Below are 72,089 nucleotides of genomic sequence, written 5' to 3' on the forward strand. Positions count from 1 at the left end.
TATGCACGATAGAAAAGGATCTTGCTATCCTGGCGAGAGAAGTGATAAGAATTATTGGTATTTATATGTGGACTGTGATTATTTTATAATTGGTTTTATTTATGTGTTCGACACCACCAACGAAATGCAAGTGCCGTCAATGCTAGGTTTATAAAGATAAATCCTGATTTTGTAAGATACTTATGCAAGAGGTGCTTCTTGGCACACCATATGGCAGTTGTATGTTGGTTGTACGTTCGCATACATTAGTGACTTTGACTGGCGTATGTATAAAGTCAGCGCTGTGGAGTACACACCAAAGCTCAATATTGAAATCACTGCCTCAGAAGGAGGCATAGGAATAGTGACTGGTCCAACACTTTCGCAACGTGCAGCTTATTACCGGTAGTGCCTACAAAGGCTCCTGTTTATGATGTGTTATTTCTGCAATGCTTTCCGACAGTACCCCCTTCTTCTGAAGCTGACTGAATGCTGCGGTTAATGCACATAGCTTGTCATGAGTATTGCGCATTCGCATCACCTTTTCTCAGCTGGAAGCAATTCCTACCGCATCTACAGAAACTCAACAACGCGTCTGTCCTGCAGGTTAGCGTCGGAGACTGTTGACGCGGTTCAGCTGATGTGCGAACGTAGCTTTGTCTTACTTCTAAAAATAAGTCGCAGTTCCACCTGAAAGGCATCGATTGCGACAGCAAATTAACAGACAGCTATACAAAGTAAGGATAGTTGTTTTATCAGACGTATAAAATTGCACACATTGGCTTACTAACTAAATTACTAAGCATAATGTTAGCACGAACACTAAAACATTTACATATCACACTGGATAGGCGCGGACACTCGCTATCAAAACGCTGGCGTGAGGAAGCGCGGTGGCAGCAGTTAGCGAAGTGATGCTCCTGCAGTCTATAGCTTCAATGCAAACTGAGCGGCGACAACGCAGCACGCACGAAGGTATGACTCGTGGGCGCACCTAGACTCGGCCACACAGCAGCAAGCGAAGTAACCCTCGTGCTGTCTATCGCTTCAACGCAAATTGAGCAGCGAGAACGCAGCACGCACAAAGGTATGAGCAGTCGAAGGGCCTAGACTCTGCCCGCAATGCAGATCACTTGCAAGATATGGTGTGCGCGGCCGCGGAATACGCTGTATCTGCGGGAGTACAACGTCCCCTCCCCCCTTCCCTCCCCTCTCTCGGGAACCTAGCGCGCGACGGAATATGGCACGCTTCCTTCGTGCTTTCCTCCCTTGCGTGCGCGAGATTAAGCCGCGATCGTCGGCTCTCCTCTCATGCTTTCACATGCACATACTGCACATGGCGCACAGTGACGGTGATTGCCTTTGGACTTTATACTATACGAAACGTCGTGGCGATGTCGACCCAACGGCAGGCAAGCGCCTAGAGTGCGCATATAATTGCTATGACAATGATAATTTTACCTTATGTTCACTCTATCGTTGTAGCAAGCAAACATGTCGGCGCTTATATTGCGATCACAGATATCCTCCCAGTGCACTGACAGTAGGACGTTCTGATCACCCTTTTTCTTCGACCTACGCTCATGACCTAATCATGCTGCTCGAAAATTAAGATGTGTACCTCTCTGCGAACTGAGCAATGCGCATGAATAGCCGTTCACTAATATTTAAGACAGCAATTTGCTTCTTTTTTATTATACTGCGCGTGAACCCTAATTCACAACCATACTGGGGCGCCACAGTCGTTCTCAAAAAGCTTTTGCAGGAACTTCAGTTATAGAGGACCAATAAGTGTAGGGGGCACGATAAGAACACGTTTATTCTTGGCGTTATGAAGTCACACTCAATTCATCAGAATTATTCAGAAATATAAATATATACGTTGAGCTCTGTAAGATACAGATGTGATGCCAGAAGGCCGCCATTAGAGAACTTTGGGTTGGTAGACTAGTTTCGCTACCAATCATCGATATTGGTATTCGCTATTTAATGCCTATATGACCACGCCAATGATGTCAACACGTGCAAGCACATCTGGAGAAGGCTTGCAAAAAACTTGTACACGATGTCTAATAGTACAACAAAGAAGCAAAGTTCGCACAAGTTTGGAGAGTACACGACTTCCAGTTATGAAGAAATGAATACAGAACCGAAAGTTTCCCTTTGTCAAGAGCCTTAATCGCAGTTGTTGGATTCTTGGCCAACATCACTCTCACCCGTATTACGCAGTGAACTCTATTCGTTCGGCTCTGGTGCTAAATACGATTTCGGTAGTTTTAGTTGTTTAATGGCGAACAAAATAAAGTGGTAGAAAGCTAGGACCCTTATTTAAAAAATCTCACGCTGCACCAAAACATTGTCGGCCGCCGAAGGCGTAGGAGGCTGCTGGATTCAACAGCAAGCAAAGTAAACACGAGTAGAACGCATATTTTCTGTGGTATTATTACAACCACTGATTCACTTTTCGCTTTCAGAAATCTGTGCCTGTTCGTCATTGAAGAAGCAGGTCACTAATGTTTTTGGCGGAGCCCGTCATTGTAGTGCATCTGCGAGTGGCCGCACATTTGTCACGACGAGGCGAGAACGCACGGGAGCTGACGCGACGGGTATATGTGAGAATTGTCGAATTCTGCGTTGCGCAGTTTAGTTTACACTGTCAGCGTTCAGCAAACCACGCATACGCGCTTTAGGGTGTCGAAACGCTTTGGGAGTAACATATGTCCTGATATTTGCCTTCGAGAGAAATATCGCTACTAAAGAAGACGAAGCTGGTGCTGTGCACAGGTACCCATCGAAGAACAATCTCGCTTAATTTCGTTTAAAAGTCACTTCATGTTTATTTAATCTACAACGTCATACACAAGAATGAACAACTCCTTACTACTCGCCCTATGCTAAGAACTTTTTCCTTTGCTTAAGCACGACATCGTTGGTTTGCTGTATAGGTGTAATCGGGATCCCGAAGCAAATGTAAACTTTACTAAGGAGATTATATCGTGACAGATGAACGCTACGTACTGAAGCGACGAAAATGTAATGAGATGGAGAAGAGTGCATTAAGTCTACATCATTGCCATTACCTTGACAGAAAAAGAACAAAAAATATGTTGTTCTTTTCAGAAGTCCACGGGTCAGCCGCCGACCCGTATATCGTTCGTTTTTATTGTTTTCGTACCGTTTTTTTCCTCAGAAACTGTATATATTTGGTGAACCTAATTAGAAAATAACATTTTCAAGCCCGCACTGACTGTTTTTTATCTATATGCGACTCTAAGTACAGGCTCGTCCTCTTAGGCCTATTCAAAGTTTAACGGATCCGTACCATTTGGGTTAGAGAGTAGATGCGGACGCGAGGAATATTTTACGTAATTCACCGTAATCTGATGTATTTGTGGTGTTTCTGGGACTAAGCTTCGATTTTTCGAGGCTTTGATGTGATTAGATGCGTAGCTAAATAGGTAAACGGTAAAAATGATGGGCATGAAGGAACACAATTGTTTAGTCATCCTATTCACCTCGTCAGAAAACGAATAAAATAAGGATACTAGAAATAGATATGGCGCAGCGTGCTAAGGTTCAGACCGGGAAATATTTATAAAGGCGAGCTAGCTATAATTTTATGCCAAAGGTGTACGGACAGCTTTCGGAACTGCTACGATCGGCGTGACGCTCGTTTCGTGCAAATGGGTGACAGGATGGACAGTTCCGAGGCCCAAATCCGAGAGCAATATAGCATAAGGCCCTCCAGGGACCAGAAGCCTGTTGCGAGAAGAGAGAGGTAAGGGGTAGAGGAAAAAAAAGAAAATCAGGCGGCACACAAATAATCCCGGACCGCAAAGCTTCCTGTATGATAGAGGGAAAAAGACAGGTAATACATTCTAAAAATTTTCAGAGGCAAAAGAAAAAGCAATCACAAGGCGTATGGAGGCATGCCTACAACATGAAACTGGCCTCTCAAGGAAAGAAGCATTAAATGAATAAATCGTGCGGAATATTAGCCTGGACAGCGTGGGCGCAGGCTCTAAATATGACGAACCGTCCGCTGGGGAATCAGCGACTCCTGAGAGGACAACGCAAACAGGATGAATAGTCCGCTTTCATTTACACTTTTCTTATTATATATGGATTTCAACTAAACATACTAATTAGTTTTCGCCGATGCTTTCTCGGCCCTCACTTTCTCGCCTATCCATATGGTTGTGAGTGAGAAAAACGTTATTTCGAATCAGAATGATTCCTGTCACTAAAACCATTGCCTATGGTGTTTAAAAAATCGTCCTAACCAAGACACAGCAACATTTAAGCGTTATTCGCTCTAGAAGTTCTAAATGCCCGTTGAAAGGTTTTGTCGTTGGCATATTTTGTGTGAACTTTTTTGCTGCACCACACACTTGCGGAAGTTATGCTTCTTCCGGTTTGAGCATATTATAAAATAGCGTATTTATTTGCACAAACTGTAACTTGGTGTGATTTTACTGCAGAAAATTTATTTCCCTTTGCTCTGCGACACTTTCCACCACGCCAATGGCCATTTATTTACGTTGTGTACTTAATCATACTACTATAGGGTCAGTAATCCTTTCGTTGTGTTTTATGGCTGTACAATAAAGTTACGCTTCGAAATATATCAAACTATGGATTTTCATGTCATCGCAAAACCCAGATCAAAACCGATGCAAGAGCACGCTCGGGTAAAAAGATAAACTAAAAGCATGCTGTCAACATCACGGTATCCGAATGGATGGCCTCAACCACTTGGTGATGGTGGTTAGCTGGTTAGTAAAACAATAGGCAATACAACTCAGATTAAGACAGAGGTACGCTGTAATTTCAGATCCTCATCAGTTATGGATGGACTTCTATGATGAAACAGGGCTGAAGTACAGCGCACTACAAAAACCCTGAGTGGTGCTTCTATTCAGTAATTTAAATAGAACCGCAATAACTTCCGCAGCCGTACGAGATAAAGCAGAGCAAAGGGCCCCGCTGTTTCCTCTTCTCTTTGGTGGGCCTTTATTCACGGTTACAAATGCTCGATTGAGGTTTATGCCTATAAAAAAGAGTGAACACACCGCTGATCTTCCAGTTTCTAAAAGCTATTTCTACTATTTGGAATTATTTCGGATAGCTCAATGCGCGAATGGAAAGCAAAACCCGCTACGGTGGTTAACTTTCGGACGTAGCGAAAAGTCATTTTTAGCGAGGCCGACGATAGCCTCGGGAAATCCCAAGCAAAGTGCTGCCTCGTAAGTTCGCTGACAGAGACTCTCTCCTCGTGTAATTAACTTTCTCAACCGAAACTCCTTTGCGCAGATACTGTATATGTAGTCCCGGCTAACTACTTGTTGTTTCCTACCGATTTGTTGCAGACGTGAGCTGCACAAACGATGCGCACGTAGCACACTGAACTCAGCGTGCTAGTTGCTATGGCTAATTACGTCGGACGTGAAGAGAACGATGGACTTCTTTCAAGACTACCCTCCTGACACTGGGTTAATCCTGGCATAAAGTAGTCGCGTCGTCCACTGAGTTCTGCTGAGGCAGGTATCAAACGAACAGAAAAGAGAAGGGAAGGTTCCGCGTGGAAGGTTATGCACTTGAACACTTTTTTTTTACCTGGAATGAAGCGGCTCTTTATGGCTGGGCTTCCCAGGGATCGCCAGTAAAATTCGAGTGGCGGCAATACCAAACCTATTACCACAAGGTTAATAGAAGCGTCAGCATGCTAGCGTACACGTGCGGTGCACAGAACTGCAGTGCGTAGTAGTTGTCGCTATCAAGCACTGCAAGGAAAATGAACAGTTCCTTGAATGTTCTTCAATGAAGCTAAAGTGCATTACTTGAATGTGTGTAAAGATGACTTACGCACGAAGCTATGCATGGTTTCTAGAGACGACGATAGTCTAGAAAAGGAAAATTATTATTTTTTTTGCATAGACAAGAGTGTGAAATTGGGTGATCAAGGCATTGGCCGCGCACTCAAACGACATGTCTGGCAGGGGACACAAGCTTGCATATTTCGGCAGCAAAATGTTCTACTTAGTTCACGACTTCTACTGTTTTAGTAAGTGGTTCAGTAGTATATCTTGCAGTGCAATATTATTGCAAAATAATATTACCGGAGCAGTAGAAAAAAAAAGCGCTGATGTATTAATGCAGAAATATAATTGAAATATTTCTCTCTGTTGTATACTGTCTGTTTTTTTTTGCGAAGACTCAATGAATTAATGAATTGCGAAGCTCATTTCTCTCGTGCTGATTGTTCCAAGGATATGCAGTGCTACAGGTGAAGAAACCAATGTTTGTCGTTTCCTGATTATTTCGCAATTCATATACTACACATACATTTAACTTGTAAATACTCGAGGCAACAGCCTCATCATATACCACCTAATACACAGACAATGACTAGTTAATCCTTAGAAACTGCAACAACCCCTACTTGCACACTAGGTTAATTTCTCGCCCAGATCTCTGCTGCTACGCAGGTCTTACTACCATCCGGAATTATTCGGAGACGCAAGTTTTTGGTCCCAGACCCGTCAGATAACGGTGGGCGTGATGTCGTCGCCCATACGATGGTCCCGATACGCGAGGCATGAACGGGACCAAGTAGAAAGAAGTCTCGTTTGGGAAAACATTCGCGACATCCTTCCGGGGGAGATCCGGCGGCCTTTATTGCGTCGACTGTAGGGTTGGTCATTCGAATTTCGGGGCGCGGTCATAAAGTTGGGATGGGGTGGGGGGGCAATAGCTACCGCAGTCTTGCTAGACGGCATGCGTTTCGCCGGCATCGTTGCATGCACAGCATTGGGGCATTCTGCAGCTCCTCCGTTGCGCTAGTATTCCGTTTTCGTGTCTTTTCTCGCCGGTGTCGTCAAGTCAAGAAGAAGCAGTGCGAGGATGGAAAAGTCCCGGAAACGGTGAAAAGCAAGCCAGGCAGCGACTGTAAAAGCCTACTTCTGCTGCTTTTTACAGCTGCTGCAATTCTTCAGTGACGCGCTGTAACTCCAAATCTGTTTTCTTTTGCATAAGGCTTAACATAGTATGCGACATTGCAGTGTGTACTAAGATACGGAAACAAATAGTATCAAACGCGGAAAGCTAAAAAAAATGCTTTTTATGCAAAGGTGCTGCTGCTGCTGCTGCTGCTGATGATGATGATAAAAATGGAGCTGGGCCGGCCATGTAATGCGTAGAATGGATGACTGGTGGACAGTTAGAGTTACAGAATGAATACCAAGAGAAGGGAAGCGCAGTCGAGGACGGAAGAAACCTAGGTGGGGTGACGAAGTTAGGAAATTTGCCGGCGGAAGTTGGAATCAGCTAGCGCAAGAGATCGCTGGGAGGGGCCTTCGTCCTGCAGTGGACATAAATATAGGCTGATGATGATGATACATAGGAGTTTCTTGTTCATCTTCAAGTGAACTTTTTGATTTCACGCACGAGCAATAATAAACGCGTTTGACTTCGAACTGATGCGCCAGTTTATAGCAACGTGACAAGAAGCTTAGTTTCTCTGTTCAATTTTTTCAACACTGACGAAGGTAAGCTGAAGAAGCGAGAGGGAATGAGTTCAATTTCAAGCCACTTAATGTATACTGATGAATGGAAAGTTTCGGCCACGCAGAGCTTTGCAAAACTCAAATGCTTTGCATTGGATGTTATGTAGGGTTGAAGGTGAAAGAATGAAAAGCAAAAATGAAAAGACTCCTAAGAGGTACCGAAAGAAGGGTAAATTGAACAGAATTCGAACGTGCTGTATGAATCATTTTGTTGTCGAATGCATGGCACACCAAACGTAAAGGAAGCAGAAACACGTGCAACAGACCGTTTACAACACTGCGTGATGACCTAAAAGAAGCCTGGTCCGGTCTTGAGCTTGGTCAGGTCACAAAAGATAAGTTGATATTAAATTATTTGCGAAGAATATGCTGGGGGGGGCGACTGAAATGCGCAAAAAAAAGAATCTGAAGTCACAAATAGACAATCTTTGCTACGCTCTTTTGTGTATCCTCTGTATTCCTGAAAGCGACCTTGCTTCCAGAAGGAGAGGAACAGATAGTCAGACTCGTAGCAAATCTGAAGATCGAGCTTTTCAGTAGGAGCCGGGAATCCAAAATAAGGAGTCCATATTTGCGTAGAGAGCTTGTTGAAAGTTATTTGTAACTATATTTTTTCTATCGATTCATATTATAAACCCAAACCTTCTCACTGACGACTGAAAAACGGTCAAGACACAAAAGTTTAATTTCAGTGCAGCTGCGAAAAAATATTTCAAAATTCTGTAGTTTTACTTCCGAAAATCATGATATGATTATGAGGCATGCCGTAGCGGAGGACATCGTATTAATTCTGACTCCCGGGGTTCTTTATCATGCGCATAAGCCGTTATAGACGAGCGTTTTTGCCTTCCGCCCCAATCAAAATGCGGCCGCCACGGTCGGGGTTTAACATGCGACCTCGAGCTTAACAGCGCTACGCCCTAGCCGTGGTGGTTACGCTAGCTATGACGCAACAGTGCGCGCACATGTAGTATCGCGAACATCAGGCCACTGACTGGTTGCTCGCCGTGGTGTGAGACGATAAGCTGAAATGGTGGGAAACCAGCGAGTCTACTTCTAAATGGTGTTTCGAATGAATGTGAGCATGTTAAAGGTACCAGTGCTAGCCCTAATTTCTACCATAACCAGACAAACTGTGCTAAACACTAAGACTAGTCCCGGAAGTGTGAAGCTCTTAAAGCTTTAATATACTTATTGAATAATTACATCTGGCACAAACAAGAACATTCAGGCGCATCAAGACCCTCGGTGAGAAACGAAATCACAAAGCGTCGGTTGTAGACATACGTCGATACCATAACCGGTTATCGCGAAAGTGCGGAACAGGCGCCTTTGTGCTTTGGCACTTGCGGACGCTAAATAACTTAGGCGTATTCGTGCGTCACTACAAAACGAAACTATACAGCAGACACTTTCAACAGAAATCGTGGCAATTTGCCACCAGTCTACTTTAGCTCTTTCGGTCGCATTATACGATATTCCTTATCGACTGTTCCGAGACTTTTAATTCATTGGCGTACAAGGCTGCCGTGCGGTAGCGGAAACGTTACCATTACTAAATTCCTTGTGGTCGGTGCTTGCCCTGATCATTCATGTTCCGCCGTATACGAACGGGATTCCGTCGTACTTTTGATTTCATACTGCAGTTTAGTCTGCAAATGCTTTTATTTTGTCTTGAACTCCCAATTCTTAAACAAAAAAAGGAAAAGAAAAGGCAACAGCAGATGGCGGTCGCGGAAGCATTGGGAAAAAAATGGCATGGCTCGGGGGTGCTATATGAAATTTACGTAATTATTCCAATCAGTTAAGGGCACGTGGACGACGCTTTCATGGTCGCCCTAATTGCCTTTAGCGAGAGTTTGCACCCGACCCAATGCTCGCGCAACAGGCTGCGCTCATGAAAGCCTTTTCAAAGCTCGATAACAGAGTTCCCTAGCCGCAAACGACAGCTCCACCCAATCGTCTTCTGAACAAAATCCACCAACATTGGTGCCTACTAACTGGGTGTCCCATTCTAATGTCGCTAAGGAACCACGTCGGCTCAATAAATGAGCTGCTTTACGGTGGCGCCAGTACAGTATAACAGTTTTGTTGTACGAGCCATTGCCCGGCGTCGGAGTTTCATTCACAGTATTGTATAATGGCTGCATGAACACTAAACCGTAACGTCCTGGCGTAACGCTTCTTAAAGATACGCGTTGCCAATGAATTCTTTTGTAAAAAAAGAAAAAAAAAGACATGTTGCTGAGCGGATGATTACCTACAAAATATATTGCAGTTAATTACGAAATGCATTTCAGAATGTAAGTGCAGTTTGTGCTGTTTAGCCGCTGTCACGCGATAAGGCCGTCGGTGGATATCGAAGGAGCGCTACCAGTGTGGATCTCGTCAATCACAAAGGTCGTGATAAGAAAACTGGGCACAGCGAAGGTTGGAAGCTATCATTTTCGCAAACGGGTTAGGGCACGGGTTAGGTGGCACCGAAGCTTCAACAAAATTAGCCGAGAGATTAGCAGATAAGGCAAAAGCTGTGCAGTCTTCGAAAAGGGTTCAGCCAGTCCAGTGATGCACTTTGAGCAAGTACTTGCCCACACGAACTAAATTTCAGAAAAGGAGGCATCTACCATCGTTGGTAACGCTGAGAAGCCCTATTTGGCGGGTCATGATCACGTGGTGAATCGATGAGGTATTGACTGTCGGGAAGGGGCGGAAAACGTGGCATGGAGACTTAAGTTGCAAATCAAGTTGCTGCCGAACAATTAGACGCTACGAAAGAGAGACTGGTCTTCGGCAACGTTGACAGGGTACTGAGGAAGCTCAAAGTGAAGGACGCCGGTAGAACAGTCGTCAAGGGTAGAATAGACTGTTAAGAAGTCAATTCCAGAGAACAGTTCATGAGGGCACTGGAAGAGGACAGCAAAGAGAACTGATGTTGGGGGACCAGTAATGATAACATGGGGGTTACGCAGTCTCATCACGGCTGCTCTGCTTCCATTGGCTACTCGGAGGGAAGGTGACATGGCAAGACTCAGGACATTACGAGGACAGTGACGGAGATCTGGGATCGCTTAAATAGTGGAACTATCACGCACCCGTTTTTCTATTTCGTGGGCTTTCTTTAAAGGCAAGTACAAGAAGCTCCTTCAATGGTACTTAGTTGCTAACACTTCAGTCGGCCGCTTCTAAATGTGATCTACAACTTTTGTATTGGCACTTTCTTGGTGAAGCGAATATATAAAAGGTTCGGTATTGAGATAGAATAATTAATTGACAATACAAAACTAAAAAAACAATGAAGACTGCAGACTAGGGCGCGCGTTTCACACCACCACCGAGTTTGTGTCAGCCCCCTAGCACACTCCTTCGTTTTTAAAGCATTGGTTACACTTCAGGGAAACCCTGTATATATATATATATATATATATATATATATATATATGAAAGCAGATATCAAGAACACGCCCTTGATATAGTAAGGCTCACATTGTGAGGCTGCCCACATATCATACCCTGCTGCATTTCCCATAGGGGCAGAAGTGACTCATGACTCCGTTACGCATCCCAAGAAATAGCGGAGAACGACTGCGATGATTTATTGGACTCAGCCTGAGGAGCACTGCGTGTGTCAGTAACGTGGTTATGCAATGGCGCCGCTATGATAACCGACATCTACGTTGTCAGCGGCACTGGCGAACTCTGGACAACCTACCTTGTTTGGCTATTTCTAGAACCCGTTCATTAGGACATACGTGTCTTAAGCAGGGTTTCGGACACCACTGTTATCACTGCGAGATACATGAAGGCACAAAAAAAGCTTGACTACATTACGCGCAATGCTTCCTTACATACTGAAGTACAGATATCGCGCGGAGGTTCCTACGCCGTTCAATGGTCTACCGAGCGAACATGTCTTAAGTACAACAATAAAGAGCACTCGCATTTATTGGCGCATAACTAGAAGTGGCAAAAGATGCCATGAACTTGTCTATTATTTCATTGAAAAGACTGAATTCACAACGAGGGATACTTTCTCGCGTATACAAGAGGCCAGCTTATTTTATTCTTGTGGTGAATTTCGCAGAAACTGCCATACTAAGCAGCGTACGTGTATGTCCTCGACATAATTAGGCAATCGATCAACAAGCATCGCTTATTTCCCATCTCTTATTTCTTTATGAATGACGGAGTGGCGCAAGCTCCTCCGTACGCTTTCCCTCTCGTCCCATTTTCTTCCATAAACACTCGAATGCATCACCTGCCCTTAATTTATTCCTTTGCGTATGTTTCCGTAATTGCTTCAAAAGAAATGACTGTTGGGTAAGTTGGTCTCTCATGTTGACTCGAAGAATTAGCTCGAAAAAATATTTCCTTCACCCATGCAATCAGCTTTTGGCAAGTGTTTGCAGAATTTGTTGCTCGCAGTTCATTAGCATCAATCAGATTATGAAACCACGTCAAGCGGACATTTGGCGTGACGGCGAAGGATTGGACTGCCTTGCTGGCTTGTTCCTACTAACCGGCTCTAAGCTTCGGCGGAGCTTTGAGGTTAGCTCACCTGCCACAGCTCCAAGAAACGAGAAGCGTAAGGCAGGGCATATTTCGTATAACGTTGACTTCAAAGGCATATACCCTGTGAAGGGTATATGCCTTTATTGAACACGAACTTTCTAGAGTTTCGGCCCGCAAGATCTTGATAAAGTGATGACGCAATAATTTTTTGCAATAATTATCATTGTGAGTATAATCAATATAAGCAAGCCTCAATTGGACACACATTGTCCAGAAATAAAATAAGAACGCCACGATAACAAAAAAAGATTAAGAAACAGAGATGGAAGGAAACACCTTGACCTATACATCTCCAGCTTCTTCGGAACATCTTGAATGAAACTATTAAAGCACATCGGCAAAATGTACCATTGTTCTCCACTAGCCGTCGTGCGACACATGGACATGACGATAGCACGACGAGTAATACATAACAAGACGATGTAAGGTAGGAAAAGTGTTTTCTCGTGTACTGTACTCCTGTGCGAAGTCTTTCGAAGACGGACGTGATATGTCGCTCTATACATAGTAAGTCAAGATGGAACCAGCGTCCAAGTGTTTCCGAAAAAATGCTGTTCAATAAACATTGCCTAGCCATTGGTGTGCAGTGCTGCCTGACACCTGCTGTCATGTCCGTGAGAAGGGTCACAAGGCGGCATCACTAAGTGCCACACCTGTTACGATTTATGGCGAGAAAGATAGTTTCTATTGTATTTTGGCACCCCTAGTTTCTGTATTCTTTCCTATAAATGTTTCAAAAAACGGCAGAATATACAAGTGTAAAGTCGAGAAAGGTGCATATTACGCTGCTCACGAGCCTCTGGACAAGTAAAGCTGTGAAGAAAAAATGCTGAAGCTCCAGAACGAGGTGAAATCGAATGAAGGTGAAATGGTGATGATCTACCGTAAAACAACAACAAGCACCATCTCAGCAAAACTAAAAAGTGCGCATCATCACTGATCCAGCATATCCCACCCGTTGTGGCACGTCCACATGCAGGGACTCCACACCTGATCTCACTTTCGTTAACTCAAGAGGAGCTAGTTGGGAAAATTCGAATATGGATCTCGGCAGCGATCATTATATCTTACATATAACCATAGGCATGCCGAGGCAAGAAGCTAGATTCTTCAAGTGCACAGACTGGGACCTTTTCAGGAAAGTCAGAGCAAAAAGAAGGGAAATCGGAACATTAGGGGCTGAGAAAGAGCCCTTTCAGATATGGATCAACCAGCTCAGAGAGGACGTCAAAGAGGTCACTAAAGAAATTAGGACAGAGGAAAGCGTTGAGATTATGGATAGCAGGCTGGCGCACTTGATTGAGGCCAAACAATCTATAATACAAAGATGGAGAACGCAAAGACTCAACAGAAGGCTTAGGAAGAAGATAGCGCAACTAAATAAGCAGATTGAGGAGCACTCGAAGACACTCGCAAAGCAGCAATGGGACGAGATCTGCAACTCTGCTGATGGTAGGATTAAACACGGGGGTAACTGGAATCTCCTCAAGCACTTACTTAACGAAAATGAAACAAGGGTGAAGAAAAGAACAGCAATAGCTAAGTTGGTTCATCAAGAAATTCGGGATAGAACTCAGGAGGAAATCATGGATCGATTGGCTGCCAAATATCTCCCGCTTAAGGGACCGAACGATGGTGATGAGTGCTATGAATATTCCGGTGGGATATGTGAGGAAATGGACCGCGACTTTTCGGAGAGCGAAATCAGGACGGCTCTCCACAGTCTTCACGGTAGGTCGGCGGCGGGATCCGACGGAATAACTAACAAGATCCTTAGGAATCTGGATGATGAATCAATCACTTATCTAACCGACCACTTCAATGAACTCTGGAAAAAAGGGGTATATCCGGATGAATGGAGGGTGGCCAACACTATCCTCATACCAAAACCAGGTAAACAGCTCACTCTAGACAACCTCCGTCCTATTTCGCTAACATCATGTCTAGGTAAGGCTATGGAACACGTAATTCTCAATCGACTCACGAAATACGTTGAACAAAACGACATTTTACCATACAACTTAATCGGCTTTCGCCCTGGGCTGTCGACTCAGGACGCTATGCTCCTGATCAAACACCAGCTCGTACAGGCCAGCCCAGCGCACACGAGAGCGCTCTTGGGTTTGGACGTTGAAAAAGCCTTTGACCGCATATATCACAAGGCCATACTTGACGTTATCTCTGCGATGGGGCTAGGCAAGAGATTTTTTAACGTGATTAAGGACTTTCTCGGAAATAGGTCTGCACACCTCATGTTGGGGGAGCTTAAGTCTGAGGCAAAAAACTTGGGAAATAGGGGCACCCCGCAAGGAGCAGTACTCTCGCCCATGCTATTTAATTTAGCAATGTCTAGGGTTGCCAGAAATTTGGAGAAAATTGAGGATATACATTACGTGATATATGCTGACGACATAACGATATGGAGTGCCAAAGGTAACGTAGGGCAGACGGAGACCAGATTACAGGAAAGTGTATATATTGTAGAGAATACACTGAAAGATATGGGGCTGAAATGTTCGGCAGTCAAATCGGAACTTTTGGTTTTGAAACATCGTAGAAGAGGTCGAAAACCAAGAGGTTACATCCCGACAGACGAGCCCAGAGTGAACTTACACACTCACGAAGGAAATAAAATCAGGCTAGTCGAAGGAATCAAAGTTCTTGGATTCTACATAGAAGCGAATAATGCGAACTACAGAACAATACAGCATATCTCAAATAAAACCGATGAAGTAATTAGGCTACTAAGGAGAATTACCAATAGACACAGAGGCCTGGGGGAAGACAGTGCTTTGAGGCTAGTTCATGCTTTTGCTCTCTGTCATTTCACCTATGTTGCTGGATTATTAAAATGGACGCAGGTAGAACTTAACAAACTTAACACGATGATTAGGAAGCTCATTAAAGCTACCCTAGGAATACCGATTAACACTGCAACCGAGAGATTGATGAGTCTAGGGGTGCACAACACAATAGAGGAAATTGCGGAGGCTCAGCAGCTTGCGCAACAGGAAAGATTGGCAAAAACACGAGCCGGCAGGAATATACTACAGGCAATAGGGGCAGAGCTAAATAGGTCAAGGCGCCCACTGGAGGATGAAGTGGAGTTGCGAGCTGAGATTAGGGATCTGATTAGAACCACCCCTCTCCCTAGAAACATGCATCCAGAGCACAATATCAAAAGGAGAAAGGCAAGAGCTAAAGCACTCTTGCGGGAGATACAACAGCAGAATCAAGAGGCGGCTTTCGTAGATGCTGCCTGGGTGACAGGGAAAGAAGCATATACTGCCGTAGTAGCAAACATTCAAGGGAAGGTGCAAGATGCCATCACTGTATTTACCAAAGATTCCATGGTGGCGGAGCAAGTGGCAATTGCTCTAGCCATCAGGAACAATAAATGGACTTTTATTTACAGCGATTCGAAAGCTGCTATAAAGGGTTTCGATAAAGGCTACGTGGCCGCGGTTGCAGCTAAACTTATTGAAAACACTATGAGTATGAGAACTGAAATCCAATGGTTTCCTGCGCATATGGGAGAAGTGGACGAGACCCGGGCTAACCTCAATGAGGTTACTCATGACTTGGCACGAGGACTTGCTAGCCGTGACAGTCACAACCGAGCCGTCCACCACCAGGCCGGGGAATTTAGAGATAAATTATTAACATATAACGAGATTACTAAACACTACTATTTCCATTGCCACATTCAAAGCTGAACAGGGCTCAGGCAGTTTCAATGAGACTATTACAAACAGGAACTTATCCCACGCCGTACCACCTTGATAAAATGTATCCAGAAAGAGAGGTCAAGAAAGATTGTCATGCGTGTAATGGCATCATTGGGATCAGACACATGCTCGCGGGATGCCCTGCGACTCTCACCAACCCTGAAGAAGAATGGCTCCATTGGAAGAAGATGCTAGAGAGTTCATCTTTTCAAGATCAGCTACGGGCTGTCCAGAGGGCCCACGATGTCGCTGAAGGGCTGGGCCTAACGGTGCCATCGTGGGAGTGGCCCGCCTCGACTTGAAATAGTCGAGCCTCAGGACTTTTGTAAATAAAAAGTTTTTACACACACACATGACGCAACATTTACCGACTGCAGTTAGGCAGTGTAAAACGCATAAATATTCCATTTTTTCTGTCTAGCGTGTGCGTGCGCGCACACATTCATTTGTCAATGAAAAAATGAAAACATCGGAAGTGGTAGGAAATGTTGGTTATAAACATAGTCATCTACCTAAAAATTTACATACTTATATATATGCATATACAGGTCCTTGAAGTTCGTAAGAGAAATGGAGGGAAACAAAAAAAATCACAGCATATCCACGGGGTGAATGATGATGAGTGGGGCTAAGCTCCGGGGGATCATTCGGGTAAACCACAGCTACGTACGGACGAGAGATAAAGAGAGCGCGCGTCGGGAACGAGAGAGAAAGAGAGCGCGCGTCGGGAACGAACGCGTACTTGACGTACTTTCATGTACGGACACACAACGCCATCTATTGAGCAATTCATAAACTAGAGGTGGCTACATACTACTAAAAAAAATTATGGGGTTTTACGTGCCAAAACCAGCTCTGATTATGAGGCACGCCGTAGTGGGGGACTCCGGAAATTTAGACCACCTGGGGTTCTTTAACGTGCACCTAAATCTAAGTACACGGGTGTTTTCGCATTTCGCCCCCATCGAAATGCGGCCGCCGTGGCCGGGATTCGATCCCGCGACCTCGTGCTCAGCAGCCCAACCCCATAGCCACTGAGCAACCAGGGCGGGTACTACTACTACTACTACAGAGGAGGGAACGACCCACACCCTAAGGAGCTTCGCCCCTAAAAATCTAATCTCTTTCTTAAGGAAACTTGGTTGAACGCGAAGCTTTCTCCCGTGCAAACTAAATCAAAGTCCGAAGTCAACAACACCCAACGAACCCAAGAAATGTCCAGCGACCCGATGCGATGCATATGCGATTTGATTGCTTGTTAGGATTTTTATTTTTTGAACGTTGAAGTTATATGTAGACACATTACGTTAAGTTGCATAGCCTTTATTTTAGAGCATGTAGGCTTTCATTACACGCACACACACACACTTTCACGGATGACTCTAGCCTCCTGACTTCCGGGTTGGATTTAAGTTCACAGATTTTCCTGAAACTTTCAAGGAATGATATGCAGACAACAAAGATGAAAAGTGACACTTATTATTTCAGTAATACCATGGTTTTAGTATGGCAAGGTGTCCAATATATTGGACACTGAACTCTATCAGGTACATTGTGAAGTAGTGGGCTTGCAGCAACACAAAGCTACTTTACTAAAGAGAATTGTTACGAATGCTGGAAGAACCGTTTAATTATCAACATTTTAAAAAATTTTAATAAAATACCAAAGAAAATGAGCCCTAATTTTCTTTCCGCGAATTATGAAAACCATGAAGGGCCGCAGAAAAGCTCGTGATCAACGATAATGTCATCGTCGCTGTCCGAAAAGTCCAGGCCTGACGAGCTGCGCTGGGCTATTCGCTGGAGTATCTGCTCCGCCGTGTCATCCGACACGCGAGGCCTGTCCCCTGAACAAAAAGGAGGCACTTTATCCATGAACACTATAAAAGAAAATTGGATACAGTGACCTTGGTGAACTCGGCGGTAATGCAGTTCTACTCAACGTGAAAGCTGGGAAGTGCGAAGCAGTGATTCGCCAGTGTTTCCCTTGTGTTTATCTTGTTTTATCCTGTGTTCATCTTGTGTTTAGCGATCCATCATCCGTTTTGACACCTGTGCCACGGCCGCTACATAACAAAAAAGGAAGCACATTTTTTTATGTAGCGGCCGTGCCTGTGCTAAGGCACAACTGGTGGGAAACCACCAGCGCAAGGAGCCAAAGCCTTTGCAGCGCGTGGCCACGACGACATGACATCAAAGTACAAGATTTTCAAGAGTTCCTGCTAATTAATGCACCTAAGCTTGATTATTCTGAATCATGTTAGTTTATTTTGAACTGGTTTTGATCAATTCTGCACTTGTTTTGACCGTTTTGCGCGTGACCACCACATGACGCGGGCCCCTCAAGTGCTTCGCACTTACATATAACAAGCAAGCACTAATAAACACCACGTGACACCAAAACGGACGCGCGTTCAACGCACGGCACGTGGCGTCCGCACATTCGCAATGACGGTCTTGTGTGCCAGCGTCCAACGTGTTGGACATGCAATATCAAATCACTAGCAAAGAAAAGGAAGCGTACACGCAACTAAAATCTTCTATTCAGCCTACTCCCTGTATCATTAACTTTCCAGGTAATCATAAATAACACGTTAAAACGGCGAAACAATAATATGAACAGCACTTACTTCTCTGGGAGTCGCCGTAGAATGCCGCTCTGCTGAACGCCGCCATGTCGCCTCCTTTATTTCCGGATCCGCTGGCGCAACTTCGATAAAACTTCATAGATGGCATTGGTAGGTGTTCAAAATACTAGACAACTGGTTTTTACGGGGGAAATTACGCTGCGGACGGCATAGTGATGGAGTATTTGATGTCCATTATATCGGACAAATCTCCATAGTTGGAACTCAGGAGACTAGACTGGCACAGAACTGCATTGTGATCGCTGTGGTAGATGGTCTGAGGCTCTGCCGTTGCCGATACACGGGATACACGATCGCGCTCGCGCTTACGTTCGCGTACGGCAGCCTCTTCTGCCGTGCGCTGCTCCTGCGGCCTACCCATGAAGAGGGCCGGGAATGCATTGCGTGACGCGCGTAATGCAATGCAGATATATACAATTCGTCTGGGTAGCGTGGCGTTGCAGTTCCAATTGTTCTTATCGGTACAACTGCGAATGTAAACTGTAGTGTTCTACGATACGTATGACGCACGCCGTTGTTCTACTGTGTGCACGGATGCGCAGATAGTTCAAGTGTGTAAGTCGGCGTTCCTGCAGTGCGTTTTCGGCGCTCACAGACGAACTAGTGAGACATAGAAAGCCTTCGCTTTAAAAACAACAACAGTGTCATGATATGGACGGAAGCGCGCGAAAAACAAAAAGACATTTGCCGCGTTTGCCGTGCGGGGGCGATGACGAAGTGGTGTGATCGTGTGGCGCGTGGCGCGTGGTGCGTGCGAGTGTTCTGAGTTGCTCGGCGTTAAAGGCCAGCCGGTTCTCGCTGGACGCCCGGTCCAGAGAACCCAGATCGCCCACTGCGCCGTCCTTGGACGCAAAGGACCTGTGTTCCTGCTGACCAACCGGTCCAGGGAGCCAGGCGAACGGGACAACTCGTTCTCGGATGCCAGTGACCTGCGTTACTGCTGGGCAACCGGTCCAGGGAGCCAGGTGAGCGGGGCAACCGCGGTCGAGAGAGCCAGGCGAGCGGGGCAACCGTTCGAGAGAGCCAGGCGAGCGAGGCAACCGGTCCAGGGAGCCTCAAGGGCCTGTGTTACTGCTGGACAACCGCTCCAGGGAGCCAGGCGAGGTGGTCGCTTTCCCGGGCCACTGCCACGACCAGCCTGCTGCCGGAGACGAGAGCAGTAGCGAGAGCGGGTGCACAGCTACCATGGCTGTGTCTGCTACCGTCGCTGCTGCAGCTGCAGATCCCATGATACCGTGGGTAGGCCCATGGTGACGTCGTCCAGCCGTCAACCGACCCTTCGGGACCGACATCGGCCTCTACGCGTCAACGGGCTCCACGCAAAAGGAACGCACGGCGATAGACTTTATCTTATACAACAGGACACTCTAGTAGCAGCTTCGGGACTTCATGCGTTAGCATAACTTAAGTATATGTCCATCGTGAAATCTGTACGTCTTTGTGCTGTTAATATATATTCTGTGTTTGTGTGCACTCGAGTGGTCGATTGCGTTCCTTGGTGAGTGGTCCTGGGCCCAAATCTCATTACAGTCTCTTCACAATCAAGCATCACTACATAATCATTTTCATCACAAACAGTGACCTGTTGCTGGCAATCACAAATATTTTGTGAGCATCACGCATCAGTATCAAGCATCAGTATGAAAACCAAAGACTCTCTGGGTACACGACTGAAGCCAGAAAAAACCTTGACTTCAATAAGTGCCTGCAGAGTTGTACAATCATGCTTCGTCACTGGTAAATGTTTGCACTTCTGCGCATGGTGTCTTAAATTCGAATGAGGGAGGAAGAAACAGTCATAACAGCAATAAAAATTATTATATGGAAATTGAGACATCCACCCAATCGTAGCAATTGCTACAAAGGAAACCCATACGGGTTCCTCAAAAGAAAAGTCTCGCAGTTGAGAGAGAGAGAGAGAGAGAGTGAACTTTATTGAGAACCAGTAGTTTGAAGAAATTTTTTTTCTTCAACTGCGAGGCTTTCCTTTCGAGGAACCCGTAAGGGTTTCCTTTGTAGCAATTCCTACGATTGGGTGGATGTTTCATTTTTCATTTAATTCTCTCCAGCAAGCGGGTTTCCGCTGAACAATATTATGGCAATAAAATTTATTCAGGGAGCACTCAGGATGTGAAAGCGGCAAGATGGCCCGCCGTGATTTTCGTATTCGGCATAACTGGGTAACCAATCCTGTATTACCTTTTCTTCCACTTGAGGAAACACAGCTTTTGAGGAACACTATGGAGGGACGCTTTCTTTTCAACTGCAGCCGAACCTTTCATATGCATGGAGCTTTGCAATGCGCATGGGCTTCGCGCAAATGTAGACAGTTTGCTTCCTCGATATGTGTATACTCGCGGACAACTTCAATGAAGGAGAAGCCACAGGGTCGAAGATTCTTCTCGTGTCCCACCGCGCCAAGCATTCCGGCAGCGTTCGGCTGCGTTCTTGGCTTATTGGAACAGACAATGGGAATAAGCGCAGCTATCACGTGTGACGTCTTCGTATATGTAAGAAAGGAGACAAGAGAAGCAATAAATTCAGTCAGGTTCAAAACTCACTTTTCTATATTCTCTAATTTTCCAAGTGTAAATAATATGTTTCCGCTTTTTTCCCCAGCCTGAACAGAAAGAACAGGGAGGACGGAAGAGGGTGATTCATTTGCAGGAAATGAAGTCGGGCACCAAGAAACGGCGGCCATGCACTATCTTGCCATTGGTCGGCTGGAAAGAGAAGAGAAAAAGGGAGGCTTGACCAAAGTTGGTGCAGCTGAGGTCTAGCAAAGCTGATACAGAAACTCTACCAGAATAACAAATCAGGACCGCGCTTTTCCCGTGCTTGCATTTGCCGTATCGCTTTTTTCGCCCTTTCATCTTTTCAAAAATTCTTCTGGCAGCCTCTGTACATATAAATGGGGCAATTTGAGGCTAGAAAGAAGAAGTGAAATGGGGAGCAGACAGTGGCCACTCAATCGCCGAGAAAAAATACGAGAGATTTGAATATTTAAATTCTCCGTGGCGCGCACGGACGGGCTGTCGTCGAGCTGGCAGAAAGCAGAAATTCTAGGAATCTTTATTTCCGTCACAATGTGTCCACTTCTAACAGCGAGACATTCGCGCGAAGAGTTCTGGCTGTCACCCGTCCAATAGGAGCTAGGACTACCCATGGGCCTTGCAATACGCAATAATGATATCGGAGCGCCTGCAATGGTCACTCATATTTCTTGCATCTACTCAAACAAAACAGCACAATTTTCAGATATTTTCGTAACGCACAAAAATATTACACTCCTACTACCATTGTTATTTCGGCAAAGCTGCTTGGTTTAGCACAACACCGAGCCCATCCCAGGGCAGCTAATGACTTCAACGACACTAAAAGCCTCATCCTACTTTTCGCGCTATCAGACGAAAGTTTCTAAGTTTTTTACTGTCAACGCATTGTGGTGCCAATATCGCACTTCCTTCTTGCGCAAGACGAGAAAAAATATAAAGTACGTCGTTCCTACAGGGTTTTAATTTATGCGATTTTTATACGCCAATCGGCGCGCTTCACACGGGACAGCAGACAAGAGACGCTCACAAGCGGCACGGTGGCCTAATGATAAACTCACGTGGGTGGCCCCGCGCAGATGAGCTGGCTTGCAGACAACTTTCATGTGGAAAGTGTGGACAGTGCACGTAGTTGTAGATTCAAGGAAGTGCACTGAATAACATTTTCAATACTTCGAACACCCCATTGACAGGGGCTTTGTGACAGAGTAATTGCTCTCCATTTACTGGAGAAATTGCAGCCGCGTAATAGCTCATTTACCGCGCAGACACGGAATGCATTTCCATATGGAAGGATATTGTATGCTCTATATAGCTCGAGTCAGTGCACAGCATTGCCGCACGCAAACGTTTACACGTGTGCTGCCGCAGCACCTGTTTCTGACAGCGTCATTCACGAGAAATTGAAAACTGTTAAATGCTCGCATTGTTTTGATGGAAGAAAAAAGTCCGAGTAGACCACAACAGTCGAAAAATGCGGAAGTAAATAAGACAAGAGATTCACGGAGTTAGCTTGTGACTGTTCGTATTCATTTCCTCGCCGTGGTATTTCTTTTACGTTCCATTCGACAGTTTTTTCTCTGACGAATTTTCTCTGTCGAACTTATTTTCTGTCTTAAGCATTCATAAGTTTCTTTGGAAATTCCGAAGTCATTTTTTTACTAATTTCCCACTTGTGCAAAATTATTTTTGCCCGTGAACTGAGAACAATTGCTACACTTCTGCAAATTAAATTCAGCAGCGTCACAAAGGCGAGGCTAAAGAGCGTTCTTGAACGAATTTTAAAGGTAATTAACTTATGTACGATTGCAACGCTCGACTACATCACGCGATAATAAACGGTTGTTTAGGCAATGTTTCATGCATTACGTTAGGCATTGAGGTAGTTGTAAGCACATAAAAATAAGAGGTTTTGAAGTCCCACATTATGTGTTATTTCGAGTCAAGAAAAGTAAATGTGACAGCAGTTCATTTGTTTTCTGACGATATGTGTTGCAGTGGTGTTAGCACATTTCGCAGAGCAACGCCACCTGGAGGATTTTATGCACCGCGATAGAAAAGGATCTTGCTATCCTGGCGAGACAAGTGATAAAGAATTATTTGGTATATTTATATGTGGACTGTGATTACCTTTTATAATTGGTTTTATTTATGTGTTCAACACCGCCAACGAAATGCAAGTGCCGTCAATGCTAGGTTTATAAAGATTAAATCCTGATTTTTGTAAGATACTTATGCAAAGGGTGCTTCTTGGCACACCATAAGCAGTTGTATGTTGGTTGTACGTTCGCATACATTAGTGACTTTGACTGGCGTATGTATAAAGTCAGCGCTGTGGAGTACACACCAAAGCTCAATATTGAAATCACTGCCTCAAGAATGAGGCATAGGAATAGTGACTGGTCCAACACTTTCGCAACGTGCAGCTTATTACCGGTAGTGCCTACAAAGCGCCTAGCTTGTTTGATGATGTGTTATTTCTGCAATGCTTTCCGACAGTACCCCCCTTCTTCTGAAGCTGACTGAATGCTGCGTGTTAATGCACATAGCTTGTCATGAGTATTGCGCATTCGCATCACCTTTTCTCAGCTGGAAGCAATTCCTACCGCATCTACAGAAACTCAACAACGTGTCTGTCCTGCAGGTTAGCGTGGGAGACTGTTGACGCGGTTCAGCTGATGTGCGAACGTAGCTTTGTCTTACTTCTAAAAATAAGTCGCAGTTCCACCTGAAAGGCAAAGCATCGATTGCGATAGCAAATTAATAGACAGCTATACAAAGTAAGGATAGTTGTTTTATCAGACGTATAAAATTGCACACATCGGCTTACTAACAAAATTACTAAGCATAATGTTAGCACGAACACTAAAACATTTACATATCACACTGGATAGGCGCGGACACTCGCTATCAAAACGCTGGCGTGAGGAAGCGCGGTAGCAGCAGTTAGCGAAGTGATGCTCCTGCAGTCTATAGCTTCAATGCAAACTGAGCGGCGACAACGCAGCACGCACGAAGGTATGAGTCGTGGGCGCACCTAGACTCGGCCACACAGCAGCAAGCGAAGTAACCCTCGTGCTGTGTATCGCTTCAACGCAAATTGAGCGGCGAGAACGCAGCACGCACAAAGGTATGAGCCGTCGAAGTGCCTAGACTCTGCCCTGAATGCAGATCACTTGCAAGATACGGTGTGCGCGGCCGCGGAATACGCTGTATCTGCGGGAGTACAACGCCCCCCCCCCCCCTTCCCTCCCTTCTTTCCGGAACCTAGCGCGCGACAGAATATGGCACGCTTCCTTCGTGCTTTCCTCCCTTGCGTGCGCGAGATTAAGCCGCGATCGTCCGCTCTCCTCTCATGCTTTCACGTGCACATACTGCATATGGCGCACAGTGACGGTGTTATTGCCTTTGGACTTTATACTATACGAAACGTCGTGGCGATGTCGACCCCAACGGCAGACAAGCGCCTGGAGTGCGCATATAATTGATATGACAATGATAATTTTACCTTATGTTCACTCTATAGTTGTAGCAAACAAACATGTCGGCGCTTATATTGCGATCACAGATATCCTCCCAGTGCACTGACAGTAGGGACGTTCTGATCACCCTTTTCTTCCTCGACCTACGCTCACGACCTAATCATGCTGCTCGAAAACTTAAGACGTGTACCTCTCTGCGAACTGAGCAATGCGCATGAATAGCCGTTCACTAATATTTAAGACAGCAATTTTGCTTCTTTTTTTATTATACTGCGCGTTAACCCTAATTCACAACCTACTGGTGCGCCACAGTCGTTCTCAAAAAGCTTTTGCAGGAACTTCAGTTATAGAGGACCAATAAGTGTAGGGGGCACGATGAGAACACGTTTATTCTTGGCGTTATGAAATCACACTCAATTCATCACAATTATTCAGAAATATAAATATATACGTTGAGCTCTGTAAGATACAGATGTGATGCCAGAAGGCCGCCATTAGAGAACTTCTGGGTTGGTAGACTAGTTTCGCTACCAAATTCACTCTTCGATATTGGTATTCGCTATTTAATGCCTATATGACCCACGCCAGTGATGTCAACACGTGCAAGCACATCTGGAGAAGGCTTGCAAAAAGAACTTGTACACGATGTGTAATAGTACAACAAAGAAGCAACGTTCGCACAGGTTAGGAGAGTACACGACTTCCAGTTACGAAGAAATGAAAACAGAACCGAAAGTTTCCCTTTGTCAAGAACCTTAATCGCAGTTGTTGGATTCTTGGCCAACGTCACTCTCACCTGTATTACGCTGTGAGCTCTATTCGTTCGGCTGTGGTGCTAAATAACATTTCGGTATTTTTAGTTGTTTAATGGCGAACAAAATAAAGTGGTAGAAAGCTAGGACCATTATTTAAAAAAATCTCACGCTGCACCAAAACATTGTCGGCCGCCGTAGGCGTGGGAGGCCGCCGGATTGAACAGCAAGCAAAGTAAACACGAGTAGAACGCATATTTTCTGTGGTATTAATACAACCACTGATTCACTTTTCGCTTTCAGAAATCTGTGCCTGTTAGTCATTGAAGGAAGCAGTCACTATAAAGTTTTGGCGGAGCCCGTTCATTGTAGTGCATCTGCGAGTGGCCGCACATTTGTCACGACGAGGGCGAGAACGCACGGGAGCTGACGCTACGGTGTATATGAGAGCATCGTCGAACTTCTGCGTTGCGCAGTTTATATTTACACTGTCAGCGTTCAGCACTAACCACCGCATTACGTGCTTTAGGGTGTCGAAACGCTTTGGGAGTCACATATGTCGCTGATATTTGCCTCTTCGAGAGAAATATCACTACTAAAGAAGACGAAGCTGGTGCTAGTGCACAGGCACCCATTCGAAAGAACAATCTCGCTTAATTTCGTTTAAAAATCACTTTCATAGTTTATTTAATCTACAACGTTATACAGAAGAATGAACAACTCCTTACTGCTCGCCCTATGCTAAGCACTTTTTTTTTTGCTTTAGCGCGATATCGTTGGTTTGCTGCATACGTGTGATCGGGATCCCGAAGCAAATGCAAACTGTACTAAGGAGATTCTATCATGACAAATTAACGCTACGTACAGAAGCGACGAAAATGTAATCAGATGGAGAAGAGTGCATTAAGTCTACGTCATTGCCATTACCTCGACAGAAAAAGAACAAAAAATATGTTGTTTCTTTTCAGAAGTCCACGGGTCAGCAGCCGACCCGATTATATCGTTGCGTTTTTATTGTTTTCTTGCCGTTTTTTTCCTCAGAAACTGTATATATTTGGTTAACCTATTTAGAAAAAAACATTTGCAAGCCCGCACTGACTTTTTTTTTCTGTATGCGACTCTAAGTACAGGCTCGTCCCCTTAGGCCTATTCCAAGTTTAACGGACCCGTAACATTTCTGTTAAAGAGAGTAGATGCGGGCGCGAGGAATAATTTACGCAATTCACCGTAATCTGATGTATTTGTGGTGTTTCTGGGATTAAGCTTCGATTTTTCGAGGCTTTGATGTGATTAGATGCGTAGCGAAATAGGTAAACGGTAAAAAATAATGGGCATGAATGAGTAACACAATTGTTTAGTCATCCTATTCACCTCGTCAGAAAACGAATAAAATAAGGATACTAGGAATAGATATGGCGCAGCGTGCTAAGGTTCAGACCGCGAAATATTTATAAAGGCGAACTAGCTATAATTTCATGCGAGAGGTGTACGGACAGCTTTCGGAACTGCTTCGACAGGCGAGACGCTCGTTTCATGCAAATTGGTGCAAGGATGGACAGTTCCGAGGCCCAAATCCGAGAGCAATATAGCATAACGCCCTCCAGGGACCGGAAGCCTGTTGCGAGAAGAGAGAGGTAAGGGGTAGAGGAAAAAAAAAGAAAATCAGGCGGCACACAAATAATCCAGGACCGCAAAGCTTCCTATATGATCGAGGGAAAAAGACAGGTAATAATTTCAGAAAATTTTCAAACGCAGAAGAAAAAGCAATCACAAGGCGTATGGAAGCATTGCTACAACATGAAACTGGCAGCTCAAGGAAAGAAGCATAAAATGAATAAATCGTGCGGAAAATTAGCCAGGACAGCGTGGGCGCAGGCTCTAAATATGACGAACCGTCCGCTGGGAAATCAGCGACTCCTGAGAGGACAATGCAAACAGGATGAATAGGCCACTTTTATTTACACTTTTCTTATGATACATGGATTTCAACTAAACATATTATTTAGTTTTCGCCGATGCTTTCTCGGCCCTCACTTTCTCGGCTATCATGTGGTTGTGAGTGAGAAAAACGTTATTTCGAATCAGAATGATTCCTGTCACTGAAAAACATTTGCCTATGGTGTTTCCAAAAAAAATCTTCTTAACCAAGACAGAGCACATTTAAGCGTTATTTCGCTCTAGAAGTTCTAAATGCCTGTTGAAAGGTTTTGTCGTTGGCATATTTTTGCAGTCAACTGTTTTTTGCTGCACCGCACACTTGCCAGCAAGTTATGCTTCTTCTGGTTTGAAGCATAAGTATAAAGTAGCGTCTTTATTTGCACAAACTGTAAATTATGAAAATTTGTGCTTGATTTTGAAAATCAAGCAATTTAAATCCATAATTAAAGATATTTTGGTGGTGAGAGACCTCGCTATATTTCATTATGCAGGTAAATTGTCTCTTAGACAAGCCATATCATAGTGGACGATTCGTTTTCGGCTGCGTGTTTGCCTTTTTTTTACAATTTCACATTCCAATTGCGTGTTAATTGCCAATTGTTACATTATGCTTGCAGCACGTCTAACAATTTTTGGCTGTTGTTGTCTAAATAAAAAAAACAAGACTACTTTGTAACCTTGAAATAGTGATATAGGCACGCTGTCTTCCACGGTTGTGAAAACGAAATTATTGTTATCTCGTTATTTCGTCTAGTTTTTTTTTCTAACTTTGTTGAAATGCAGTAATTAGGAGCGTATATGCATAGGGAGAGGCCTTCGTTCTGCAGTGCACATAAATATAGGCTGATGGTGATGATTATGCACGATTTATTGGAATATGTGCCACCTAAGTTATATGACTTTCTGTTAGGTTTGCCATGTATAACAACTTTGTCGCTCTTTCAAATATTTTTATATTGTGTTTGTTTTTTCTCACTATGTTACTTCAAACGGCATTGTATAACCACAGTAATAATTGTAGTCCTGATTATTTGATGGCCTAATCAGCCTCTGGAGCAGATAAAAGATAAATAATAATAACAATTGTTCTGTAAGAACGTGTATAACAGTGTCAGGAAAAAAATGGGCATCCGGTCTATAATGAAATATTCTCACAACGCCACGACTGATCAAACAGCGCTAAAGTCTCCTGCCTCCCCGGAAAAAAAAACACCAAGCGCACACAGAAAATTACACTTGCTCGTCCACCACCTAGAATATCCATATTGACTTTTTAATGAGGAGTTGTTCGCCTTTTATAATGAGAACCATAAATTGTGCAGCTACAAAAATTATAGACAGACAGAAGCGACTAGAACGAATTCATTTTGAATTGATTTTCGAACAGACGTACAAATATCATTCGGTCTACTGGACTCTACTGGAATCTACTGGACTCAATAAATAATTGTGTGAGCTGAAGATGAACACAGCTTTGAGATCTACCCAGTGCGAGCCACCTTAATTTTGCGCCAGAGATCTAGCATGCATTGTGATTAAGAAAACATTGCGTTGGGGTTGGTAACTTGTCTTTGCTTAATAACAAAAATATCATTCCACTGTAGATAATGAATTGTGTTTATTTCACGCGAACTCGCTTGGAAATTGTCGAGCGCTGAGCTTATTTCTCAAAATTTAACTAAGTAGAACGAAATAGGTTGTAAACTTAGCCTAGAAAAAATTATAAGCTTGCACGTTATCTGAAATAACTGAGGCGGTTTGTATTGTCCTTTATCGCTTGTACCACGTAAATATTATTTCCCCAAATTTCACTGGCAGTAGCACGCAACTGTATAACGGGGATGTCCTTTACTTACTTACATGGGATGTACGCCAGACAGAAAGAATGCTATAGTGAGGTCAAGAAACACTGATGACTTTCCTCTTTCGTAAGGCTATACTACTTATCAATATTTTCATTCCAAATTTGTTTACTTGGAACAGCCTAGAAATATTTGTATCAGTGTAATTGTGTATATTGGACATACCTAAACATGATACACCACATGATATGTATGAATATGATTTAGTTGTCATCTAATGCTATCATGTTTAAAAGTGGGTCAAGATAAAACAGGACTTCAGTGTCAAATCTTCAAGACAAAAGTAATACTAAACCGTTTATTGTCCCAACCAGCCTGTTTTTTATTAAAATTATTCACCTGTTGACGCTTTCTCTGCAAAATAATTGTGATGAGTTCCAAATACAATATTATGAAGCCTCACGTCACAGTTTCCGAATTTGTAGTATCTACACAGCATCGCGATTATTATAAATAGAACCACATGTAAAGTGAGCATTGCGACACAATTTCGCGCTCAGCGATTCCTTCTCCTGCTCTAAAATCGCCATACTTTGATAAAATCACAGCGCAACGAGGATCCTACTCACTACCGGCACCAGCCTTCTCCTACCAGTCGCGGTGGCTTAGTCAGCTAAGGCGTTGCGCTGCTGAGCACGAGATCGCGGGGTGGAATCCCGGCCGCGGCTGCCGCATTTCGATGGAGGTAAAATGCAAAAACGTTGATGTGCTTGCCTTGTAGTGCACGTTAAAGAACCCCAGGTGGTCAAAATTAATCCGGAGCCCTCCACTACGGCATTCCTCATAATCAGAACTGATTTTGGCACGTAAAACCCCAAGAAGAAGTAGAAGAAGCGTTCTCCTAACTCATTTGCATTCCGCTAACAACTAAGATGGCGAGAGACAGTACGTGCAGTGTCTTGTTTAACGTGCTCTATCCGGTTCTCCAAGATTTCTTGGTGCTGCAGACACTCTTCCATGCACTTTTAAAGCTTGTAGTCGAAAAATAGTGGATGGTGGTCTAAGCATGGACCGTGAGTGCGGAAAGGCGGTTTGCATGGCAACACTGTCAGCTGGATTCAACTCTAGTTTTGCCGTAACCAATAAAAAAACCATCGTACTGTTAAATGCGTGTCACATGCTCTAAAAATAACAGAATCCTCCGCTCCAGTAGCCTTATATGTTCTTTAGTTTAATAAAACGTCAACAAATTCTTGCATTAAGGACCATTAGCTATGCGCCTTGTATAAAGTATATAGAAATAATCGACTACGATAAGTATTCACTTTGTTAAAAGGAAGGTACATAAAGGGTTAATTGTCGGAGTCATGAGGGAGGTAGTGGCCGAATACTGCACCAGGGAGGCCAATTCCTGTTCTGGTGAGGGAGTGACTTTGATGAAGCTTAGTGGTCCTGCCTAGTTTGGTTGCACCTGAACTAGTATATAGCCACTAGCTCTCGGCAATATTTTTTGCCGGTGTCAGGCACCACTCCATGCCTTAAAATGTAGTAGACTGGAGCAGGATTCGAACTTACGACCTTCAGATTTGAAGTCGGGTGTTCAACCTCTGCTCCACGCCACCGACAGTTGGATAGGCGCAAGTTGGAATACGCTAGCGCAAGACAGGGGTAATTGGAGATCGCAGGGAGAGGCCTTCGTCCTGCAGTGGACATAAATATAGGCTGATGATGATGATGATGATGATGATGATGATGATGATGATGATGATGATGATGATGATATAAAGGGTCTCTGAAACGGTTTGGACAAATTTTGTAGACGCGTAGGGTATAGCTGCAGTAAAACATTCACGCTACAACTTAATTGAAGCGTCTTATAATAAAAAGCTAGGGACGATATCAAGTTACCTTTCTCCCTAGCCATGCTGTTTCTCCTCAAATCATTCGCCGAATGATTGGGGTTAAGCACCTATTTCCCTAGCACTGTGTCATGATGCGACGTCGTGTCTTCTACTTCCAGTGTCTTGGAGACAGCCCGCGAAGCCTCTCCAGCTTCTAGGCTAACCGCCTGGCCGTCGATCCACAGCGAGAGCTGTCCGAGCAGTGTGCGTTGCGAGCGTTCTGTGGCAACGACGACCGTGTCTGACGACCGGAAAACGCAGGCAAGCTGGGAGTCTTGACGGATGGGCAGAGGCATAAACTAAGGACCCTACATAGTATACTATTGCTGTGATGAAGGGGCCTTAGGGTAACGTTTGAAAAACGATCGATGACGCTACCTGGGAAGCCATACGGTTAGCTCGCCCAAGTGAGTTCACGTGCGTCAACTACGTATATTGTAACGCGACGGCTGAAAAATGCGGTGCCTGCTTCTATCGGTAGCAATGCACATTTTTAGAACCTTATAATAAATTACACTTCTTACGCTGAGCAATTCATTGTGCCACTTAGTGATCAGAAGGACCTACCCTAACGACACAGTGCGTTTGTACAAAATGGCCAAAATTGTTCCAGGGTCCCTTTAAAAAAGTTGTTGAGCTGTATCAGTAAATTACGCTTATTTAATGTTATTCACGGAGCCACAATGTGAGCGGATTCATTGTAAACCTGAAACGCTGCAAAACCGGAAAAGAAGCAGAGACAGCAAATGGGCTTGCAGATAGCTTGCTATAGTTCCTCGTGACGCTGAGATTCCGACGCCATCTCATAACAGTGTAATGGTTTATCAATAAACAAGAGCGACATTAAACTCTAAAGAAACTACAAACACCACTTAAGAAGTCTTGAGTACATTTTCTAAACAAAAACAGCCCAAACAAATGAAAGTACTTAAACTTCTTCTCGGCATCGAAGTGTGCCGGCGCTGCAGTTTGAGAGTGAAATTTAAAGAGTGAAAGTTTTAATTTGCTCCCCTAATTACCTAGATTTTCGAACAGTCAAAGCAGATTTAGGACTGGAGAAATGCTACACCAGACTAAAGTTAGGGTTGATCGCACCGATTAGTCGAGGCATACATGCTGACTATATATACGGTGCAAATGGGGCATACGCCAGACTGTCGCCATACAAAGCATCTAGCGTCAATCAAGTATTACTCTTTGTATTGAATAAACCTCTTGCGTAAGGCATACACCCCTGCGTTCACGTTGGGTTCACGTTACCATCGGGAACGACAGACGTGATGAGAGCGCAGGGAGCAGGTATAGGAAGCTTGTGTGGCGCGTGGGCTCTGCTACAGGTACAATTGAGTTGGTTGCGGTGTTCTCACGTGCTCATAGCATGTTCGCTACACAACGTGGCCATGCGAACGAAAGCTTGGTTCCCTGCAATGTGATAAGTAGAATATCTTGGCACGCTCCCGTCAATGGCGCCACGAAGGCGGCGTTGGCTACAAAGCGAACGCGGCGACCAGAAGCCACAGCTGCAGGGAGGGCAAATATTCTCCCGTCTTACGTCCTTCCTGATTCCATAAGAGCAAATTACACGAAAAAGCGGGAAGCAAACAATAACGCGCGGCATACTGCGATATCCTATGTACTGGTGCTGCAGTCCAGAAGCCGTCATCTATCACGGCCGAAGTGGCCTCACAAGTGCTATAATTTCGCCCACACAATCGCGCCGACTTGTCGCTGCTGTCGCGGCCCGATATGTGTTCCTTGGCTCAGGAAACGTGGCTGCTGTCGCCTACACTGATTTAGGGCAGTGACGCGCAGCTCATGATGGTGCTGTAACTAATGGGTTGGAAAAACGGATAACTAGGCATTTGTGTGCTGTACATATATTCCTTTTAGGATCACCTAATTTGTAGAATTATTATGTAATGTTGACGAAGGGTTGGAACGGTCAAGAAGCGGCCGAGTTCACAGGTGAAGTCAGTGCCTTGAACACAATACTGAATTTTGCGCACGTATACGCTACAGCCGCAACTGTGCACATAGACAAACTGCTTGCATAGCAACGCGCAGCTGTAGGTAGGCAGGTGGGATTTCAGAGACAGGCGCTGGAAAACGTCCACTAACGTACAAGCACGCGCTGGTACACGTGACGTATCGGCTACTAGAGCTGGCCCATGTTTATCGTTCACAATAACACCTGATAAGCAGCGTCGCCTTACTGCACCGTAGGGTTGTTGGCTTCAGCATACATTCGGGAAGCGATGGCCGCTAAAGCTCGCACAAAGTCACCTGGCATACACAAAACGCACAATCTGCAAGACTGCCTCCACTCTTCTGAAACTGTTTACTACAGGATATGTGGATGCAGCATTTTCACAGAATCCAAAGCACAGAAGCACTGATGTCACATTTATTGGAGTGCAACAGTTCTAAAACAGTGTCTCAAGCTCCCTGTGTCTTGAGGTCCATCTGGTCAATTTGAGGTCAAAGAAACAACTAAAGCTCGATATGAGCGAGATACGATTGAATATTTCGAACAAGTGATAACGACACCAAAAAATGTAGCACTTGAGTTGGACGGTCGGGTACACGCAGTAACAAACTTACAGAATTAGATTAACGGCAAGGCGAAAGAGCAGATGAAACAGGACTAACTACGATTTCGTAACCAAAAAGAAGTCGCCGGGTCAAAATATTCAAGAAGCATGCCTCGAGACATTCACTCAGACCTGAGCTCCGAGAGTTGCGTTACGCTGTGAACGCTCAATGATGCTTGCAATTAGGCAGCCGCCGAGCCCACGCGGTCAATTTGTCTTCATTTTCTCTGGTTGGTACCACTTAGCTGCGACGTGCTCGTCGTCTTGCGGCTTTTCTCGCATCGTCGAAGTTCGTGACCTCGCCTCGGAGCTCAGCTACTCTTCTGGCATCTTCCTTCCTTTTCTCAATACGTACAATTTTTACGCTTCTTGATGCCCTAGTGCCCACGTTTAGTGTTTTCATTCGTGCCTGCATATTTCCAACCAGCACCAGTTATAGCGGGCAGCGAAGCAGCCGAAACGCACCTTTGACGCTCTTTTTCAGGTTGCGCTACCTTGAGGTTTCTTCTGGCGCTACATTACTGATAAGAACATGTGCTGGCAATAAATTTGTCACTTGTTCGTAATTTAACCCCAATGCGCTGCAGACTCCACTAAGAGAAAGTGAATATGGCAGAAGGCCATTCCTGCATGTTCTAGCAAGGCCACGTAATTAGCCGGTTATTAAATATCGGCATTGTGAGGAGTCGGTAATGTCACGTTTTTATTATACATATATTTGTGTCACTAGGCTGCAGCAAATGCTCAAGTTATTTATTGGCTGCAGGCATTACAAGGAAGAAAAAACTGTTCTGTCATAATTCTATTACTGCGTGAGCGTAACATGACGCACAGCCCGTCAGACTTGGTGGTGCCTTTACAAAGAGGTCGTCTCTAAGTCGCTAGGAGACCTAGCGCACTCAAGTCGAGTCACATTGGGTAAGCAGATGGTTGAATTGACCGACAGCTTAATGGCCATAATTTTTTGTTAAGTGTATTGAAAAGTGGAAAAAAAGGAAGTCGAGTACATAAGTGTGTATACAGCATGAAAGATGGGTTAATTAGTAAAACGTCGATAGAAAAATGAAAATTAATTGTACGTGTTCCAAAGATAAATTAAGCAAGGAAACATGAATTCCTGTGCGCCAGGTCAGCCAGATAAGATGTGTGCGGATACTATTGGGTGGAGCATCTCCCGCATTTTATTACGAACAACTAGCCGCCGAGGAAACTGTTGACTTCTTTGTTTCTGAATGATTGTGCTTGACGCCCCATTGATAGGGTGGTTATAAAAACGGTGTACACTACTCGTAGGTTATTGGGGAAAATACGGTTCATGTTATGTACCATACCCAAGTGGAATCCGACGCTGCTTAGTAACTTACGTTGCTGGCCCACGAAATTTATGTGGTCGAGCTCCCCAACTAAGCTACCTTGTCATTGGCAAGATTTTGTTCTCATGGGCATGGTGGGTTGCTTCGGCGTTGCACATACTCATGCGCACCTTCTGATGTTTTCATTCACTCACAGTCATAAAAGGTAGCACGTTGGATGCAATTGTGTTCATTCGAAAGAGCCTTGAGCATAGCGAGTCGAAACAGTAGCCAACATCTTCGTTGAGTACATGCCTTAAGAGATTGAAAACGGCTTTGACACAGTTCAGTTTGCTGACGTCCCCTGTTCGCTTTTGCCGATACTGGGAAAATTTTCGAGGTCTCAATGCCAGCGCCACCCAGATGTTCAGACAATGCCTTCCGAGTGGCGCTACAAAAATAAAGGACGTCTCGCTTTCTCCTGCATCTCCACAGCTGCCGCAAAAATGAAATCACCTTATTTCTGGAGTGTATATTGCGACATTATTAGCTGAGAGTTTATGCTAAGGCTATGCTTGCACGTTCGAACGCTGCTCAAAAAAAAAAAACATCCATAGAAACGAGTTAGGAGAGTTCGACTGTGGGCTTCAGGTATAGTTAAGAACAGCAGGCAGCACCTTGATAAGCATAGACGGTATTCGCGACAAAGTTAGAGGCTAGCGTCAGCCAGAATGAGTACCTTTCACTCATGGACAACAGTAAGAGTGGTAGTTGTGAACCCTGGGACGACTGAGAACATTTTGCATTTTGAAAAGAATCATAATGCCGAAGCCAATAGAATGGGGCATTTGAGGCTTCATATGAACATTAGTGAGCCAACATGAGTTTTTGTGTTTTATGGGTTGAGAATACCATGCCGGGTTGGTTACATAACCGAACATTTACTACTTCTATGTAATAAAATGCTCTATACTACATGGTGCTTATGAACTTGATAATTATCCACCATTTCGACACTCTCGGTTTATTGATTCTTGATTTTTTACTATTGCCGCCTCTTCAGTGAACCTATACTGTCACCGTTAATGCTCGCTTTCATTCTCTGATAAGGATGTGATACACTGTGCAACGTGTCTAACAAAAGAGCAAAGGTACCAAGTCATACAAACACAAAGTTATCACTGTATTCGCTTGCCTACTATTCATAACAAGCTATCAAGCGAATTTCCAAACAATAACCCTTACTCATTCACAGGCAAAACAGAAATAAAGACAATTATAGCGTGCCGTAGTCGCATCCTATACTAATGGTCACACAATATGTGATTGCAGTTCCACGCACTCAGTCTTCAGAAAGGCAATACTTTCGAAACTACCACCCAACCAGCGTCCTGACAGCTGGAAAGACTGGACCACTCCTCCACGTCTTAAAAACTGGGGTGGCGGCTTCTTTTGCAGCACGTCAAGGAGGCAGGAGCCCGGACTGAGGTCTAAAGTTCTTTGGGAATAATAAATGTTATTTCTCTCTCACACAAACAATGTAGTCAACAAAAACTATTGCGAAGGTTTGTCGAAACTTGAGTCGTGGGAATATTTCACAAAGACGCAAAATACATATAATCATTTGCATTGTTGGTGCTCATATGTTTGCAACGAAATGGCCTCACCTAAAGTCGAAAACAGGTGCTAGAGTCCACTTTACGAGAAATGCGTGGTTTAAATTTGGTAGTGCAGGCGGTGCTGACTGGGCTGAAAGAGAGTGGTACCTATTGAGCTAGGCCATAGGCGACCAGTAGAGTTGTGCTTTTGCTCGAGAGTTCCATTGCCAATGTAGGGCTTACAGCGTGCGTCAGTAAGGCTCAAGCAGTACGTTCTCCTCGCGAGCTGTACTCCACCCTGTATGGAAGACAGACAGCTGTAGCCAGACGCTACTCGTTTTAGAGTAAACATGCTCAGTGCGAAGCTGTAGTAACCAAAAGAAAAAGTAAAGTGATGCAGCATTACAATTTGTGCTCTCCGACAGCACACACTCCGGATGCAAATAAGTGCGATCATGCACAGAGCTGGTCTATATGTTGTCGCGGCTGCGTGGCCTCGAGGGATCAAAGGAAAATTGACTTGACTATCACGGCCACCGTCATCTGATGTTGAGGAGCGTGAAGATAGCCTGACAGTTTAGGAGGCCCCCAGGACGGTGAGAAAAGAAAGGTAATTGCATGCGCCAACATAGAGGTGCACTGTCACGTATCCGGCAGGCAATCCTTACATCAGCGCCTCGTTTGTATTACTTATCATGATTAAAATTTCCCTGGACCAATTGATGACGGTCCTTTTCTTATTTTATTGATGAAAGAAAGGAGACACGGATCGCTTGCGCAAATATGCTTTGGGGGAAATTGAAGTCCACCCCGGATGGAAGAAACAGAAAGTAAAGACAGCGGCTTTCGACAGTAGGGCTGCATAATTGTCATCCTCGGAGACGCCTTTCACTGCCCCTGGCCTCTCTTCAAAACTGGTTCCGAGGTATCAAGGCCCTTATCGTGTCATGGAACGCGCATCTCCTGTGAACTATGTAATATAAATAGTTGAGCCATCTTCAGACATGCGCCGCTGTGGACGAGGCATTGTCCATGTTGACCGTCTAATGCCATACTACGACCCGCTCATAGTGACGAGCTGTTAGGCCGCCAGACGTCTCCCTTATCGCTCTCGGGGGTGATTGTAGCGAAGAAGAGAGACGCTAGTGGGTTTAGCGCTACATGATCTAAACGCTAGTGGGTTGAGCGCTCTTGCTTGGCAAGGGCTCTTGTGTTCGGAAGCTGTGGCTGCAATGACCGTCGACGTTGCGCTGCTCCAAGCTCTGCGAAATAAACACAGACAGTGTATATTTATTGACGCAGTTTAATAAACTGGCTGAACTAAGCGAAAGTATGCTTTTGCAAATTCGATGGGAATTACATACTTCGGGAATTACGGCTATCGGACGGCTGTAACGCTCGGCCATCCCCGCCCGCGTAGGAATGAAACATTGGCCACACTGCTTACCAGTGTCGTAGCCGTCGGCTCTCGCTAATTAGTTTTCAACACTCAACTAGCCACGAACTACGCGAAACTTAATGTCAGACCAGACGTACGCTTGCCAGCGCGGGCTCACTCCTGGCGGCTCCTGCCTAGACTGCTTGGCAGACTGCACTTCGTATTGAGTTATTGCGCAATATGCGCAATTTGAATAAGGCTACTATCCGTTTGTCAAGATGGTGCAGTAAAAAGCTGGTCGCCATGAATACACTGTGAACTCAACCGTATTCTTAGGAATAAGCTCTTAGTTTACCATCTGTGTCGTAGGCGCCAAAAACGGAAGTTGTAGCGGCTATGTGAACAACCAAAATCGAATTGGAACTGCGCACTATCATGACGTTCAGTAGGCGGAGCGTTCTGAGTACCAACCCGCTCCGTCGTAGCATGCGCAGTGTAAGGCATTGAAGAAGGAGCGGGAGTACCGCGAACAGGATCACAAGCGACCTTTGTTTGCGCATTGAAATACTTTTCGCCGCAAAATATTGTTATGAGCAATAGCAAAGACAAAGATGTTGTGGTGGGGCTGGGTCAGAGGCTCTTCTGTCAGACTGAAACCTGCTGGAACCTGTGCGCTCTGTGCAGTCTTGACTAGGCAGGCCCTAGCCGTTTACCGTTAATGAAATACTCCCCGTGACATCTTTTAGGTGGAGGTGCAGGGTATATCATTTTATCCATAAGTGCTTGGGTTGGCGCCGGTATGACAGGTTCGGTCATGGTCTCAGCGTGAGCAGCGAATGCAAAAACCGTACATTCTTCCAGAAGTGACAGTTCGGCTAATGGAATTCCTTGAGGAAGAACATGGGTCGAAGTAGAAAAGTTGAGGGCTGGAAGCAACGTTCTGTTGTTGGCAACAACCACTACGGTATGAGGAAATGCAATGTTGTGTGAGAGGATCAGGTCTGTGAGGGGAGCTACCACATATTCACCATCAGGGACTGGGCGAAACGGTGGCATAATGACGTAGTAGCAGCCTGCGCGGGTACTCGTAGAAACTCCGCGAAACCTAGGCGAGTGTTACTTGCTGCGGCGACATCAGGACACAATGGTAGTTCGCGCCGCAAAATGCCAGTAGAACAATCGATGAAGGCAGAGTGGGCGCTCAAGAAGTCAATACAAGAATGACATCATGTGGGCAAGCGTCGAGAACAACGAAGAGAACTGAAGTGTGATGACCGGCAACAGTAACGCGGGCAGTGCACATCCCAAGAACCGGTGTTCGGGTGCCGTCAGCTACTCGCTCTGTAGGAAAGACGGCAGGTGTCCGCACTTTGCGTAGGCGGCGTCGGAGCGTAGAACTCATAACAGATATGCGGGCGCCAGTATTAATGAAAGCAGTAACGGGCACGCCGTCGTCGAGAACACCTAGCAAATTGCGTCTTGAAGTAGGGTTCAATAGAGGTTTTGCGGTCCTTGTCAACGCACCCTCACCTCCCGGAGCTGCACTGGCTAGTTTCCCGGGTGGTGTCCAGAGTAAGCCGGAGAAGGAGAGTGACGGCGTTGAGGGGAGCGTGACTGGCGACTTTGAGGGGACGGCGATCGGCTGGACCAGTGTCCTTGTGCGGCAACATCTGCGTAGGTCGACTCAGAGCGCGAAGACAGACGGTGAGTATCACGGACCGGAAGTTGGGCATCAAGAAGAGATGTGCTATAGTTCGGGCCACGATCTTGGCGGTGGTCACCGGGGTAGCTTGGTCGGTAATTCCGACGATTGCGGCCGTGGCGTGAAATGTGGCCGACGACGCGAGAGCAAGAAAATCAGATTGGTCGATCGTCAGGCGTCTTCCACTCAGATGGGTTTCTGTAGCGGGGTGTGAACCGGGGATCGGAAGCGACAGCAACAACAATTGGGGCGGTGTGGTGTTTAGTGTGAGGACCGGAAGCGCACATGGGTGGAGGGGCGCAACTGGTGGCTTGTGGAAATAGGACGCCCATATTTGCAACCTCTTGACGGACGACGGCCTGAATGAGGGATATTGCCGCCAAATGGTCCTGAGCAGGTGCCTGATAAGCGACTGGAGCCATGGCTTCGAGCTCCTGGGGAACAATCCTGGCCAAGTTGTTCGGTGTCGAGAACAGAGGGGGCGTCACGGGATTTTCGCACTAGGAGGTAGCAGCTGTGTTCGGGAGTCTGTTAAAGCGCTGAGTAGTCCGCCTGCTTTTTGCTTGTTCAAACTGCCGGCATTCTGTGATGATGGAGTCAACTATGGTGCAGTGCTTACACAGGAGTATGTTAAAGGCATCGTCAGCTATGCAGACGTAGCCGACTTCCTACTGTACGACGTCATGCTCCAACATGGTGCTCTACGTCCCCTACTCACAGATAGCGGTTGTTGTTTCCTGTCTCGTGTGGTTGACGATCTCCTTCGATCATGTGCTACTCATCAAAACTTCACGACGTCATATCACCCTCAAACCAATGGACTCATCGAACGCCTAAACCGTACATTGACCGACATGCTTTCTATGTACGTTTCGGATGCCCACCACGATTGGGACGTTGCGCTTCCGTTTATCACATTTGCATACGTACAGCTCATCGCGTCATGGCACTGCCAGCTAGTCACCCTTCTATCTTCTCTTCGGACTTCATCCCTTACTACCCTTTGACACCTTGCTCCCTTCTGATCCGGCCTCCACGTCCAGGACTTCCTATGCGCAAGCGCCCATCACGTGTGCGCTCGTCGCGCGCACAGTAGCCCGCGCTCGGCTCTCGTCATCGCAGACCGCACAAAAGGCCCTTTACGATCGTTGACACCGGGATACTGATTTTCCACCGGGCTCTCTCGTTCTTCTCTGGCTCCCATCTCGTCGTGTCGGCCTCTGTGAAAAGTTAATGTCGCGGTACGTCGGGCCCTACCACGGGCTGCGCCAGGTGACTCCTGTCACCTATGAGATATCTCCAATGGCATCCACCTCATCGACTGCCACACCACGAAGTGACATCGTACCTGCTTCCCGCCTCAAACATTACAACTGTGATAACCCATTTTGACCACAAGCACCGGGGCGGTGCTTCATCTACCGGGGATAATGTCACGAGCAGTGGCAAAGACAAAGACCTTGTAGTGGGGCTGGGTCAGAGGCTCTTCTGTCGGACTGAAACCTGCTGGAACCTGTGCGCTCTGTGCATTCTTGACTAGACAAGCACTAGCCGTTTACTGTTAATTAAATTCTCCCGGTAACAATATTTATGCAATAGTCATTTTTTACGTCAGATACATTTCTCGACATCAATAAAGAGGTTTAGGCCCCATTTAAAAAAGAAATCAAAACGACCTTCCGAAGGTCAGAGAGATCTCGAGGATAACCTCTGTAAACCTAAGTGCTGGTTATGATAAAGTGTGTTCAGCTTTCGTGTACCACATGTGCACGCACGAGTGTGCAACCGCACACAGGCCAAAAAATCTCGAATAACACAAGAAAAAAAATAACCGTAAGAGCAAGCATCTGTCACCATGTCGCCCGTGGAAGATGCTGAAAAAAAAGCGATGTCTTTATTACTTTTGACAACAGCGTATCAAATTTGACTTTAGTTTGTTCAATACTCCTATGCTTTACGGCTCTTGTCTGCTGTTTCAAACGGCCATTGTACAGAATGCTGACAGCCACTTCGAATCCTGACGGATGTTATTTATTGCTTGTGTAAACGCAATAGAGATGAGTAGTCGGGCTTCAGTGCCTTTGTTTGCGTTCTTAAACGTGGGCGTTGAACGTTGCTTATAATATAGAGAGCTTTCTGGCATCTGCACCGAGCGCGGAATGCAAACTCGCGTCGACAGACCTGTCAAAACAGAACCTTGAATAATGTATGAACAGGCAAGCCAGTTCCCACAGACGTTTCCACTTTTGGCCTGCGAAAGAGGAGCAGCTTTTGACAGCTTTTAGTTTACTCAGGGTGGCGTTCTGTCTTTTACTATTCAAATAAGAATGAAAAAGTATTAAGAGACTTACTTTGTCAAGAATAATGATAATAATAATAATAATAATAATAATAATAATAATAATAATAATAATAATAATAATAATAATAATAAAAGCTAACGCAGAAAGCACGACGCTTACTTACTACCAGGGCCGCGATTGAGAACGCGAGCGGACGGTCGCTCTGACCACTGACAAAGTGCGATAAGCGCGAAAAGGTATTATGACATTAAAGGCATCGCTACAAAATACCGGCCCAGGGCCGCGATTTTGTAGCGAGGCACTATGACTTATTCTACTCTAGTCTTATCACCCACCGCTCACGGTCGGCTGATCCCGTTGATAACGTGAGCGGACCGTCGCTCCGACCACTGACAAAGCGCGATAAGCGCGAAAAGGCATTATTGCCGGAAAGGCATCGCTACAAAATACCCGCCCTGGACGCACAGGCTCCCTCACGATAACGGGGACTTGCTGATGCCTATACTGCATGGTTTACACAGTTTGAAATTGTACATGATATGTAGTTCCTAAAACCTGAGATAAGCCTTAAGATTCGGTGTTCTTAAGGCTCGTAAAAGTGGTGGCAAGCACAATTTACATTTTATTGCCTAAATGCAGTCATAGTTGTCTTCAAAAAGTAATCTATTCAATGTTAATGTTGAGACATTGTATTATCACAAACGAGCGTCCCAAAATTGTTAAAATTCACAACAACAACAAAAAAAAACACAGCGTGAAGTTACATTAACAAAAAAAAAAGAAAACGCACACACACGTAGAAATATTTTGTCCAGCTGTGTTGCGTCTGTGCAGAGATGATAAAGGTAGCCGAGAAAAACGATATCTGTAACTCCAGCTCTCAATGCGTGTCGATGCCACTATGTACGTGAAGAAATAATGCTTGGGACTTACACTGCCCCATGCCACTTCTGAGAAAAAGAGACAATGTCACGACAACTGCGATCCCAACCGCACCTTTTATAAAATCATCTCACCCAATAGATGATTTTGATATAACGACACTAATACCCCTTGTGTATCACACTGATATCTGATATATGATACTCAGCGCCAAAGCTGAATAGGACAATTGACGAAAAGCTTGCATATTCAAATTTCCTTGTGTCGCCTCTGTGTCATATATGTAAAGAACAGCTGTAGATTTCCTTCTCGCACGGTGGCATCAAGTGCCCCATTGATAAGGACCATGGCGGTCATGAAGTCTGCCGGAAGCCTCACACAACGGGACAACAAGACAGCGCAAATAAAAATCTTTTGATTTTCGGTGGAGCTTCAATAAAAACCTCACTAAGTCGGCGATTAGCTGTGTTCGCCGTGCGCCTTTCACGAAATGTTTCCTTGGGTCGGGCAACAAATTAGCGCGCACATGCTGCTCTCAGATGAACAGGCTCTTGGGCTGCTTATTTGAGAGATTCTGTGATTCGCTTCATCTTTGCATTACCTACTAAGAACCCCGCGTTGAGGAATTGAGTCAAAGTGCAATTAAGGAGTGAATTGTAAAGAAACACAAATTAAAGTAGGGCCGTTGACAGTAATAGTCTATCTGTAAGCTGCCAAATATGTCGCGCCTGTCTCTCTGTCTGTTCTTTCCTTACACTCGTTTTTCGTCGGAGGAATTATTGCGCTACAAAATAACGTCTCACAGTAAACACCAAATCGCCCAACAAGCAGTTATCTTGAAGAACAAATATGCCGACAGGGTCGTCTTCTGTAGCAGGTTGGAAAGCAGTTCACGCTGCGCTTACTCACACGCTGCTTTTTTTTTACACACAGTTCACACCCTTTCTTACTCACCCTGGCCTAGAGGCAAGCCTGTTGCACAAATTGTTGGCATCAACGTATCTAAGTGAGACAACCACGCTGGAATGAGCAACCTCCCAAATTTTGAGATTGTTCATCCAGTGCAACGTCAAACAGTACAGCAGGCGTGAGAAACACTACAGTCAAGAGACACCCAGTATTACTCGTAAATGCTCCGGGAAACCACGCGATATCAGGCAAAAAGCTTGAGCACCGAAAGCCCAAATTTTTGTACCATTGATTTGGTCTAGACTCCACGTAAATCTCAGTGACCTCTCTAGTGTAATATTACTGAAGTAACACCGGTTAACAGCGAGACTGAAACTCCACGAATTACTAACTCCTTTTGGAGATGCTTTTTGCAGCACTGAGAGTAATCTTGTCTGCGCTTGCTCAAGCAAGCGGTCTACCAGGAGAGCCCTGTTTCCTATGGAAGCACTGCTGTCTGAACAAAGCGGTTCAAACCATGGGCGAGCGGTATATGAATAACCGTAACAAAAATGCTTCTATATTCCGGTGGTATGCTAATAATCTTCGAACGAAGTGCGCGGACTTTTGAAAACCATTTGTGTAGCATAATTTTCCGGAACTTTTCATTGAAGAGGCTCGGGTCAGCGATATCTTCCGTCTCTTGAACAACATGATACACCAGTCGTTCCGTCAAGTTGGGGTTACGGAGTATTATTATGCGCCATAAAGGACCTACCCTCTTATGAAATCTAGTCAAGTGATTCAGACTGTGTGGAATTCATCGCGTGTAAAGTATCCTTCGGTAGGCAGTGAAGAACAGTGATAATCTGAATCTACAACTTTCAATTCGTATCGCAGTGAAAGCACTCGTAGATATTTGAAAGTACCTAGTTACCGTGGTCTAACAAATCAAGTTAACGAACAAACTGCTGTGGAACGCTTTTTTAGCGTGATGTGTGTGTGTGTGTGTGTGCTCTGTCGCCATTTTGTTCTAGGTAGCGTGTGGTGACCAAGCTTCTGTTTATACAATATTGCACTGTTCACACAAGGAAAAGCCTTCAATCTCACCAGAAAAGTGCGCACTGGCAGTACAACAATTCGGGGAAACAAGGATCAGGAAACCAGAGAGAGAAGTGAAGTTCGCGTGCACCTCTTTAGCAGAATGTTTAGGAGACTAGAAACTTACAGAGTAAATTGTGTAGACATACAACCGCCGGAAATGAAAGAGGGATAAAAAATTGTTTTACGAGTTGCGAGGTGAGGTGAAGTACTTCTTTTTTTTTGCCATCTTAAAGACGAAAATTGTGTGGAAGTTTGGTGTTTGGCGTGAATGTAAGCGATGAGCGCGCGCATGTGGGCCGACGATACCGTCTATCTGGAGCATGATATGAGACATTCGCTGCAGCAGCACCGAACGTTATAGAATGTCCCTTCAATGCTTTTTTTTTCTCTGCTCTCTCTTTGAACCTTTCTTTTTATCGCTTCGTGCTTATGTCTGCTTTGGCGATGTAAAACTTTCCACACTTCAAGTTACCTTCTGCCGTCTTCAACTTGTCAGTCAGAAGGTAGAACGTAGTGTTTTCCTTTGTGTACTTGCTGCCTGCTTTCTTCGTGCCACAGTGCCTGTGTCAGGTTGTCCAGATTTTTTTTTGTAATCAAATTAAACAAGTAAGCAAGTGTATCAGTGAGTAAATGTCTAACGAAGTATAGGCAAGCAAGGCAGGAACTTTAAGCGTTAATTCATTTAATTAATTCATGCCAGCGTCTTCCTGACAAACCGAAAGCTTCCTCAAAGAGCACCGCTTAGGTTTTAGTTCACTTTTAAAGCACCTTTCTTTGCTTACCAACCTCCTCCTCCTCCTCCTGCTGCTGCTGCTGCTGCTGCTGCTGCTGCTGCGTCAAATTTGTAGATATACATGCGAATTTTATGCGTTCGCCGAATATCAGTGGCAATAAACCGGCTTATGTAACCTCTGTATGGTAACAAACGAAGTAGTGGCAGTAAGTGCGCGCCACGGGTATGCGTAATAAAAAATAACCAATTTCTACAGAAAATCTCGACGTGTCACGTCGGCCCAAAGGGGTTCGTAAGGCTCACCGAGCTCTTAACGAAAGTGCGCATACTGTTGAACAGACTATTCGATTCACATAATTTCATGTTGATTTAGCCATTTAGTATGTGCCGTTGGGTGTGTGCCCATTCTTGCCCAATCCTCAAGAGAGCGTATGTGCTACTGTGATACAATATGCACATAATCCTTGAAAGTAGCTAGATATGTGTTATACCTCTCTGTGCGTAGATTTGTCGTCGCCAATCTGATGTCGACAAGCATCATACGTCGCCTTCAACCTCGTGACATCGCTCCGTAGACATCTAACACTGCGCATTTGCCTGATTTTAGGTGCGAAGTACCTTATGCGCTCATGCTGTCGACGTCTCCTGTCGTAATTGCCGTCGTCGTCGTAGTCACGGTAAGCAAGCGGCTCGTGCTCGCGCTCGGCACGCGCTCGTGCCACTGCTGCCGCGTTCGTCGTCGTCCTCTTCCACAGCTGGCTGCGTTGCCGCCCATCATTCCAGCATAGGATTGCACTTGTCTTCTGTCTTCGTAATGGGGAGGGCGCGTTTACGGGGTTATCAGTCATTGCTTAAGGCAGTATGAGTCCATTAGCGGTGCATCAGTGCATGATTCGCACTTCCCCAGGTTTCACGATAGTGGAGCTGCATTTCGTTCAATGGGTCATTCGAGCACCGATTTTTGTGTTTGCATTTCGGCATAGCTTGTGAGCGGTGGTCTAGTTGTGGCCTTTGTGGTAGACAAACATACACGTTGTATGTGTATGCATGAGCTTTATCACAGTTGATACGCATTGCCGTTAGTTGCGTGAGATTTGAAAAATACTGGAAGTTGGGCGAGTTGGTAGCTATTCATCTTGAAACTGCAGCGCACACACAAGAAAGAGGACGCAAGGCAAAGGTAACACACAGCGCTTGTGTGTTACCTTTGCCTTGTGTCCTCGTTTATTGTGTGTGCGCTGCAGTTTCAAGATGTGTGGGATTTAATCCAGACCACATGGGGAATCGAGAGTCCACTTCTCCTTTCCTCCAAATAAGTTTCACTGTGTACCTAGAAGGTAAATTTTCAGGCCATCTGCAATTTTTGTCTTCCTGCTTATTACAGTGAAGCTGTATATGGTCGCTCCATGGATTTTTCATGTGCGTAACCAAAATAAAAATAATCATGAGCCATTCAACTCTGTGAAGGGGGTGACCAGCGAAGCTGTTTAGCGCGTGACACAGAGGTGATGACGCAGAGGTGACAAAATTTTTAATAAAGGTGCGTACACATTTTTTTTTGTTTTAATGGGTGGTCATCGTGACCATAGGTACGCACATACATTTTTGTATTCCCTTCTGTTAGTATTATTATAGTTCCATCACATTCGCGTATAGTCCGGACTCCCGAGGAGCAACGCACCTACCAAGAGTGATGGCAGGAACTGAGACGCGAATGCAATTGTTGCCGACGGGCGGCAAATACCGCCGATGAAGATCGTGCACAAAACACCAAGCGCATGCGGAACCTCGCTCTTCGTAGGCACTTTGCTCCTCGGGAGTCCGGACTATGCGCGGCCTTCCCATTACGACCACAGAAGAGAAGTGAAGTTCAAAATGGAAAACGGCAACTTGTCTTAGAGGAAACTAGACACGCATGACGTTTGGACGAGACCGCCACTGCGGAAGAGCGCAAGGAAAGAAAACTAGATGCGCAAGCGCTTATTGAAACGCCGACAAAGAGAGGGCGGTGCGAACGTAGACATGGCCGACGTGGGTCGCGCCATGGCAAATATTTTAGAAAGCTTTATCATCTACCTGGGAGTCAATTGGTCTTGAAAATGGTGCCTATTGATAACTAATCTACTCAAAATGCAAATCCGCGGGACGCCTATGAGCCAGCTGCTGAAGAAGACGACGACGAACGTGCGAGCAGTGGCACGAGCGCGTTCGCACAGGACTGAGTTTTTGCACACGCAGAACAAAAATGTACGGCACCCTAGCCATAAACAGCTTGGCTGCAAAACTTGGAGGACGATTAAGCTGTGCCTTTAAGAGTGCAACGCGACAGCATTCAAAGATCCCTGACTGCTTCTCACGCATCCCGGCAACTGCAGCTTAAGTAATCGCAATATTTACCTGCAAACGCTGGCGGCGCGACCACTGTGCACGAAGGCGAGCTTTCTGTTATTTTTTTTTCTTTCCCCTGCCCGGCGGGATACACCGCTGCCACGGTGATGATGATGATGATCTAATGGCATCCCCTTTGAAACGGGGTGGCGACAAATAGTCATCTAACCTGCTTGATTTATTCAGGTATACTATGCATGTTCTTTATCTAGCATTTTTGTATACCTCCAATTAATCTTTTTCTTTGTTTCAAAATTTACCGTGTACCACTACTTATGATTTTAAGAGATCAGGTCGTGTCAACCTTTTTGCTGCTTTTTTTCTACCAGTACTCTAATCGCCTCTTGCTTGTCTCTACGGCTGATCTGTTGATGTTTCCTTCCACTTGAAACCCAAGCGCTTCTGGAAGTTGTACATTACCTACGTTTCTCGCTGGGTGAATCCCGTCGCATTCCATTAGGATGTGTTGAGTGCTCACGGGTGCGCAGAGACGAGCGCCATCAGGTTGGTGTCACAAAGAACTGAGCAAGGCGCGCCGCTCCCAATAAGACGGACTTGAAACGACAGCTGGGAAACGCTGTCGCGTTAAAACGGGGTATGTGTTTGAGTTTCGCGTACGAGAGCTATGTTTTCTCGTATATTCAAATTACAATCCGACGCTATCACGTCGGTAGGTTGTGTGCAAGTCGTACTTTACGAATTTTCTGACGCATTTTACTTTTCGAAATTCAATCAGTTCAGTTCTAATATAAAAAGGAAGAGCCTTTCCCAGGAGAAAATGAAATGTAAAAATAGCCGCTGGTTTTCCGAAGTGCGTGAGAAAATCGAACATGCTCCGATAACTTTCTGAAATCAGAAGAAGTATCTCGGTGAAAAAAAAAGGAGATTGGATGGTCTGCAACACAAGATGAGGAGGGGAACAAGTTGGAGGGGGAAGACGCAATGAATAACATTAGAAGAATTAGAGCTGACTCAATCAAGAGCAGTGACGGAGCAATTAACTATGAGAGTTGAACTAGGTGGTGTTGATGCCATTGCTGTGAGATAGTTACTAGCGGGAACAAGGCTAACCGAAAAATGAGTGGGACAGGACTGAGCACTGGACGTCGACTGACGAATTTTATTCAGATAATCACGCAAGAGCCCACCGTGTGTTCAAATAAATGCGCAGACAACGCATAAACGAATGTGCCACATAGGAGAAAACCAAAAGCGCAACGATCGAAGCCGATAAGCACCCACAACGATCCAATACAAAGCACTGAAGGGGTTCTTCTCAAGGTAGAGCACTTCTTTACCAGTGAGTGCCAGAGATGATGCGTTTACGCATTCATCAGCAGCGTTTAAAATGCAAAACGCCTCAAACATTTCCCTACCTGACTATGGCGAACCGGACATAAGTAGGACTTAAGTTCACTCATGAGTTGCCAGAAGATGCTCGCCTACAATCACTAGATATTCGCCTCATTTTAAATGATAGTTGCTTGCGTTGGATGTTGGACTACCATTCGGCACATTCGAAGTTAGTAAAAAGAGGCATAGCTACTAACTGCCACAGAGCTACTCTGGATAATCCTGTGAGCACCAGGTTTCCTGCAGCGTTCAGCAATAAGCGAGCTGTTTAGGTATGGCCGGGTATCTCGAAGACACTTTGGTGCCCGTCACTGGGAGCCCCATAAAAAACGTAAAAGCTGAGCCGGCAGCCGCTCGGTACAATAATGATTATGCGCTACAAGCATTCTTGGTTCACTCACATGATTTATGACACATGCGCATAGTAGGAAGCGATCTACACGTGTGGAAGTCGTAAGCATGGGGTCCTTAAACAGTGGCAGGAGTAGGTGCGCTTAGCAAAAAATTTGCCGCGTATCTGCGTGCTTCGCTGCAAATGTCGCCGAAAGACGATAGTCTTCTGCCGGCCGTACTACATGAGTGCTGGTCTGATCCGCGGCCACCCGTGATGCTGTTCTCGTACCATTTCCGTCCTGGCATGAAGGTTTGCTTGAACAGATTTCGTTTTACCGCATTATTTCATCAAGCGGCCATTTATGTTTTGCCCTGCCTCAGACAGCGCTTCCTTTATGTTGAATCGGCCGCATCTGGCTGGCATTGATAAAATTGAGGAGGCGCTGCGTGAGACATGGACGCCATCTGGCAATACATCGGGAAACATGAGCTTGTGCAGAGGGTTTCCTTCCTCCATGGCAGAGGGCGCTCGTCGGCGCGCAGTCGGGGAACGTCGTTCGTCGGCGCGCATAGCATGGCATTTTCAGCGCAGCTTAAGAAACTAGGGTCTTTAGAGTTACGTATCTATGTATTTTCTATTAAAGGAACACACCTCCTAATACTTACCTAGTGATGTTGCGCCTCAGATATGCGTAATATTTACTTTGTGATCGATAACGTTCACAAGTATGAACAGCCGTACCAGTTTAAGTAGTGTGGGCGGTAAGCAAGTGGTCCAACTTTGGCCGGGTGGCTGAATCGGGTGACAGACAGACAGACAGACAGACAGACAGACCAAATTTTCAGCGCTTAAGTTCCCCAAGAAAGACTATCGTCTTTAATAACGCACGTACCAGTGGGGGTCCCATGCCTGTACCATACATACACGGGGTATCCCACCGCCTAAAAAAGGTGGCGAACAAGTGCGGTGTTGGTGTTCTTTCTACAGCGCCGCATAAGCTCGCAAGAATGTGCAGGTTGGTAAACACCGCCGGGATAAAAGATTCATGCGCTAAGAAGCATGCACCCGCTTTTTAACTGCAACGTTGGAGTGGTCTACAAGATTCCACTTTCTTGTGGAAAATGCTATATGTATAGGACAGACAGGCAGATGCCTGAATGATCGGTTTAGGGAGCACCGGACCGCTGTAAACACTCTAGCAGGCACTGGCCTTTGACTGACCACTGTCGAAGATGTAACTGCACCAAGTGTAACTGCACCAAGTAACACACATGTGCTCAGACGGTTCGCCAGGCAGTCAGATAGGGAACTATTTGAGGCGTTTTGTATTTTAAGCGTTGCTGATGAATGCGTAAGCGCACCACCTCTGGCACTCACTGATAAAGAAGTGTTGTTCCTTGTCAATGCTTTGTAATGGCTCGTTGTGGGCGCTCATCGGCTTCGTTACGCTTTTGGTTTTCAGCTACGTCATGCTGCCTTTCCCGACTGCCATATAATCTAGTGCGGGCGCTCCCGAGTAAGCCGCAGTGATTTTGACGTCACCGCTTTCGTAGCGCCACGCTTGGCAATGGAAATTTCCGTCCAAGTAGCAGCACGCCATAAAGCACAGTGCACAGGCCTGCTATCTATGGGAGGCGTTGCCTCTACGCGCTACAGCCTGGCACATGGTGCGCGGGAGCTCGTGCCAACTATGACTTCCGGCAAGGTGACGTTTTTCCGCCCTTTTTGCATTCACCCTTTCAAGGCGCGTCGCGCTGTTGGAGCGTTGCGCGCGGTTTGGTTTCACATTCGGACTCTATTTTCGCGCGATACGGCGAAAAGCCCGCACGATCTGCGCTTTTTAGACGCACTGGTAGGTAACGAAATAGTTATTCGGCGACTATTTGTTGATCACATAGTTTGTTGACCACATAATTCTGAATGCCTCCAATCAGAAGGCTCTGACTGCGACCTGCAATGAATTACTACAGTGGGCATACCGCGGAGCAGAAACAATTCGTCTGGTGCGGTACGTCCGATAGCAGCGCGAACAGCTTGCACAAAGAACGCGAAATCCGATAACGGATGCGGAAGCGACATATCACTCATTAGGTATGCGCGTTGCTGTACCCGGGCGACGACGCCTAAAATCGCTGTTAAGCGATGCTATGAAGGCGTCGCACACGAGCGCAGTCGACTGCGTGGCTCTGGAGTTCGGAGCGCGGTAACTTAACGCGGCCCAGTGATCGCATACTGGTCCATTCTAACTTTTCTGGTAGCTCTCCTGCAACGCTCCTTCATTTGAAGAGAAGCCCTTGAATATGTAAACGCATACACGCCTGCGGAAACGAAATATTCGCAGAAGCGCTATCGCAAACCAGCATTTATCTTTTCGGCCAAACGTTGCTGCGTGCTGAACATTCGAGGCATTGTAGCCGTGATATACAAGGACTATGTTTGGGCAATCTTATACAGGCGCGCGCGTGAATTAGGTTGTTGTGGGTAATTAAGTCGGTCATTGTAAAAAAGCGCGCAAGCAGACGAGTAACACTAACCAGCGCGTGTGTGAAAAGCCTAGACATCTTGTATGGTTTCGCCAAACTTAGGTACTAAAAAGTGAATTACGGGGTTTTACGCGCCAGACACACGATCTGATTATGAGGCACGCTGTAATGGGGTAACTCCGGAATAATTTTGACCGCTCGGGTTCTTTAACGTACGCCTAAATCTAAGTATACGGGCGTGTTTGCATTTCGCAGCCATCGAAATGCGACCGTCACAGCTGAGATTGAATCCAGGATATGGAAAACGAGTTGGTGGCCTGTCCTCACGCATTGAAAGAAAGAGTACACTTCCGGTATTGACACTTTCCGTAGAGATAATTGAGTGCTAACCGAAAACTCACCGCTTCACTGACTACGAAGTACCATTGCTCTTGTCTCCGTTGAACATTTTACAACGTGCTCAAAAGAAAATACCAATGTTTGGCAGCTTGAGTAGGTGTATTTGCTTCACGGCTCTGAAAAAAAAACTGCTGTACATTTGATGTACATGTGTCCCAGCTATTATGCACGATACTTTAAACGAAGAGAGATTATTTTACGTAAATATGACCAAGTACATGTTGTTCGAATTGTCTTTGATAAACAACTAGCAATTTTTAAGATCCTTGCATACAATTAGGTAATCAAAACTAATTTTAAATAATTCCTTAAAGTGCTTTTTTTTAGACTGTTTGATGGCGCTGCTATCTCATGCGCGTGGCCGTGTAGTCACATACTAATATTCATATTTGATATTTTGTTTATTTATTTCACAATAGGTCATTGTCATGGTGCCGAGGCAAAAGGCAACAGTGACGTTACCTGACTAGGGCCTTCGGGAGTTTCTCGCGTCGCCAGTAAAGATAAATACATGATGTGTACCTTGCTGGAACCATCTCATTTCGACTTCTCTTACGGTTATCGATAAATCCCTATAAAGACATTTCGCCTACTTGAGTAACAATAAAAAAGTTAGCTAACTACCTTTGATTACTTAGTGAATCACCGGGCCAAAAACATTACTGGTGGTTAATCACGCAACCTGGACTTGGATTTATTCGCGTATAAATATATGAAAAAAAAAGAAGTTTCGTGCGCGATCTCTCGGAAGCGCGGTATATTGCAGACTAGTTGTAACACATTCGGCTGAATCGCACGACAATAAAAACACAAAACGAAAACACGAACAACAAAACAGCATATGCAAATAAGCAGCTCGAATAGAGTTCGATAGAGTCGTCTCCCAGAAAGTAAATGCTGATCGAACTGCGTGAGCCACATACTCATTTACGGAAGTTCTGTAGGTAAAGTAGTTAAAGTTAAACTGCAATTGAGGCAAGTAAACAGAGAAATACAGCATTCTTGCTGGCGAGAATAATTGATGCGATGGGGAACTGCATGCTTTATGTTCCAGATACACCCGGCTGCGAGGGTACTTACAATATAAAAGCCCGCCCCATCCCCCCACCCCCCTAAAAAAAAAAAAAACAGAAGCAAGCTTACTCCACTGGACGCCACAGGCTGAAAATATATGGTGGACCATTACGGTCCTGAACAGAGCTACACGTGTCGTTATACGCGATACGTGAGCTGGTTTGGAAACTACATTAGCAATATTACCAATATTATCATTCTCGCCTGTGGTCTCCCGGAAAGTTTCAACATGACGGATGAGTTGTAATTCAGGCACAGGCGTGAGTGATGGCGAGTTTCCATGTTTAGTATTGAACGGCACTGTAAATCTTAATCACTATGATGGATGGCGTCTCGAAGAAAAATGAACACTGGCATATCCAAATAGCGTTTGAGTTATCCTTTAGAATAGCGCCTTTGCTACTTTACCAAGAAAAATATTATCTAACGCACCCAACTCTCGTATACGCCTGCTACTCAACTGGCAATGGTCGAGTCAATAAATTAATCTTCGTTCTGACTCATATGGGAAGCGCTTCAGTTACGGAAGACACAAGGACAAAATTTCAGTGACGTCACTGTGTGGAGTAATTTATGCGCCACTTAATTACGCCTCAGAAAATAAGGTCACTGAATTATGAAACAGCGGCTTCGAGACTGTGCTCCCTCGATTCATTACTGCCGAACATAAATTAAGCACAGCTGAACGAATGTACGTACTTTTTTTGGGGGGAAGACGTTTATTTGCGGGACAAAATAAAGGTACCTTTGGTCCGCAATATTTGGTACCATGTCATTTAGAACAAGCAATACTGTTTTTTGTGGGGGGAAGGGGGGGGGGGGGGCACATTCACATTGTGGACAACATTTGCTTTATAGCGCATGCGTTACCGTATTATGCGCTTTCTACTGTCGATATATTCTTAAATAGCTTTCTCATATCCTCCGCAGGCATCCCATATACATTAGACTGCACCTTCCTTTCAAATGTTTTCGAGGTTAACTAGGAAACGACTGCGTAAGTTATTTATACTGAATATGAAGCAAGGTGGGGACTTGCGGAAGTGTAAGGAAGTGGTTCATTCATACTTGTGCCATCAGCGTTCGACAAAATTGACATTAATATAGTCTTGATGACTGTGTCGCCCTCGGCGACGAAAAACACTGTTGAAGCTCGTTTCCAGTACTGCGATATGGCATGAAAACCCAAGATGCGGCATGAGCATGGAAACACGCCACAGAAAGTTACGCCTCGACCTCTCGTGCAAGAGAAGTGTACGTATCTTATTGGGCGAAACATAAGTGGACGGTTATTTGGTCCACAGACATGGAAATGCTTCTTTCAGCAACTAATCGGGGTTCAACTAGTTCATATGGGTACAAGCGTACCCCGGCCTGACGTTCGGCTTCCTTCAGGAGTGATACGCTTAGGAAAGGAGTCTGCGCCTCAAATTTCGTCGAATAATAAACTAAAGCGACTACGTATTATACGTTTTTATGTGTACATTTTTTATGTTACAAAGAAAAAAATTACTATGCCGTTGGACAGCTTTGGGATCTTTGGAAGATATACGGGTACTGCCGGGCAACATGTATTTTGGATCCCCATGGAAACTCTTTTCATGCCATCTATCAGATTGCTGCAGCAATCTGATAAATGGCATGAAGCGTTGAGCGAGGACGTTTCAGACAGGAGCCATCGTCTTCACAAGGATACTTGGTGTCCGCTTGTCGAAAACGTTGGCTCCAGCGACAGTTAACCAATTATTCAAGTTTCAGTCTTCATGTGCACAATCTGTCTCATTTGGGTTTAGGTGGGCCGATAGTCTTTGCTAAGCTCCGAAAAGCTAGGTCTATAGAAAAGCACTAGTTCGCGTGTTCCGCGTTTTGTTGTATAGGAGAACGGCGAACGACTTAGCGAAGGTTTTGCTTCGTAAACAGTGTGTCATTATGTAGTCGCCTTCGCTAGTAATATGCCGAACATCGTGATTAGCATTTGCTCTTGCTCTTGTGAACAATTTTAGCGTAAGAACTTCTTTATAAATGCAGGCCCGGCTCTCCATTTCTCGGTATGCAGGCTGACCAGTTTTGGGTTTCCCGTAATTTATAAAAATCGCATGTGGCAGATAGCGTATTTCTTGTCCTTGAGCTGGATAATTGAACCTCAAGAACTATAATTATGTTATCTGCAACAGGCGATTTGTAAATTTCCCGTAAAACTTTAAAATGCTTGCCCCCCCCCCCCCTCCCCGTATAGACTTTTTTGTTTTTCACGCGTGCCGCGGTATTGCGTCGGTAGTGGCGCCATTTATGGACAGTCGGAATGTACTGGCTTGGGTGAGCGCCCTGTATTAACGCGATAGCGTTAAAGGCCCCGTGTCGCAGAAAATCCGGCGTCGGTGTCGGTGTCCATGGCGGAAAAAATCATCCCGAACCACACCGACCGCGCAGGCCTTCAGTGTGGCGCAAGGTTTTAGCGAAAAAAAAAAAAAAAACATTGAATTTATCGCAGTGAAATCCGTCAGAAAAATGGTAAAGTACGACTTAACCACAACCTACCGACATAGTGGCGTCGGATTGTAATTTGAATGTACGAGAAAACATAATTCTGTTACGAGTAAACTCAAACACAAACCTCTTTTCTCAGCATTTCTACCATAAAAACACCGGCTCACTCGGGCAGCCTACTTGCGAAAATCTTATCCAGATAGCTCTGGCATCTTCGGCAGGTGAAAAATGCCAATTGGACACTCGCGCGCGTCGGGGCAATAGGAAACAATTAATAAAGTAATGAAATGAGGTCCTAGGGCCTTCGCATTTTAATATAGGACGACTTATATTGCCCCTGAAAAAACATCTTCCCGCAATGCGTTTTTGTTTAACAGTGAAGCCAACTTTAAGGAGATCGGTGTAAGCTTGGTCTTTGTAAGCTGGCTTTCCACGTTCTGTGTTGCAGTGAGGCCTACTCACAAAGAAAATTGCGATGCGAACGGGGCCCGTTAACGCTATCGCGTTCCACTATTAACGGCGAAACTTGGCGTCCTCCAATTTTTTGTATGCCAGGTAGCTCAGCTACAGTTTCTGGTAGTTGTTTTCGCACTCGCGTGGTCTATTTAGTCATATTACGTGGCATCTTCTACGTGGGAAGCGGTTCTGTGAGATGTATTGAAGTGTTTTAAGTCGGCATGGCCGGAGTTTCTGCTGGCGGTGAGGCGGACGGAGCACCCAGTGCGATGTGAGTGCGCGTGTTAATTTGAGCCTGCAATCAGTGTCGGGAATCAGTTTGTATTTCTAAGAATTCATGTTACGAATGTTACCTTACTGCAGCATTGCCACTGTAGTTCTAAGCTCTGGTTTATCAACAATCAGTAGTTAGAAAGCATATGACGATCCTGACAGTGTGTGTACCATTCTGCTGCAGAACAACTTGCATGCGCTGTTTACTTTCACAAGCGTTGAAATTGTGAACTCGATACACTGGGCGACTACCTCGCTTGTTGGACGAGGTTTCCGCCTATGAATAATATAGTTTTGGTTAGTAATAACAGGCTACCGTACAGTTTCAATAACACATTTTGAGTGGTCGGGCGACCGGGTCCGGACTGCGCGAGCTTAGACCAAAGATGTTGGATGCTGGATTATAAATTTGTTTGTTCGATATAGCGCATCATCGAATATTTTTTTTGCGAGAGTAAAATATGAAAACCGATTCTTTTTCTTTTCGGTCGTGTTATCTGCAACGCATCACCTGTTTTACGGAAATTGTGCGTTCACAAATAGCAGTTGGATTCTTTTGATGCGATAGCCTTTGGATATTATTGCTTTACAGGGCTATAAAAGGCAATGACGAAGCACATAACTTATATGTATCAGTGTTGGTTCACCAACAGCAGTGACGGCTGTGTTGATCAACGCCATCGGCCTCATAAATAATACCAACGTAGACATAGCATAAGGATTTCATGTATACAAAACTTAAAATGCATGAGAACGATGCCGGTGGCTGACGCACATACTTTAATAACGATTGGCGCTTAGATTTTTTGGGGTTGCATTAAATTGGCCGTGCAGGAACACTCTTATGCCTTAGTTCTTACGTCAAGCAATCAGAAAGTGATAGGATTTTCCCATTCCCGCTGGTAATTCAGATACGCCGCTGTTCTTCATTGAATAACAACCGATAGATCCAAAATATTTCATAACACGCCCACACACACCACGGCTGATAACACGCCTGTTTGCGCAGCCAATAGAAATCTCCGCATACTGTAGTTACCACTGCACCTAAAGGCTACACAGTAGTTCTTCGATGCCCTTGTATGAACTGACTTAACATAAATTTTAAGGAGAACGAGCTAAAGTATATCCAAATCGTTCCGCAGCCCGCGAGAACACATGCATTCAAGCTGCGCCGTGCCGACTCACACAAGCTAGAGAGGATGAAAGGTACGCCGCACACCCTTTCCTCCTCGCCAGGTGAAAAGGTCTATAAATGAGAGATCTCAGACGCGTTCACATGGTGAGGGCCACCACTAATCTCGTAGCGCGTGTTAAAACGAGGTCAATAGTTACATTCGTGAGCAATATTAGAAGGAACAACGAATTCCTTTTTCAACGGCAGTCCCTCATTGTGTGCAGTAAGATGTAAGCAGTAGCTTTCTCGCTGAAAATATGGTATCATTCGACAAATTTATTCAGCACATGTGTGTTAAGCCGCTACGGCGTCTTGAAAGCAATTTGGGGTGTTTCCTTTCTTATTTATCTTGGATGCCTAGTAAGTGTACATTCAATTTCACGGATGTGGTCCTACAATATAAAGTTATTCGCAAACAGCTCAGCCTTTTTAAACGATTTGTTTCCTGAGACTACTTTGCGTGTATAGCCAGGGACCCGTATTCATAAAAACGTGTTTATGCTAAATCTATTCGCGAGAGCACATGCTAGTCAATCGGGAGGCTGAACACAGGAGGCAAGCCAATAAGAAAACAACTCTTACAACCAAAAACTTTTGGCAAGTGGGCCGAGGGTCGATATAAGGGGGGGGGGGGGGGGGGGCGATGCGACACGAAGGTTAGACGCAAAAAATATATAAAAACAGATGCACTGACTCTACAGTTCCGCTCTGTCCACCAGGGGATATTTATCAGCAGAACATTCCTAAAAGCTTGGCCGCATGCATGTTTTTTTAATGGTGACTGAAGACATACTCAGGCGAGATTTGTCGTATTTGGGACTAAACACTCTCAACTTCATTCGCGCACTTCCTGAAATTTGTATGGTATCCCTTTTGTCTAAACCCTCACTCTTCCTAGAGCGATGCCATATCTTCAAGGTCTCACGTATACAGGGTGTTTCACGTAAGTTTAGCCGAACTTAAAAGATATACAAATACAACGTAGCTGTAGCGAACCAAGGTTATGTTGTTTGCCGTCGCTTGGAGATACTCGGATTATTTTTTGCATTCCGCCTAATTTTTATTCAACTTCTCAAATGTTATATTTAAATGAAAATTATAAGTGAAAAAATTGTAGAGCAACATGAGAAACTGCCGATACAGCTTTCTGTTGCAGAATACGTGCTGCATAAAAGTGTTTTTCCGAGCGTGAAAGAAGCCCATGAATACACGCAAAATTGCCGCGCGACTGGCCACTCGAGGCACTCGGGGCCACTCGAGGATGCCCGCGTGTATTCGCGGGCATCATTCACGCTCGGAAAAACACTTTTATGCAGCATGTATTTGATTTGATTTGATTTTAGTGTTTATTTCTATCTAATGCAACGGGAAGCCAAGGCAAAAAGCGGTAGGCCTGATGGGGCCTTGGCTCCCTGTTAAAGCCTTTAGTTTTAAAAATAGACATATTGTATCGTTGTATTCTGCAAGAAGAAGCTCTATCGGCCGTTTCTCGTGTTCCTCTACAATTTTCTCATTAACATTTTTGTATAATTACAATAGGTAGTTGAGAAGTTGATTAATTATTAAGACTAATTATCTAATTAGGGTGGGATGCCAACAATAATCTGAGTATCTCCAAGCGATGGCAAACAACATAAGATTGGTTCGGTCCAGCTACGTTGCATCTGCATATTTTAAAAGTTTGCCTAAAGTTACGTGAAACACCCTGTATATGTACTGCACTTTCATATAAGGTCACTTCTGAGTCTGTATTTGCGACATATGCTACGACAACGATATGTACACAGTCATCCTCTGTTTACTTCCTCCCGTAAGCCATGTGACAAATGGCCGAGGAAACTTAATGCAATGTGCGCTGGCGTTCACGCCGCTTCTCCTTCCATTCGCAGAGAGAAACAGCGCTGTCCGCAGTGGGAGACATCACTTGAATTGCCTTCAATGGTGTGCCAGCTGGCAGTATCCAGAAGTTTACACTAGATACATACCAAAAAATCGAATTATGGGTCTTTACGTGCCAAAAACCACTACTTGATTATGAGGCACGCTGTAGTGGGGAACTCCGGATTAATTTGGACCACCTGGCGTTCTTTAACGTGACCTAAATATAAGTATGCGGGCACTTTCTACATTTCGCCCCAATCGAAATGCGGCCGCCGTGGCCCTTAGACATATATTCAACATTAGGCTAATGTACACTTCCCCTGAGACCGACCTAGATATATATACCCAAAATTAGTATATTGTATACTTCCCCTGAGAAAGTGTCACAAAAGAGCGCATAGTCTGAGTGCTGGCTTGAGCGCTCAAGCCAGCAAGGAAACAAGACGGCCCCGCGGCAGCTTCGACAGAGGGAGAGAGCGCATACGCCGCAGACCGCCGACGCGATCAACGGAGTCTAGAAGCTTCGGCAAGATACGCGAAGGTGACGGTAACGAGAGAGAGAGAGAGCCGAAACACCCTCTCACCCGACGAGTCGAGGGAGCGAGGGAGCACTACAGCGTGAGCGTGCGCCTACGGATGAGTCACCACCCTCCTCGACGACACTCCGATGGCCACGGTCGAAAACGCGAGAAATGTCTAGAAGATTCCCAGGCTTTGTTGGTGCAATGGGAGCACGACTTCAACAGAAAGTTCGAGAAACGCCGGCGAAGGCAATAAAAGCGCCGTGCGGGAATCAGCAGGGGGATCAGACCACGCAGTTGAAGAAATGTGACGTAAAGACTGACCGTCTGCGGAAGAAGGGGATTCCCCGGCAAGCTCACCGACGAGTTTATCGAGCGTCTGCATTTCCGGAAGAAGTTCCTTCTTCGAGATTTGTCTCGAGCTGAGATCGTCCGGCTCAGGACCAGCAATGGTGAATACGAGTGGACACTTTGTGTTCCTGCTCATTCTGTACTGTTGGACTCTTAGTGCTTTTCGTTAATTATTTTCCAGTGTTTTGTTAATACCCATCTGAATTGTATTGTGATGTGTCTAGCTGAAGTGTGCATGTGTGTATGTAACTGCCTTGTTTGAAGAATATATTTTGTTGTGTTTTGACAACTCTGGTCTCTGACTCGGTCTTTGGACCACAAACGGCGTTCACTGGCGCACCGGAGGGCCCCTTAATAAATGTCCTTGCTTTCATAGGGTTATTTTCGGAAGCTGATAAGTCGGCTTTGGAATTTGGCCCGGCGTTGGCGCCTTGTTCACAAGATGTGTGACAGACAGACATGTGAGCAGAGCTAGAAGTTTGTTCCTTTGCTGTCACAGGCATTAAGGTGGGAATGAAGTGGGTCGAATCGAACATTCTGTATCCGCAATGAACTTCCGGTGTGCTTGCGTGGGCATCACAAAACGATACGTTGCTAAAGTGAAGAACAAATTTTCATGCACAATAAATAAGTTCTCAAGTGGTTTTAGGCGGCACACGTGGCTCACAAAAAAAAGAAAAAATACAAGCCCGCAGAAGCTCACTCAGTATCACTGTCCTTGTCATGTGCCTGTTCTATCGTTCATTTTTAAAACTTGTATATCCGTTAAAGCTGGTGCATGTCATGTCAGCCATGATTTTATGATGGAACCACATCTCTTTAGACAGAGATCACGATCGACTTCCGTTTATGCACCGGAGGGATGCTTGCTTTTTATTTCTTTGAACACGCGAATGCATACATAAGACACATAAGGTTGTTTGAACGCCTCCTTTTGGCGATATTGTTGCACAGAAGGAGAAATGAATTCGAAGCGGCCGAAGTACCCGAGTGACGTAAACGGCGGCATACACATGACTGAAGAAGGTTTGAAAAGAGTTAAGGCACTAAGTGATGCAAGTAGTTGTAACATGGTTGAATGCACATATGCGCAGGGCTAAAGCCTGTCGCCGATGGGTTGTCTTGCAGGTCATTCGAACCATCTCAGAAATTGCTTGAACGCGAAATTACTTAATGAGAGGCTGTGCTCGTCGCAGGACGCTCTAACGTATGAGTGTGGACAGTTCCTGTCTTCGTCGTCTCTTCTGGATTTCACATCTTTTTTTCCCTGCACAAGATTGTTAATCCACCACTTTACAACAGCTACACTGTCTTGTCCTTCCTTTCCTTTTTTTCATTTCTTTAGCGGCACGTACGTCTTTGCTAATTATAGTAATAGACTAAGGGCACTCAAAGCATCTATGGACTTTATGTGCTTTTAATTAAAACACGTCTGTAAGCAGATCCCTCAGAGATTCGCGCTTTCACTTGCGGAGATGGCAACAATACAAGTGCCTGTAATTGTCGGCAGAAATTTAATATTCCCGGAAACTTGGCCTCGTACGTTGATTAGCGTATGATTAGCATATGAGCAATGGTGCTGCACTGGACTGATGACAAGTACCGCGCTGTTGGATAATTCTAGATCAGCATAAGCGGGCACCCCTGACACGCCAAGTAATATAACATGGTAGCTAGCTTTTGTGGGGAAGGAGGCATTGGGCCTTCTACAGAAGAAAACATTTGAAGGGTTGAAACGCTCTTCCTTTCCTATGCAGTCGGCCGGTCACGGCCAGCAACATTCAGCCTTAAGGGGGCCTATTTACTGGAGTCTATTATGCACATGAAGAAAAAAAGAAAGAACACAGCAGCAACGAAAACAAAAAAAAAACTAATGAAAAAAAAAAATTCACGCGCCAATTCACTGCTGTGAAGGCGGATAACAGCGAAGCAGTTTAGTACATGACATGGAGATGACACAGAATTTTGATCAAAGGTATGAGCAAATTTTATTTCTTTTGATCCATGACAGTGGTCATCCCGAAGAAAGACAAACGCGCACACACTTTTATTTTGATCGGCTGTCTTCATCGGCGGCATACATTCGCGTGGAAGACTACCGCCACCTCGGGGAGCCGGAGGAAAGTTAGACACGTGCGACGAGACCGCCACAAAGCGAAAGTAGACACGCGCGATGGGATCAACACGCCGGTAGAGCGGCAGAAGCTAGGCACGCCAGTCCTTGGAACGACGACAAAAGCAGGGCGGTACAAGCGTACACGTGGCCGACGCGGGTCGCAAAGCGGCAAATCCTTGAAAAGCCCTTGTTATCTACCTGAGAGTCTACTGATCTTGAAGATGGTGCCAATTGATAACTAATTTACTGAAAATGCGTACCAAGTCATGAGACGTATAAGCTTTTGCATAGAATGACACGATCTTGCATCAAATTCGGGAGCTCAGTTTTTGCACGCGCAGATTTGTTGATGGTCACGTAAAATCCACGTAACCTTATCCATAGACATCTTGGCTGTAAAAACAAAACAAAGGTGTAGAGATAAAGCGAACCCAAAAATCCATCGTCTGGCGCTTTTATGCTGATCTTATTCGTTCCTTTCCGAGGCTGGGCTTGACCTTCTCGGCCTAGCCCAGTTTGTCTCTACTACTGCTAAATGGCAATGCGAACACGCGCTGCTTTTTAATATTCCTGGCCTCACCTTTAGGACAGAAATAGCCTTCTTCTGTCCCATATTATCGTCTTACGCAATCCCTAGCAAACAAGGCTTGCGGCTGCGAACATTGTGTGTGTCTGTGTTTGTGTGTGTGTGTGTGTGGGGGGGGGGGGGGGGCATGAAGAGGAGGGGACACAGCAAAACTAGCAAAGAAAAGTAATTGTGACAAGCTGGGCCTGTAGGCGAAGTGATTGATATTGTAATGGCGGCTGCATCGCAACGGGGACGTGCGAGCACAGGATAGGCGCTGACCAATATATCAAATTAACTACCATCACTCAACTGCTAACTTCGCACCCCTTCAACTCAACTCTGTTCAAGTAAGTGAATGTAAATTGGTTGTCAATTCATGCCCTGTGTACCCTGTATTTACGTCAATGTTCGTTGAAAGCAAACAGAAAAAAAAAAACACTGAACGCTTATGCCGCAACAAAAGACAGGGTGGTGGAGAGTTGAAGTATGCGTGAAATTTGCGAACTTTCCAGTCAGTTTCTCGCTTGCCTGTTGCCCTTTAAACACGGAGCCTAAATGGTGGGATGCTACGTCCCGAAAGGACACAGTAGGTTATTACAGACGGCGTAGTGCAAGGTTCCGGATTGATTTTGACCATTTGGGGTTTCTTTATCGTGCACCCAAAGCACCGGTACACGAGCATTTTTGCATTCGGCTTCCATCAGAATACGGCCGCTACGGCCAGGAATCGTACCCGTGACCTCGAAGCTACAATTCGGCAAAAGTAGCAGCCGAGTGCAGAGAAAGACGTGAACAAAATGCGACCATAGCGTGCCTTCAACCAGCAGCATTGATCTGCATAAAAGTGAAGCAGCAGAAGCACTGAAGGGGAGAACATTTCAGTCAATATTAAAATAAATGCTTCGTTTATTTCTGATCCACGCATAAGCGTAAGATCCACCAATATATAGAAAAACAAGTTCATCTGACAGAAATAGAACAGGTGATACCCGTGCATTGCCGTTCTGCGTGGTAATCCTAGCCACTGCCAGTATACCTGTGACTGTAAAGACCATCAGGGAGACTATGCCTTTGTTATAGCCCACACCAGTGCCCGTTTTGCTATCGCATGTTCATGCTTCTACAGAGCTAAGATGAAGGTTAGAACTCAGTGCAAGAATCAGCTCCGCGTCGAAAATGAAGTCTTCGCATAAACTCTTTTTTTGGGGTCTTTTCTCAGTAATGAGCGATGACTATGCCGGGAGGTGCTGTCTATGAGTGGGTATGAGTGGTTGCGCCTCTCTTATTTGCCGCAAGAGGTAAAGAAACTCATTAACAGCAGCCATTGCACCGGTTCTTCTCTAAACGACCCTTTATCGTGAAAATTAATTACCATCGCAAGGACATCACAAAACACTTTCTTGGGCCCTGTGTGCTGTCGCAGAAGTGTTGTTTCCTGGAACTGTCTTAGGTGACTACCGTCCCAGAAAACAGGTAATGTTTACTGCGCATACGCCATAAGCATGCCCTAGCAGATTTTCTTACACGTTGTAGGTATCGTTGGCGACTGCTAAGGGAAGAGAAATAGAGTGTCACTGTGTGCGAAGAGTGCCTTCACTCAGACTTCGCTACCACTGTCTTCTACGTGAGCAAATTTTGGCTGGGTCTATAGTGTGCGCAAGAAAAGGCTTAAGCATGAATGTAAGCAACGCATGTTTTATAACAGCTAAGTACTGCCTAATTTGGCTGTTGTCTCGTTATGATGAAAATAGACGAAAGAGGCGTATACACAAGACACATTAGTCAAGCCCACTAAAATTTAATTGGGTTTTTATCCCTGCATGCGTGAATACCTGCCGATGAACGATCTCCACCGATGTAGTACCCTACGCCAGTGGCGCACCGATGGGGGGGGGGGGGGGGGTTCTACCTCCCCCCCCCCCCCCTGTGGCCCGAGTTAAAATCCCTTTTTTTTTTCCCCTTGCGCCTTTGAGCATTGTTACCAAGGTGTAAGACGCGTAGTTGTCTGTACACTCGCAAACTTGCGAAAACAGTGCATTTTTTTACAATTTCCCGTGAAGAAATTTAAATTAGTGCTGTTTAGATTGTATTGGCAAACTAAGGCAAACTGTTGAACCACCCCTGGCAGAGACGCTGGCTACGCTACTGCCCTACGCTCTCGCAGTATTAATCCTGCGTATGGGTTGCATGTGTGGGGTAGTTTGGGATCTCAAATGCTATTTAGCACTCGATTCTTGTTTAATTTGAGCGGCAGATAACATCACGTTGATGAGAGCACCCGCGTGACAAGTAAGTGAGTGAAATAACTTTATTGGAGGTCCGGTGAGGACGTGAACTCGTCGCGCACCCGGCCAGTCTCACATCGAGACCGGCAGGTCCTAGCCCACCGGCCCGGTCGCGGGCACGCCGGACAGCCAGGATTTGCTTGACAAAATGACGGGAAAGTGAAGTTGTTCTTAGGCCAGGACCGCGAGTCCCCATCCACCGTGCTGGCGACCGGTTTTAGCCTAGATACAAAGAGCTTGAAGTAAACTTTAATTGTGATATCGTTGCGTGTTAACAGCAGCAAATGCAGTGTCAATGACGTTTCTCCTGCTGTTGTCTGGGCTCCTTTATTAGTGCACGCCCTATAGCGTGCAGTATAAGTTATATGCGTATAATGTGTTAGAACATTCTTCAGGTGGGATTGTCATCATCATTATCAGCCTTTGTTTATGTACACTGCCGGACTGAGGCCTCTCCCTGCAATCTCCAATTACCCCTGTCTTGCGCTTGCTGATTCCAACTTGCGCCTGCGATTTTCCTATTTCATCACCGCACATAATTTTCTGCCGTCCTAGACTGCGCTTCGCTTCCCTTGGTACTCAATCTTTTACTATAATGGTCCAACTGTTATCTACCCTACGCATTACATGGCCTGCCTAGCTCCATTTTTTTATCTTAATGTCAGCTAGAACATCGGCTATCTCCGTTTTCTCTCTGATCCACACCACTCTATTCCGATCACCTAACGTCACCCCTAACATTTTTTTCGTTACATAGCTCTTTGCGAGGTCCTTAACTTGCTCTCGAGCTTCTTTGTTAAGCTCCAAGTTTCCTCTCTATATGGGATAAATGCATGCTACTAGCACCATGGCCAGGAGGAGTCGAAATTGAATTAGCCTTCTCAGAAACCACAGGTGTGCAGAGCACTGGAAGATAATTGGAGCGGAATGAGGGGGCTCACTTAGCTTAACGTCCGACGTAGCTTAATGTTTCGCGTTGCAGTCACAACACGTTTGGTCCTACATGTGTTTCCTGCATTAAGCAACCATCACAGACGCCGCATCTGGTAAATGCCATCCTTAACATCCCCATCCTCTCGCAATCACAATGCACCTCAACGACCGCGGAAGAACTCATTTTTGAGCGTCGGAGCGTATTCGTCAACGTATAAAATGGGCGTGATAAGGCCGCTGGTTCATTTCCTCCGTACGTGGCGTGTTAACGCAAGGCGCACACCGACAGGCATAACCTTTCCACTAGGTCTAATGTAGTGACCAGTTCTAGCGCAGAACATCACATGACCTTTTTCGTAGTTCTCAAACTGTGCGTGGGTTCACAACAGGTTAATAAATATCGCACGCTACGCTCTGTGCACTGTGCATGCCTGTGCAACGTATCAGTAAATGAGGACAAGTTGGAATGTCTTTATTAAGTTTTTAGGACTGAAAAGGTCAAAACTGAAGCGAAACAGAAAACAATCTGAACATTTTCTGAATAGGGGGGACAACACAATAATGAGCATTACACTCATTATTATGGGTCTCTTGAAAGGCCCTTATTTATCCGTGGGTGCTCTGGTTCCGTAGATTGCATAGCTATGCGTGGTTAGCGTGACAGAATACAGACAAGGGAAGAGAGACAAAGAAAATTGGACGTGCGATGTATTCAAAACCATTTTTTATGGAAGGCAAACACATATTCTTTCTTCTTCTTTCTGGGGTTTTAGGTGGCAAAACCAGTTCTGATTATGAGGCATGCCGTAGTGGTGGGTTCCAGATTCATTTTGACCACCTGGGGTTCTTTAACGTGCACTACAACGCAAGCACACCGGCGTTTTTGCATTTCGCCTCCATCAGAATGCGGCCACCACGGCCGGGATTCGATCCCGCGACATAGAAACACTTGTATACTACACTACACGGTTAAGAGCAACACAATACATGAAGCTAACATAATTTAATAAGGTACTTTGACAGTTTCAAGTGATAGCAAGCCAAGCAATGACAGAGCATCGCAAGGTATAGAAGAGAGAGAGAGAAAAAAAAGAACGCCGATCACTTCCCTTCAGGTTACACACGTGTCATTTTTAAAGGAAGTAATGCAATTCTTCGGCCGCAATGTTTACAGAACCTGCGCATACATGTATTTTGTAATTAGTTGATATAAAATATTTTATTTATTCCGCTTGGTATTCTTTTACTCTGTCGGGACAGGATGAGCGCTTGATTTAGTCCTCTTCAATGAAAGAAACTGACAGTTTTGCTCAAAGGCGAAGCATTGAAAGCGATAGCGAGGCTTTGCGTTCGCTCGCAAGCTCCTCGGATGGTGTTCCAACGGTGTGCAGAAGCGACATGCATGGCATTATCGCAGTCGATGACACGAAAGCTGATCTGCAGCAGGAACAGCACCCTGGCCGATACCAGGCGCCCCACGACGCTCGCGCGATCGGGAACGCCCGCCGCGGTGTCACAGACGTCGCCCCTCGATGGTGCAGGAGGCGAGACCGACGGATTGCCATCTTTCAGCACGAAATGATAGGAGTAGATAGTTTTAGCTTAACGTTTGCTGTCCGTTCTACTCAGACCAGTGTATGCACTATGGTATGGCAGGCGCACGGATGCTCAGCGTGAACGCTAATCTTTGCGCGCACAAGACTCCTGCCAACATCGGAAGGCAGTATGGTGAACTCGTAGAAATGAATTGCTCATTAATTGCAAGAAATGAATGAGATGTTCATGTGAAGGAATTTGCACTGAAATTGAAATAAATGTTAAACGTGAAATCCTTTGTTTAAGTTTGGTGTCATAGAATTCATGCGACCTACCCGGGAGATTTCACGCCCATTTCCACAGGGCTCTCAAAAGGTGAATCCATAAAAATTCCAAGGAGTTCTAGGACACCTAGCTATCTGAAAAGTAAGTGTATCAGGATTATTGCATCAGCCCATAAATGCATCCTGGATCATCGTCATCGTCATTGTCCTATTTTTATATCCACTGCATGGACGAAGGTCTCTCCCAGCGATCTCCGATTACTGCTGTCTTGCGCTGTAGATGATTTCAACTTGGGCCTGCAAATTTCCTCATTTCATCTGTTCACCTAATTTTCTGCCGTCCTCGACTGCGCTCCTCTTTTCTTGGCATTTATTCCAAATCCAGCGGTCCACCCGTTATCTGCCTTGCACTTTGAAGGCTTCCCCAGCTCCATTTTTTCTCTTTATGTCAACCATAGAATAAAGGCTATCCCCGTTTTCTCTCTGATCTACACCGCTAACTTGCTGTCTCCTAACATTACGCCTAGCATTTTGCGTTCCATCGCTCTTTGCACACTCCTTAACTTGTTCTTGAGCTCCTTTGTTAACCTCCAAGTTTCTGCCCCATAGGTTAGCACCTGTAGAATGCAATGATTCTACACTTTTTTTCAACAACAGTGGTAAGCTACTAGTCAGGATTTGGTAATGCCTGCCGTATGCACTCTAACCCATCCTTATTCTTCCGTAAATTTCCTTCTCATGATAAAGGTCCCCTGTGAGTAATCGACCTAGATAAACGTGCTCCTGCACATACTCTAGAGGCTGACTAGCGATCATGAATCCTTGTTCCCTTGCCAGGCTGTTATCTTCTGCATATTAACCTTCAACCATACTCTTACACTTTCTCGGTTAAGGTCGTGAATCATTTGTTGAAATTCATCCCCAGTGTTGCTGAACTGCATCCTGGTTAGTGGGTACCAAATGTTACTAGACAGAAAGCCACTAGACTGAAAACGCATTTTGCATGACCTCGAAACCTGCGCCCATATTCACAATAAAGCTGTTACGCTAGAATTATTTGTACGAGCAAATTTCTGCAGATCGTGATGATGGACAGTTGCCCACCAATTGCACTGTTAGACTTGTTATTAGCAAAGGCAGCTGGCCATACGTAAAGAACCTTACGGAAATAAATGTTTGCGAACATTACCGTCATCCTAGAAGCACCTCCGAGGACACTGCCTAGCCGATTTACGTGCCATCATGTTGCTTGGGTTGCGAAAAATTCTCGTGCCCCCTGAGCTTGCATCAAGTAACACACCTTGGCCAAATTGGTAGCGCTATACGGTGGCTCTGTATACACACATACACGGAAAGATCCTTCATGGACCTGTCGACGGCGGACTTTGGGATCCCGCAGCCTGGTATCTCTCTTAAATTCAAATTGGACTTTAGGTTGTCTTCAACAGTCGCAAAACTAGTTGTCATACGGGAAGCTGTTCGCTTTGTCTGACGCTTGGGACCACGTAAGTGGACAATACTTTTTAACGCAAAATTGGCGCTGCAAGCTATTGATTCATGCGGTCACTAGGTTACCTTCCAATGGGTAACTGGATAATGTGGCTTTGCCGGTAAGGAAAGAGTCAATGCGGAAGAAGTGACCACTTTTTCTATAAAGCTGTTAAAGCAAACATTCCGTACTATAGAACGCATGCACACACCTTTTATGGACATCGCTTATATAAGATTGAACAGTAGCTCACGGAGCGCAACCAGATTTTACAGATGAAGATGCTTGCGAGAAATAGGCCTTGACAATAGGCCTACCTTCCACCTAAACTGGAGCGAAATCATGCTCATTGAACTCCTCTGGACGTAGCTTTCACTCGACGCCACGCACATCTTATCGGCCGCGCGGTCAACCCGAGGTACGAGTTTCTTCAGCAACCTGAGGCTTCTTCTGTAACATGCGTTTTGCGACTTCCGTAAGCACGTGCCACAGTAGAAAACGCTACATTTACGCTGGCCGGCCTCTGAAGGCGAGTATTATTGGAAGGTGCTATTTTGGGCACATTGCCTTACCGCATGACAGCAGAAACAGCCACGAGGGCTAGTATGGAATATTTTCAAAGCCCCGTACTGGGCTCGAGGACTTGAAGAAACTACTGCTTTGCCTTGTTATTGTATACACATAAGCACAAATTCTTCCTGTCAAGGAGTTTTGCACTCTTCTACAAATCATTGGCATTCTAACGAGTAGTGTTTCATGTCGCTCTGAGCCTAAGACAACGGCCATGTTGATAAGGACAATAGTCCTATCTTGTGTCGCCCCGCTTGTTTTAACGGATCATGGTGTAATCAGGGGGCTTCTAATAGACTGAGTGTCTTGGTTACTAAGTGTGGATAGCTGGGCTAGTTGGTTGTGGTTAGCATAACGAAACATCGTTCCAGCGCACAATTGAACACGGATGAGAAGAGAAGGACAACACGAACACAAGCGCTGTCTTGGTCAAGCAGCGCTTGCATGGAGTGAAAGTAGTTCTCAATAGATGTCTTTAATACTCGCTGGCAGCCTTCAAATAAACCCGCCGTCGGCCTGTGCATCAATGTTTTCCGTGCATGTATGACCAGTTTCAATTCCGGACACAACGATGTGCGACTTAAGCCACTGAAAATCCAGGTGACATAGTTGTACGCAGCTCAGGAATAACGTCAAATCCTACGTGACGGAGTGAAACGTAAACTGTGCATCCGTGCGTTACCGTGAGCGAGATAATCTAGCGTGCACATCGTATTTTCAAGGGAGAAGTGTTTAACTTCCTCTTGAAGAATCCCAAAGATACCAATCTATTCAGCGAGTGCGGACGTTTGGCAAGTGATGCTAAACGTGACGAATCACTTGATGTATTAGATGTTATCGTTCAGGCGGTATTGGTGGGCTATATATAGTTGGTTGGCTATAATTCTCGCGCACTCGCTGAGACACGGACGAACACTAAATCACACAAACACGAGCGATGTGTTTGCTTCGCATTGGTGTGATTTAGCGTTCGTTCACATCTCAACAAATGTTCTGCCTTTAGAATGATAATAGATATTCTCATTGGATACGGGATGAACTTGCTGAAGTGGTAGCATTTTACCTCTGCTCCTTATAATCGCCTTGATTTGTTGTTAGCGTTAGCCTCGCTCATTCAGCGTTTAGCTCTATATGGCCTGCTTTTCTCAGCACTTTGAAAGGAGACGCTCGGCGCGAGCAACGACTCTGCAAGGCTGCATATCTGCCCGTATAGCTAGCACCCCTCCTCCTTCTCCTGCCCTCTTCTTCTTGTCTTCATAAACATCTTTCATAATTCTTTGTCGTCCTCTTGTCTCCTTCCCTTGTACTGAGTAGCGGACCAGAGCATATACTAGCTCAGGCCACCCTCTCTGCATTTACTATAATAAATGAAGTCTCTTGCTTTCCAAAAGCGATTAAATCCCACGTGATAAAGCTGCACTCATAAACATCCTTTTTCATCCTTTGCATCGTAACTTTACTAAAACCCAGAAAGTAATCGTGGAAGCCAAACAACAAAGCTCGAAAAAGTTCTGTGAAGTGTGGGAACAGCAAATACCAGTGTCCCTTTTAAGTAAGGCGAACATGGCATAATTTGAAATGAATTACAGCGCTAACGAAATGGGGCATAGATGCCTGTACCACATCACGCCGGCGCTCGCCCTAAAAGCCGGCAGTCTTCAGCTATATAAATAGAGCTACACAGTCGCGATTCTGTCGGAGAAATACCAGAAAAAATCAGAACCCTTCCCCTGTCGAGGAAATG

Source organism: Dermacentor silvarum, chromosome 2 (assembly GCF_013339745.2).
Source record: "Dermacentor silvarum isolate Dsil-2018 chromosome 2, BIME_Dsil_1.4, whole genome shotgun sequence".
NCBI classification, from domain to species: Eukaryota; Metazoa; Arthropoda; class Arachnida; order Ixodida; family Ixodidae; genus Dermacentor; species Dermacentor silvarum.